The following is a 72,089-nucleotide window of genomic DNA, read 5'->3' as shown; positions in this document are numbered from 1 at the left end:
CACATATGAAATAATTTTATAATAATTAAGAAATGTTTTGTTCAACACACATATGAAATCATTTTATATTAACTAAGAAATGTTTTGTTCAACCCACATATGAAAGCATTTTATATTAATTAAGAAATGTTTTGTACAACACATATATGAAATAATTTTATATTAATTAATGAATGTTTTGTTCAACACACATATGAAATAATTTTATATTAATTAAGAAATGTTTTGTTCAACACACATATGAAATCATTTTATATTAATTAAGAAATGTTTTGTTCAACACACATATGAAATAATTTTATATTAATTAAGACATGTTTTGTTCAACACACATATGAAATAATTTTATATTCATTAATGAATTTTTGTTCAACACACATATGAAATAATTTTATAATAATTAAGAAATGTTTTGTTCAACACACATATGAAATCATTTTATATTAATTAATGAATGTTTTGTTCAGCACACATATGAAATAATTTTGTATTAATTAATGAATGTTTTGTTCACCACACATATGAAATAATTTTATATTAATTAATGAATGTTTTGTTCAACACACATATGAAATAATTTTATATTAATTAACGAATGTTTTGTTCAACACACATACGAAATAATTTTATATTAATTAATGAATGTTTTGTACAACACACATATGAAATAATTTTATATTAATTAATGAATGTTTTGTTCAACACACATATGAAATAATTTTATATTAATTAACGAATGTTTTGTTCAATACACATATGAAATCATTTTATATTAATTAATGAATGTTTTGTTCAGCACACATATGAAATAATTTTGTATTAATTAATGAATGTTTTGTTCACCACACATATGAAATAATTATATATTAATTAATAAATGTTTTGTACAACACACATATGAAATAATTTTGTATTAATTACCGAATGTTTTGTACAACACATATATGAAATAATTTTCTATTCATTAATGAATGTTTTGTTCAACACATATATGAAATCATTTTATATTAATTAATGAATGTTTTGTTCAACACACATATGAAACAATTTTATATAAATGAATGAATGTTTTGTTCAACACACATATGAAATAATTTTATATTAATTAAGAAATGTTTTGTTCAACACACATATGAAATTTTATATTAATTAAGAAATGTTTTGTACAACCCATATATGAAATAATTTTATATTAATTAATGAATGTTTTGTTCAACACACATATGAAATCATTTTATATTAATTAATGAATGTTTTGTACAACACATATATGAAATAATTTTATATTAATTAAGAAATGTTTTGTTCAACACACATATGAAATTTTATATTAATTAAGAAATGTTTTGTACAACACATATATGAAATCATTTTATATTAATTAATGAATGTTTTGTACCACACATATATGAAATAATTTTATATTAATTAATGAATGTTTTGTTCAACACACATATGAAATAATTTTATATTAATTAAGAAATGTTTTGTTCAACACACATATGAAATCATTTTATATTAATTAAGAAATGTTTTGTACAACACATATATGAAATAATTTTATATTAATTAATGAATGTTTTGTTCAGCACACATATGAAATAATTTTATATTAATTAAGAAATGTTTTGTTCAACACACATATGAAATAATTTTATATTAATTAATGAGTTTTTTGTTCAACACACATATGAAATCATTTTATATTAATTAATGAATGTTTTGTTCAACACACATATGAAATAATTTTATATTAATTAATGAATGTTTTGTTCAACACACATATGAAATAATTTTATATTAATTAACGAATGTTTTGTTCAACACACATATGAAATAATTTTATATTAATTAATGAATGTTTTGTTCAAAACACATATGAAATCATTTTATATTAATTAACGAATGTTTTGTTAAACACATATGTAATCATTTTATATTAATTAATGAATGTTTTGTTCAACACACATATGAAATAATTTTATATTAATTAAGAAATGTTTTGTTCAACACACATATGAAATAATTTTATATTAATTAACGAATGTTTTGTTCAACACACATATGAAATAATTTTATATTAATTAATGAATGTTTTGTTCAACACACATATGAAATAATTTTATATTAATTAACGAATGTTTTGTTCAACACACATATGAAATCATTTTATATTAATTAATGAATGTTTTGTTCAACACACATATGAAATCATTTTATATTAATTAACGAATGTTTTGTTCAACACACATATGAAATCATTTTATATTAATTAATGAATGTTTTGTTCAAAACACATATGAAATAATTTTATATTAATTAATGAATGTTTTGTTCAACACACATATGAAATAATTTTATATTAATTAATGAATGTTTTGTTCAACACACATATGAAATAATTTTATATTAATTAATGAATGCTTTGTTCAACACACATATGAAATAATTTTATATTAATTAATGAATTTTTTGTTCAACACACATATGAAATCATTTTATATTAATTAATGAATGTTTTGTTCAACACACATATGAAATAATTTTATATTAATTAATGAATGTTTTGTTCAACACACATATGAAATAATTTTATATTAATTAACGAATGTTTTGTTCAACACACATATGAAATAATTTTATATTAATTAATGAATGTTTTGTTCAACACACATATGAAATCATTTTATATTAATTAACGAATGTTTTGTTAAACACATATGTAATCATTTTATATTAATTAATGAATGTTTTGTTCAACACACATATGAAATAATTTTATATTAATTAAGAAATGTTTTGTTCAACACACATATGAAATAATTTTATATTAATTAACGAATGTTTTGTTCAACACACATATGAAATAATTTTATATTAATTAATGAATGTTTTGTTCAACACACATATGAAATAATTTTATATTAATTAACGAATGTTTTGTTCAACACACATATGAAATCATTTTATATTAATTAATGAATGTTTTGTTCAACACACATATGAAATCATTTTATATTAATTAACGAATGTTTTGTTCAACACACATATGAAATCATTTTATATTAATTAATGAATGTTTTGTTCAAAACACATATGAAATCATTTTATATTAATTAATGAATGTTTTGTTCAACACACATATGAAATAATTTTATATTAATTAATAAATGGTTTGTACAACACACATATGAAATAATTTTATATTAATTAATGAATGTTTTGTTCAACACACATATGAAATTATTTTATATTAATTAACGAATGTTTTGTTCAACACACATATGAAATCATTTTATATTAATTAATGAATGTTTTGTTCAACACACATATGAAATAATTTTATATTTATTAATGAATGTTTTGTTCAACACACATATGAAATAATTTTATATTAATTAAGAAATTTTTTGTACAACACACATATGAAATAATTTTATATTAATTAATGAATGTTTTGTTCAGCACACATATGAAATAATTTTATATTAATTAATGAATGTTTTGTTCAACACACATATGAAATAATTTTATATTAATTAATGAATGTTTTGTTCAACACACATATGAAATCATTTTATATTAATTAACGAATGTTTTGTTCAACAAACATATGAAATAATTTTATATTTATTAATGAATGTTTTGTTCAACACACATATGAAATAATTTTATATTAATTAACGAATGTTTTGTTCAACACACATATGAAATCATTTTATATTAATTAATGAATGTTTTGTTCAACACACATATGAAATAATTTTATATTAATTAATGAATGTTTTGTTCAACACACATATGAAATAATTTTATATTAATTAAGAAATGTTTTGTACAACACACATATGAAATAATTTTATATTAATTAATGAATGTTTTGTTCAGCACACATATGAAATAATTTTATATTAATTTACGAATGTTTTGTGCAACACACATATGAAATCATTTTATATTAATTAATGAATGTTTTGTACAACACACATATGAAATAATTTTGTATTAATTATGAATGTTTTGTTCAACACATATATGAAATAATTTTATATTAATTAAGAAATGTTTTGTTCAACACACATATGAAATCATTTTATATTAATCAAGAAATGCTTTGTACAACACACATATGAAATAATTTTATATTAATTAAGAAATGTTTTGTTCAACACATATATGAAATCATTTTATATTAATTAATGAATGTTTTGTACAACACACATATGAAATCATTTTATATTAATCATTAAATGTTTTGCTCAACACACATATGAAATCATTTTATATTAATTAAGAAATGTTTAGTTCAACACACATATGAAATCATTTTATATTAATTCAGAAATGTTTTGTTCAACACACATATGAAATCATTTTATATTAATTAAGAAATGTTTTGTACAACACATATATGAAATAATGTTATATTAATTAATTAATGTTTTGTTCAACACACATATGAAATAATTTTATATTAATTAAGAAATGTTTTGTTGAACACACATATGCAATCATTTTATATTAATTAAGAAATGTTTTGTACAACACATATATGAAATAATTTTATATTAATTAATGAATGTTTTGTTCAACACACATATGAAATAATTTTATATTAATCAAGAAATGTTTTGTTCAACACACATATGATATCATTTTATATTAATTAAGAAATCTTTTGTACAACACACATATGAAATAATTTTATATTAATTAAGAAATGTTTTGTTCAACACATATATGAAATCATTTTATATTAATAATTGAATATTTTGTACAACACACATATGAAATAATTTTATATTAATTAATAAATGTTTTGTTCAACACACATATGAAATCATTTTATATTAATTAAGAAATGTTTTGTTCAACACACATATGAAATAATTTTATATACATTAAGAAATGTTTTGTTCAACACATATATGAAATAATTTTATATTAATTAATGAATGTTTTGTTCAACACACATATGAAATAATTTTATATTAATTAAGAAATGTTTTGTTCAACACACATATGAAATCATTTTATATTAATTAAGAAATGTTTTGTACAACACATATATGAAATAATTTTATATTAATTAATGAATGTTTTGTTCAACACACATATGAAATCATTTTATATTAATTAATGAATGTTTTGTACAACACACATATGAAATTATTTTATATTAATTAATGAATGTTTTGTTCAACACACATATGAAATAATTTTATATTAATTAAGAAATGTTTTGTTCAACACACATATGAAATAATTTTATATTAATAAGGAAATGTTTTGTTCAACACACATATGAAATCATTTTATATTAATTAAGAAATGTTTTGTTCAACACACATATGAAATCATTTTATATTAATTAAGAAATGTTTTGTACAACACATATATGAAATAATTTTATATTAATTAATGAATGTTTTGTTCAACACACATATGAAATCATTTTATATTAATTAATGAATGTTTTGTACAACACACATATGAAATAATTTTATATTAATTAATGAATGTTTTGTTCAACACACATATGAAATAATTTTATATTAATTAAGATATGTTTTGTTCAACACACATATGAAATAATTTTATATTAATTAAGAAATGTTTTGTTCAACACACATATGAAATCATTTTATATTAATTAAGAAATGTTTTGTTCAACACACATATGAAATCATTTTATATTAATTAAGAAATGTTTTGTTCAACACATATATGAAATAATTTTATATTAATTAGGAAATGTTTTGTTCAACACACATATGAAATCATTTTATATTAATTAAGAAATGTTTTGTTCAACACACATATGAAATCATTTTATATTAATTAAGAAATGTTTTGTACAACACACATATGAAATAATTTTATATTAATTAAGAAATGTTTTGTTTAACACACATATGAAATAATTTTATATTCATTAATGAATTTTTGTTCAACACACATATGAAATAATTTTATAATAATTAAGAAATGTTTTGTTCAACACACATATGAAATCATTTTATATTAACTAAGAAATGTTTTGTTCAACACACATATGAAATAATTTTATATTAATTAATGAATGTTTTGCTCAACACATATATGAAATCATTTTATATTAATTAATGAATGTTTTGTTCAACACACATATGAAATCATTTTATATTAATTAATGAATGTTTTGTTCAACACACATATGAAATAATTTTATATTAATTAACGAATGTTTTGTTCAACACACATATGAAATCATTTTATATTAATTAATGAATGTTTTGTTCAACACACATATGAAATAATTTTATATTAATTAATGAATGTTTTGTTCAACACACATATGAAATAATTTTATATTAATCAAGAAATGTTTTGTTCAACACACATATGATATCATTTTATATTAATTAAGAAATCTTTTGTACAACACACATATGAAATAATTTTATATTAATTAAGAAATGTTTTGTTCAACACATATATGAAATCATTTTATATTAATAATTGAATATTTTGTACAACACACATATGAAATAATTTTATATTAATTAATAAATGTTTTGTTCAACACACATATGAAATCATTTTATATTAATTAAGAAATGTTTTGTTCAACACACATATGAAATAATTTTATATACATTAAGAAATGTTTTGTTCAACACATATATGAAATAATTTTATATTAATTAATGAATGTTTTGTTCAACACACATATGAAATAATTTTATATTAATTAAGAAATGTTTTGTTCAACACACATATGAAATCATTTTATATTAATTAAGAAATGTTTTGTACAACACATATATGAAATAATTTTATATTAATTAATGAATGTTTTGTTCAACACACATATGAAATCATTTTATATTAATTAATGAATGTTTTGTACAACACACATATGAAATAATTTTATATTAATTAATGAATGTTTTGTTCAACACACATATGAAATAATTTTATATTAATTAAGAAATGTTTTGTTCAACACACATATGAAATAATTTTATATTAATTAAGAAATGTTTTGTTCAACACACATATGAAATCATTTTATATTAATTAAGAAATGTTTTGTTCAACACACATATGAAATCATTTTATATTAATTAAGAAATGTTTTGTACAACACATATATGAAATAATTTTATATTAATTAATGAATGTTTTGTTCAACACACATATGAAATCATTTTATATTAATTAATGAATGTTTTGTACAACACACATATGAAATAATTTTATATTAATTAATGAATGTTTTGTTCAACACACATATGAAATAATTTTATATTAATTAAGAAATGTTTTGTTCAACACACATATGAAATAATTTTATATTAATTAAGAAATGTTTTGTTCAACACACATATGAAATCATTTTATATTAATTAAGAAATGTTTTGTTCAACACACATATGAAATCATTTTATATTAATTAAGAAATGTTTTGTTCAACACATATATGAAATAATTTTATATTAATTAGGAAATGTTTTGTTCAACACACATATGAAATCATTTTATATTAATTAAGAAATGTTTTGTTCAACACACATATGAAATCATTTTATATTAATTAAGAAATGTTTTGTACAACACACATATGAAATAATTTTATATAAATTAAGAAATGTTTTGTTTAACACACATATGAAATAATTTTATATTCATTAATGAATTTTTGTTCAACACACATATGAAATAATTTTATAATAATTAAGAAATGTTTTGTTCAACACACATATGAAATCATTTTATATTAACTAAGAAATGTTTTGTTCAACACACATATGAAATAATATTATATTAATTAATGAATGTTTTGCTCAACACATATATGAAATCATTTTATATTAATTAATGAATGTTTTGTTCAACACACATATGAAATCATTTTATATTAATTAATGAATGTTTTGTTCAACACACATATGAAATAATTTTATATTAATTAACGAATGTTTTGTTCAACACACATATGAAATCATTTTATATTAATTAATGAATGTTTTGTTCAACACACATATGAAATAATTTTATATTAATTAATGAATTTTTGTTCAACACACATATGAAATAATTTTATATTAATTAAGAAATGTTTTGTACAACACACATATGAAATAATTTTATATTAATTAATGAATGTTTTGTTCAACACACATATGAAATAATTCTATATTAATTAACGAATGTTTTGTTCAACACACATATGAAATAATTTTGTATTAATTAATGAATGTTTTGTTCACCACACATATGAAATAATTATATATTAATTAATAAATGTTTTGTACAACACACATATGAAATAATTTTGTATTAATTAACGAATGTTTTGTACAACACATATATGAAATAATTTTATGTTCATTAATGAATGTTTTGTTCAACACATATATGAAATCATTTTATATTAATTAATGAATGTTTTGTTCAACACACATATGAAATAATTTTATATAAATTAATGAATGTTTTGTTCAACACACATATGAAATAATTTTATATTAATTAAGAAATGTTTTGTTCAACACACATATGAAATTTTATATTAATTAAGAAATGTTTTGTACAACCCATATATGAAATAATTTTATATTAATTAATGAATGTTTTGTTCAACACACATATGAAATCATTTTATATTAATTAAGAAATGTTTTGTACCACACATATATGAAATAATTTTATATTAATTAATGAATGTTTTGTTAAACACACATATGAAATAATTTTATATTAATTAAGAAATGTTTTGTTCAACACACATATGAAATAATTTTATATTAATTAAGAAATGTTTTGTTCAACACACATATGAAATCATTTTATATTAATTAAGAAATGTTTTGTTCAACACATATATGAAATAATTTTATATTCATTAATGAATTTTTGTTCAACACACATATGAAATCATTTTATATTAATTAAGAAATGTTTTGTTCAACACACATATCAAATCATTTTATATTAATTAAGAAATGTTTTGTTCAACACACATATGAAATAATTTTATATTAATTAAGAAATGTTTTGTTCAACACACATATGAAATAATTTTATATTCATTAATGAATTTTTGTTCAACACACATATGAAATAATTTTATATTAATTAAGAAATGTTTTGTTCAACACACATATGAAATCATTTTATATAAATTAAGAAATGTTTTGTTCAACACACATATGAAATCATTTTATATTAATTAAGAAATGTTTTGTTCAACACACATATGAAATCATTTTATATTAATTAAGAAATGTTTTGTACAACACACATATGAAATCATTTCATATTAATGAATGAATGTTTTGTTCAACACACATATGAAATAATTTTATATTAATTAATGAATGCTTTGTTCAACACACATATGAAATAATTTTATATTAATTAACGAATGTTTTGTTCAACACACATATGAAATCATTTTATATTAATTAATGAATGTTTTGTTCAACACACATATGAAATCATTTTATATTAATTAATGAATGTTTTGTACAACACACATATGAAATAATTTTATATTAATTAATGAACGTTTTGTTCAACACATATAGGAAATAATTTTATATTAATTAAGAAATGTTTTGTTCAACACACATATGAAATCATTTTATATTAATTAAGATATGTTTTGTACAACACACATATGAAATCATTTTATATTAATTAATAAATGTTTTGTTCAACACATATATGAAATCATTTTTTATTAATTAATGAATGTTTTGTACAACACACATATGAAATAATTTTATATTAATTAATAAATGTTTTGTTCAACACACATATGAAATCATTTTATATTAATTAAGAAATGTTTTGTTCAACACACATATGAAATAATTTTATATTAATTAAGAAATGTTTTGTTCAACACACATATGAAATCATTTTATATTAATTAAGAAATGTTTTGTTCAACACCCATATGAAATAATTTTATATTAATTAAGAAATGTTTTGTTCAACACACATATGAAATAATTTTATATTCATTAATGAATTTTTGTTCAACACACATATGAAATAATTTTATAATAATTAAGAAATGTTTTGTTCAACACACATATGAAATCATTTTATATTAACTAAGAAATGTTTTGTACAACACACATATGAAATCATTTTATATTAATTAATGAATGTTTTGTTCAACACATATATGAAATCATTTTATATTAATTAATGAATGTTTTGTTCAACACACATATGAAATCATTTTATATTAATTAATGAATGTTTTGTTCAACACACATATGAAATAATTTTATATTAATTAACGAATGTTTTGTTCAACACACATATGAAATAATTTTATATTAATTAATGAATGTTTTGTTCAACACACATATGAAAGTATTTTATATTAATTAATGAATGTTTTGTTCAACACACATATGAAATAATTTTATATTAATTAAGAAATGTTTTGTACAACACACATATGAAATAATTTTATATTAATTAATGAATGTTTTGTTCAACACACATATGAAATAATTTTATATTAATTAACGAATGTTTTGTTCAACACACATATGAAATAATTTTGTATTAATTAATGAATGTTTTGTTCACCACACATATGAAATAATTATATATTAATTAATAAATGTTTTGTACAACACACATATGAAATAATTTTGTATTAATTAACGAATGTTTTGTACAACACATATATGAAATAATTTTATGTTCATTAATGAATGTTTTGTTCAACACATATATGAAATCATTTTATATTAATTAATGAATGTTTTGTTCAACACACATATGAAATAATTTTATATAAATTAATGAATGTTTTGTTCAACACACATATGAAATAATTTTATATTAATTAAGAAATGTTTTGTTCAACACACATATGAAATTTTATATTAATTCAGAAATGTTTTGTACAACCCATATATGAAATAATTTTTTATTAATTAATGAATGTTTTGTTCAACACACATATGAAATCATTTTATATTAATTAATGAATGTTTTGTACCACACATATATGAAATAATTTTATATTAATTAATGAATGTTTTGTTCAACACACATATGAAATAATTTTATATTAATTAAGAAATGTTTTGTTCAACACACATATGAAATCATTTTATATTAATTAAGAAATGTTTTGTTCAACACTTATATGAAATAATTTTATATTAATTAATGAATGTTTTGTTCAACCCACATATGAAATAATTTTGTATTAATTAAGAAATGTTTTGTACCACACATATATGAAATAATTTTATATTAATTAATGAATGTTTTGTTCAACACACATATGAAATAATTTTATATTAATTAAGAAATGTTTTGTTCAACACACATATGAAATAATTTTATATTAATTAAGAAATGTTTTGTTCAACACACATATGAAATCATTTTATATTAATTAAGAAATGTTTTGTTCAACACATATATGAAATAATTTTATATTCATTAATGAATTTTTGTTCAACACACATATGAAATCATTTTATATTAATTAAGAAATGTTTTGTTCAACACACATATGAAATCATTTTATATTAATTAAGAAATGTTTTGTTCAACACACTTATGAAATAATTTTATATTAATAAAGAAATGTGTTGTTCAACACACATATGAAATAATTTTATATTCATTAATGAATTTTTGTTCAACACACATATGAAATAATTTTATATTAATTAAGAAATGTTTTGTTCAACACACATATGAAATCATTTTATATTAATTAAGAAATGTTTTGTTCAACACACATATGAAATCATTTTATATTAATTAAGAAATGTTTTGTTCAACACACATATGAAATCATTTTATATTAATTAAGAAATGTTTTGTACAACACACATATGAAATCATTTCATATTAATGAATGAATGTTTTGTTCAACACACATATGAAATAATTTTATATTAATTAATGAATGCTTTGTTCAACACACATATGAAATAATTTTATATTAATTAACGAATATTTTGTTCAACACACATATGAAATCATTTTATATTAATTAATGAATGTTTTGTTCAACACACATATGAAGTCATTTTATATTAATTAATGAATGTTTTGTACAACACACATATGAAATAATTTTATATTAATTAATGAACGTTTTGTTCAACACATATAGGAAATAATTTTATATTAATTAAGAAATTTTTTGTTCAACACACATATGAAATCATTTTATATTAATTAAGAAATGTTTTGTACAACACACATATGAAATCATTTTATATTAATTAAGAAATGTTTTGTTCAACACATATATGAAATCATTTTATATTAATTAATGAATGTTTTGTACAACACACATATGAAATCATTTGATATTAATTAATAAATGTTTTGTTCAACACACATATGAAATCATTTTATATTAATTAAGAAATGTTTTGTTCAACACACATATGAAATAATTTTATATACATTAAGAAATGTTTTGTTCAACACATATATGAAATAATTTTATATTAATTAATGAATGTTTTGTTCAACACACATATGAAATAATTTTATATTAATTAAGAAATGTTTTGTTCAACACACATATGAAATCATTTTATATTAATTAAGAAATGTTTTGTACAACACATATATGAAATCATTTTATATTAATTAAGAAATGTTTTGTTCAACACACATATGAAATCATTTTGTATTAATTAAGAAATGTTTTGTACCACACATATATGAAATAATTTTATATTAATTAATGAATGTTTTGTTCAACACACATATGAAATAATTTTATATTAATTAAGAAATGTTTTGTTCAACACACATATGAAATAATTTTATATTAATTAAGAAATGTTTTGTTCAACACACATATGAAATCATTTTATATTAATTAAGAAATGTTTTGTTCAACACATATATGAAATAATTTTATATTCATTAATGAATTTTTGTTCAACACACATATGAAATCATTTTATATTAATTAAGAAATGTTTTGTTCAACACACATATGAAATCATTTTATATTAATTAAGAAATGTTTTGTTCAACACACATATGAAATCATTTGATATTAATTAATGAATGTTTTGTTCAACACACATATGAAATCATTTTATATTCATTAATGAATTTTTGTTCAACACACATATGAAATAATTTTATATTAATTAAGAAATGTTTTGTTCAACACACATATGAAATCATTTTATATTAATTAAGAAATGTTTTGTTCAACACACATATGAAATCATTTTATATTAATTAAGAAATGTGTTGTTCAACACACATATGAAATCATTTTATATTAATTAATGAATGTTTTGTTCAACACACATATGAAATCATTTTATATTAATTAAGAAATGTTTTGTACAACACACATATGAAATCATTTTATATTAATTAATGAATGTTTTGTTCAACACACATATGAAATAATTTTATATTAAATGATGAATGCTTCGTTCAACACACATATGAAATAAATTTATAATGATTAATGAATGTTTTGTTCAACACACATATGAAATCATTTTATATTAATTAATGAATGTTTTGTTAAACACACATATTAAATAATTTTATATTAATTAATGAATGTTTTGTTCAACACACATATGAAATAATTTTATATTAATTAACGAATGTTTTGTTCAACACACATATGAAATAATTTTATATTAATTAATGAATGTTTTGTTCAACACATATGTAATCATTTTATATTAATTAACGAATGTTTTGTTCAACACACATATGAAGTCATTTTATATTAATTAAGAAATGTTTTGTTCAACACACATATGAAATCATTTTATATTAATTAAGAAATGTTTTGTTCAACACACATATGAAATCATTTTATATTAATTAAGAAATGTTTTGTTCAACACACATATGAAATCATTTTATATTAATTAATGAATGTTTTGTTCAAGACACATATGAAATCATTTTATATTAATTAAGAAATGTTTTGTACAACACACATATGAAATAATTTTATATTAATTAATGAATGTTTTGTTCAACACACATATGAAATAATTTTATATTAAATGATGAATGCTTTGTTCAACACACATATGAAATAATTTTATAATGATTAATGAATGTTTTGTTCAACACACATATGAAATCATTTTATATTAATTAATGAATGTTTTGTTCAACACACATATTAAATAATTTTATATTAATTAATGAATGTTTTGTTCAACACACATATGAAATAATTTTATATTAATTAACGAATGTTTTGTTCAACACACATATGAAATAATTTTATATTAATTAACGAATGTTTTGTTCAACACATATGTAATCATTTTATATTAATTAATGAATGTTTTGTTCAACACACATATGAAGTCATTTTATATTAATTAAGAAATGTTTTGTTCAACACACATATGAAATAATTTTATATACATTAAGAAATGTTTTGTTCAACACATATATGAAATAATTTTATATTAATAATGAATGTTTTGTTCAACACACATATGAAATAATTTTATATTAATTAATGAATGTTTTGTACAACACACATATGAAATAATTTTATATTAATTAATGAATGTTTTTTTCAGCACACATATGAAATAATTTTATATTAATTAAGGAATGTTTTGTTCAACACACATATGAAATAATTTTATATTAATTAATGAATGTTTTGTACAACACACATATGAAATAATTTTATATTAATTAATGAATGTTTTGTTCAACATACATATGAAATAATTTTATATTAATTAACGAATGTTTTGTGCAACACACATATGAAATCATTTTATATTAATTAATGAATGTTTTGTACAACACACATATGAAATAATTTTGTATTAATTAATGAATGTTTTGTTCAACACATATATGAAATAATTTTATATTAATTAACGAATGTTTTGTTCAACACATATATGAAATCATTTTATATTAATTAATGAATGTTTTGTACAACACACATATGAAATCATTTTATATTAATCATTAAATGTTTTGTTCAACACACATATGAAATCATTTTATATTAATTAAGAAATGTTTTGTTCAACACACATATGAAATCATTTTATATTAATCAAGAAATGTTTTGTTCAACACACATATGAAATCATTTTATATTAATTAAGAAATGTTTTGTACAACACATATATAATATAATTTTATATTAATTAATGAATGTTTTGTTCAACACACATATGAAATAATTTTATATTAATCAAGAAATGTTTTCTCAACACACATATGATATCATTTTATATTAATTAAGAAATGTTTTGTACAACACACATATGAAATAATTTGATATTAATTAAGAAATGTTGTGTTCAACACACATATGAAATCATTTTATATTAATTAAGAAATGTTTTGTACAACCCATATATGAAATAATTTTATATTAATTAATGAATGTTTTGTTCAACACAACTATTAAATCATTTTATATTAATTAATAAATGTTTTGTACAACACACATATGAAATAATTTTATATTAATTAATGAATGTTTTGTTCAACACATATAAGAAATAATTATATATTAATTAAGAAATGTTTTGTTCAACACACATATGAAATCATTTTATATTAATTAAGAAATGTTTTGTACAACACACATATGAAATAATTTTATATTAATTAAGAAAAGTTTTGTTCAACACATATATGAAATCATTTTATATTAATAATTGAATGTTTTGTACAACACACATATGAAATAATTTTATATTAATTAATAAATGTTTTGTTCATCACACATATGAAATCATTTTATATTAATTAAGAAATGTTTTGTTCAACACACATATGAAATAATTTTATATACATTAAGACATGTTTTGTTCAACACATATATGAAATAATTTTATATTAATTAATGAATGTTTTGTTCAACACACATATGAAATAATTTTATATTAATTAAGAAATGTTTTGTTCAACACACATATGAAATCATTTTATATTAATTAAGAAATGTTTTGTACAACACATATATGAAATAATTTTATATTAATTAATGAATGTTTTGTTCAACACACATATGAAATCATTTTATATTAATTAATGAATGTTTTGTACAACACACATATGAAATAATTTTATATTAATTAATGAATGTTTTGTTAAACACACATATGAAATAATTTTATATTAATTAAGAAATGTTTTGTTCAACACACATATGAAATAATTTTATATTAATTAAGAAATGTTTTGTTCAACACACATATGAAATCATTTTATATTAATTAAGAAATGTTTTGTTCAACACACATATGAAATCATTTTATATTAATTAAGAAATGTTTTGTTCAACACACATATGAAATCATTTTATATTAATTAAGAAATGTTTTGTACAACACATACACGAAATAATTTTATATTAATTAATGAATGTTTTGTTCAACACACATATGAAATAATTTTATATTAATTAAGAAATGTTTTGTACCACACATATATGAAATAATTTTATATTAATTAATGAATGTTTTGTTCAACACACATATGAAATAATTTTATATTAATTAAGAAATGTTTTGTTCAACACACATATGAAATAATTTTATATTAATTAAGAAATGTTTTGTTCAACCCACATATGAAATCATTTTATATTCATTAATGAATTTTTGTTCAACACACATATGAAATAATTTTATATTAACTAAGAAATGTTTTGTTCAACACACATATGAAATCATTTTATATTAATTAATGAATGTTTTGTTCAACACACATATGAAATAATTTTATATTAATTAATGAATGTTTTGTTCAACACACATATGAAATAATTTTATATTAATTAAGAAATGTTTTGTACAACACATATATGAAATAATTTTATATTAAGTAATGAATGTTTTGTTCAACACACATATGAAATAATTTTATATTAATTAACGAATGTTTTGTTCAACACACATATGAAATAATTTTATATTAATTAATGAATGTTTTGTACAACACACATATGAAATAATTTTATATTAATTAATGAATGTTTTGTTCAACACACATAGGAAATAATTTTATATTAATTAACGAATGTTTTGTTCAATACACATATGAAATCATTTTATATTAATTAATGAATGTTTTGGTTAGCACACATATGAAATAATTTTGTATTAATTAATGAATGTTTTGTTCACCACACATATGAAATAATTATATATTAATTAATAAATGTTTTGTACAACACACATATGAAATAATTTTGTATTAATTAACGAATGTTTTGTACAACACATATATGAAATAATTTTATATTCATTAATGAATGTTTTGTTCAACACATATATGAAATCATTTTATATTAATTAATGAATGTTTTGTTCAACACACATATGAAATAATTTTATATAAATTAATGAATGTTTTGTTCAACACACATATGAAATAATTTTATATTAATTAAGAAATTTTTTTTCAACACACATATGAAATTTTATATTAATTAAGAAATGTTTTGTACAACCCATATATGAAATAATTTTATATTAATTAATGAATGTTTTGTTCAACACACATATGAAATCATTTTATATTAATTAATGAATGTTTTGTACCACACATATATGAAATAATTTTATATTAATTAATGAATGTTTTGTTCAACACACATATGAAATAATTTTATATTAATTAAGAAATGTTTTGTTCAACACACATATGAAATCATTTTATATTAATTAAGAAATGTTTTGTACAACACATATATGAAATAATTTTATATTAATTAATGAATGTTTTGTTCAACACACATATGAAATAATTTTGTATTAATTAAGAAATGTTTTGTACCACACATATATGAAATAATTTTATATTAATTAATGAATGTTTTGTTCAACACACATATGAAATAATTTTATATTAATTAAGAAATGTTTCGTTCAACACACATATGAAATAATTTTATATTAATTAAGAAATGTTTTGTTCAACACACATATGAAATCATTTTATATTAATTAAGAAATGTTTTGTTCAACACATATATGAAATAATTTTATATTCATTAATGAAGTTTTTTCAACACACATATGAAATCATTTTATATTAATTAAGAAATGTTTTGTTCAACACACATATGAAATCATTTTATATTAATTAAGAAATGTTTTGTTCAACACACATATGAAATCATTTTATATTAATTAAGAAATGTTTTGTTCAACACACATATGAAGTCATTTTATATTAATTAATGAATGTTTTGTTCAACACACATAAGAAATCATTTTATATTAATTAAGAAATGTTTTGTACAACACACATATTAAATAATTTTATATTAATTAATGAATGTTTTGTTCAACACACATATGAAATAATTTTATATTAATTAACGAATGTTTTGTTCAACACACATATGAAATCATTTTATATTAATTTATGAATGTTTTGTTCAACACACATATGAAATTATTTTATATTAATTAATGAATGTTTTGTACAACACACATATGAAATAATTTTATATTAATTATTGAACGTTTTGTTCAACACATATAGGAAATAATTTTATATTAATTAAGAAATGTTTTGTTCAACACACATATGAAATCATTTTATATTAATTAAGAAATATTTTGTACAACACACATATGAAATCATTTTATATTAATTAAGAAATGTTTTGTTCAACACATATATGAAATCATTTTATATTAATTAATGAATGTTTTGTACAACACACATATGAAATAATTTTATATTAATTAATAAATGTTTTGTTCAACACACATATGAAATCATTTTATATTAATTAAGAAATGTTTTGTTCAACACACATATGAAATAATTTTATATACATGAAGAAATGTTTTTTTCAACACATATATGAAATAATTTTATATTAATTAATGAATGTTTTGTTCAACACACATATGAAATAATTTTATATTAATTAAGAAATGTTTTGTTCAACACACATATGAAATCATTTTATATTAATTAAGAAATGTTTTGTACAACACATATATGAAATAATTTTATATTAATTAATGAATGTTTTGTTCAACACACATATGAAATAATTTTGTATTAATTAAGAAATGTTTTGTACCTCACATATATGAAATAATTTTATATTAATTAATGAATGTTTTGTTCAACACACATATGAAATAATTTTATATTAATTAAGAAATGTTTTGTTCAACACACATATGAAATAATTTTATATTAATAAGGAAATGTTTTGTTCAACACACATATGACATCATTTTATATTAATTAAGAAATGTTTTGTTCAACACATATATGAAATAATTTTATATTCATTAATGAATTTTTGTTCAACACACATATGAAATCATTTTATATTAATTAAGAAATGTTTTGTTCAACACACATATGAAATCATTTTATATTAATTAAGAAATGTTTTGTTCAACACACATATGAAATCATTTTATATTAATCAGGAAATGTTTTGTTCAACACACATTTGAAATAATTTTATATTAATTAATGAATGCTTTGTTCAACACACATATGAAATAATTTTATATTAATTAAGAAATGTTTTGTTCAACACACATAGGAAATCATTTTATATTAATTAAGAAATGTTTTGTTCAACACACATATGAAATCATTTTATATTAATTAAGAAATGTTTTGTTCAACACACATATGAAATCATTTTATATTAATTAATGAATGTTTTGTTCAACACACATATGAAATCATTTTATATTAATTAAGAAATGTTTTGTACAACACACATATGAAATCATTTTATATTCATTAATGAATGTTTTGTTCAACACACATATGAAATAATTTTATATTAATTAATGAATGCTTTGTTCAACACACATATGAAATAATTTTATATTAATTAACGAATGTTTTGTTCAACACACATATGAAATAATTTTATATTAATTAATGAATGTTTTGTTCAACACACATATGAAATCATTTTATATTAATTAATGAATGTTTTGTTCAACACACATATGAAATAATTTTATATTAATTAACGAATGTTTTGTTCAACACACATATGAAATAATTTTATATTAATTAATGAATGTTTTGTTCAACACACATATGAAATCATTTTATATTAATTAACGAATGTTTTGTTCAACACATATGTAATCATTTTATATTAATTAATGAATGTTTTGTTCAACACACATATGAAATAATTTTATATTAATTAAGAAATGTTTTGTTCAACACACATATGAAATAATTTTATATTAATTAACGAATGTTTTGTTCAACACACATATGAAATAATTTTATATTAATTAATGAATGTTTTGTTCAACACACATATGAAATAATTTTATATTAATTAACGAATGTTTTGTTCAACACACATATGAAATCATTTTATATTAATTAATGAATGTTTTGTTCAACACACATATGAAATAATTTTATATTAATTAACGAATGTTTTGTTCAACACACATATGAAATAATTTTATATTAATTAATGAATGTTTTGTTCAACACACATATGAAATAATTTTATATTAATTAACGAATGTTTTGTACAACACACATATGAAATAATTTTATATTAATTAATGAATGTTTTGTTCAACACACATATTAAATAATTTTATATTAATTAACGAATGTTTTGTTCAACACACATATGAAATCATTTTATATTCATTAATGAATTTTTGTACAACACACATATGAAATAATTTTATATTAAATTATTAATGTTTTGTTCAACACATATATGAAATAATTTTATATTAATTAAGAAATGTTTTGTTCAACACACATATGAAATCATTTTATATTAATTAAGAAATGTTTTGTACAACACACATATGAAATAATTTTATATTAATTAAGAAATGTTTTGTTCAACACATATATGAAATCATTTTATATTAATTAATGAATTTTTTGTACAACACACATATGAAATCATTTTATATTAATTAATAAATGTTTTGTTCAACACACATATGAAATCATTTTATATTAATTAAGAAATGTTTTGTTCAACACACATATGAAATCATTTTATATTAATTAATGAATGTTTTGTTCAACACACATATGAAATCATTTTATATTAATTAAGAAATGTTTGTACAACACATATATGAAATAATTTTATATTAATTAATTAATGTTTTGTTCAACACACATACGAAATAATTTTATATTAATTAAGAAATGTTTTGTTCAACACACATATGAAATCATTTTATATACATGAAGAAATGTTTTGTTCAACACATATATGAAATAATTTTATATTAATTAATGAATGTTTTGTTCAACACACATATGAAATAATTTTATATTAATTAAGAAATGTTTTGTTCAACACACATATGAAATCATTTTATATTAATTAAGAAATGTTTTGTACAACACATATATGAAATAATTTTATATTAATTAATGAATGTTTTGTTCAACACACATATGAAATAATTTTGTATTAATTAAGAAATGTTTTGTACCACACATATATGAAATAATTTTATATTAATTAATGAATGTTTTGTTCAACACACATATGAAATAATTTTATATTAATTAAGAAATGTTTTGTTCAACACACATATGAAATAATTTTATATTAATAAGGAAATGTTTTGTTCAACACACATATGACATCATTTTATATTAATTAAGAAATGTTTTGTTCAACACATATATGAAATAATTTTATATTCATTAATGAATTTTTGTTCAACACACATATGAAATCATTTTATATTAATTAAGAAATGTTTTGTTCAACACACATATGAAATAATTTTATATTAACTAAGAAATGTTTTGTTCAACACACATATGAAATCATTTTATATTAATCAGGAAATGTTTTGTTCAACACACATTTGAAATAATTTTATATTAATTAATGATCGCTTTGTTCAACACACATATGAAATAATTTTATATTAATTAAGAAATGTTTTGTTCAACACACATATGAAATCATTTTATAATAATTAATGAATGTTTTGTTCAACACACATATGAAATAATGTCGTATTAATTAAGAAATGTTTTGTACAACACATATATGAAATAATTTTATATTAATTAATGAATGTTTTGTTCAACACACATATGAAATAATTTTATATTAATTAAGAAATGTTTTGTTTAACACACATATGAAATAATTTTATATTAATTAAGAAATGTTTTGTTCAACACACATATGAAATAATTTTATATTAATTAAGAAATGTTTTGTACAACACACATATGAAATAATTTGATATTAATTAAGAAATGTTTTGTTCAACACACATATGAAATAATTTTATATTAAGTAAGAAATGTTTTGTACAACACATATATGAAATAATTTTATATTAATTAATGAATGTTTTGTTCAACACATATATGAAATAATTTTATATTAATTAATGAATGTTTTGAGCAACACATATATGAAATACTTTTATATTAATTAATGAATGTTTTGTTCAACACACATATGAAATAATTTTATATTTCTTAATGAATGTTTTGTGCAACACATATATGAAATAATTTTATATTAATTAATGAATGTTTTGTTCAACACACATATGAAATAATTTTGTATTACTTAAGAAAGGTTTTGTACCACACATATATGAACTAATTTTATATTAATTAATGAATGTTTTGTTCAACACACATATGAAATAATTTTATATTAATTAAGAAATGTTTTGTTCAACACACATATGAAATAATTTTATATTAATTAAGAAATGATTTGTTCAACACACATATGAAATCATTTTATATTAATTAAGAAATGTTTTGTTCAACACACATATGAAATAATTTTATATTAATTAAGAAATGTTTTGGTCAACACACATATGAAATAATTTTATATTCATTAATGAATTTTTGTTCAACACACATATGAAATAATTTTATATTAATTAAGAAATGTTTTGTTCAACACACATATGAAATCATTTTATATTAATTAAGAAATGTTTTGTATAACACACATATGAAATCATTTTATATTAATTAATGAATGTTTTGTTCAACACATGTATGAAATCATTTTATATTAATTAATCAATGTTTTGTTCAACACACATATGAATTAATTTTATATTAATTAAGAAATGTTTTGTTCAACACACATATGAAATCATTTTATATTAATTAATGAATGTTTTGTTCAACACATGTATGAAATCATTTTATATTAATTAATCAATGTTTTGTTCAACACACATCTGAATTAATTTTATATTAATTAAGAAATGTTTTGTACAACACACATATGAAATAATTTTATATTAATGAATGAATGTTTTGTTCAACACACATATGAAATAATTTTATATTAATAACCAAATGTTTTGTTCAACACACATATGAAATAATTTTATATTAATAAATGAATATTTTGTACAACACACATATGAAACAATTTTATATTAATTAATGAATGTTTTGTTAAACACACATATGAAATAATTTTATATTAATTAATGAATGTTTTGTTCAACACACATATGAAATCATTTTATATTAATTAATGAATGTTTTGTTCAACACACATATGAAATAATTTTATATTAATTAATGAATGTTTTGTTCACCACACATATGAAATAATTATATATTAATTAATAAATGTTTTGTAATACACATATATGAAATAATTTTATATTAATTAATGAATGTTTTGTTCAACACACATATGAAATCATTTTATATTAATTAACGAATGTTTTGTTCAACACACATATGAAATCATTTTATATTAATTAATGAATGTTTTGTTCAACACACATATGAAATAATTTTGTATTTATTAAGAAATGTTTTGTACAACACATATATACAATAATTTTATATTAATTAATGAATGTTTTGTTCAACACACATATGAAATAATTTTATATTAATTAACGAATGTTATGTTCAACACACATACGAAATAATTTTATATTAATTAATGAATTTTTTGTACAACACACATATGAAATAATTTTATATTAATTAATGAATGTTTTGTTCAACACATATATGAAATATTTTTATATTAATTAAGAAATGTTTTGTTCAACACACATATGAACTCATTTTATATTAATTAATGAATGTTTTGTTCAACACACATATGAAATAATTTCGTATTAATTAAGAAATGTTTTGTACAACACATATATGAAATAATTTTATATTAATTAATGAATGTTTTGTTCAACACACATATGAAATAATTTTATATTAATTAAGAAAAGTTTTGTTTAACACACATATGAAATAATTTTATATTAATTAAGAAATGTTTTGTTCAACACACATATGAAATCATTTGATATTAATTAAGAAATATTTTGTACAACACACATATTAAATAATTTGATATTAATTAAGAAATGTTTTGTTCAACACATATATGAAATAATTTTATATTAATTAATGAATGTTTTGTGCAACACATATATGAAATAATTTTATATTAATTAATGAATGTTTTGTTCAACACACATATGAAATAATATTGTATTAATTAAGAAAGGTTTTGTACCACACATATATGAACTAATTTTATATTAATTAATGAATGTATTGTTCAACACACATATGAAATAATTTTATATTAATTAAGAAATGTTTTGTTCAACACACATATGAAATCATTTTATATTAATTAAGAAATGTTTTGTTCAACACACATATGAAATCATTTTATATTAATTAAAAAATGTTTTGTTCAACACACATATGAAATAATTTTATATTAATTAAGAAATGTTTTGTTCAACACACATATGAAATAATTTTATATTCATTAATGAATTTTTGTTAAACACACATATGAAATAATTTTATATTAATTAAGAAATGTTTTGTTCAACACACATATGAAATCATTTCATATTAATTAAGAAATGTTTTGTATAACACACATATGAAATCATTTTATATTAATTAATGAATGTTTTGTTCAACACATGTATGAAATCATTTTATATTAATTAATCAATGTTTTGTTCAACACACATATGAATTAATTTTATATTAATTAAGAAATGTTTTGTTCAACACACATATGAAATAATTTTATATTAATTAATGAATGTTTTGTTCAACACATGTATGAAATACTTTTATATTAATTAACCAATGTTTTGTTCAACACACATATGAAATCATTTTATATTAATTAAGAAATGTTTTGTACAACACACATATGAAATAATTTTATATTAATGAATGAATGTTTTGTTCAACACACATATGAAATAATTTTATATTAATTAACGAATGTTTTGTTCAACACACATATGAAATAATTTTATATTAATTAATGAATGTTTTGTACAACACACATATGAAACAATTTTATATTAATTAATGAATGTTTTGTTCAACACACATATGAAATAATTTTATATTAATTAATGAATGTTTTGTACAACACACATATGAAATAATTTTATATTAATTAATGAATGTTTTGTTCAACACACATATGAAATAATTTTATATTAATTAACGAATGTTTTGTTCAACACACATATGAAATAATTTTATATTAATTAATGAATGTTTTGTTCAACACACATATGAAATAATTTTATATTAATTAATGAATGTTTTGTTCACCACACATATGAAATAATTATATATTAATTAATAAATGTGTTGTAATACACATATATGAAATAATTTTATATTAATTAATGAATGTTTTGTTCAACACACATATGATATCAGTTTATATTAATTAACGAATTTTTTGTTCAACACACATATGAAATCATTTTATATTAATTAATGAATGTTTTGTTCAACACACATATGAAATAATTTTATATTAATTAAGAAATGTTTTGTACAACACTTATGTGAAATAATTTTATATTAATTAATGAATTGTTTGTACAACACACATATGAAACAATTTTATATTAATTAATGAATGTTTTGTTCAACACATATATGAAATAATTTTATATTAATTAAGAAATGTTTGGTTCAACACACATATGAAATCATTTTATATTAATTAATGAATGTTTTGTTCAACACACATATGAAATAATTTCGTATTAATTAAGAAATGTTTTGTACAACACATATATGAAATAATTTTATATTAATTAATGAATGTTTTGTTCAACACACATATGAAATAATTTTATATTAATTCACGAATGTTTTGTTCAACACACATATGAAATAATTTTATATTAATTAATGAATGTTTTGTACAACACACATATGAAATAATTTTATATTAATTAATGAATGTTTTGTTCAACACACATATGAAATAATTTTATATAAATTAACGAATGTTTTGTTCAACACACATATGAAATAATTTTATATTAATTAATGAATGTTTTGTACAACACACATATGAAATAATTTTATATTAATTTATGAATGTTTTGTTCACCACACATATGAAATAATTATATATTAATTAATAAATGTTTTGTAATACACATATATGAAATAATTTTATATTAATTAATGAATGTTTTGTTCAACACACATATGAAATCATTTAATATTAATTAACGAATGTTTTGTTCAACACACATATGAAATCATTTTATATTAATTAATAAATGTTTTGTTCAACACACATATGAAATAATTTTGTATTAATTAAGAAATATTTTGTACAACACATATATAAAATAATTTTATATTAATTAATGAATGTTTTGTTCAACACACATATGAAATAATTTTATATTAATTAAGAAATGTTTTGTACAACACTTATGTGAAATAATTTTATATTAATTAATGAATTTTTTGTACAACACACATATGAAATAATTTTATATTAATTAATGAATGTTTTGTTCAACACATATATGAAATAATTTTATATTAATTAAGAAATTTTTTGTTCAACACACATATGAAATCATTTTATATTAATTAATGAATGTTTTGTTCAACACACATATGAAATAAGTTCGTATTAATAAAGAAATGTTTTTTACAAAACATATATGAAATAATTTTATATTAATTAATGAATGTTTTGTTCAACACACATATGAAATAATTTTATATTAATTAAGAAATGTTTTCTTCAACACACATTTGGAATAATTTTATATTAATAAAGAAATGTTTTGTTCAACACACATATGAAATCATTTTATATTAATTAAGAAATGTTTTGTACAACACACATATGAAATAATTTGATATTAATTAAGAAATGTTTTGTTCAATACACATATGAAATCATTTTATATTAATTAAGAAATGTTTTGTACAACACATATATGAAATAATTTTATATTAATTAATGAATGTTTTGTGCAACACATATATGAAATACTTTTATATTAATTAATGAATGTTTTGTTCAACACACATATGAAATAATTTTATATTTATTAATGAATGTTTTGTGCAACACATATATGAAATAATTTTATATTAATTAATGAATGTTTTGTTCAACACACATATGAAATAATTTTGTATTAATTAAGAAAGGTTTTGTACCACACATATATGAAATAATTTTATATTAATTAATGAATGTTTTGTTCAACACACATATGAAATAATTTTATATTAATTAAGAAATGTTTTGTTCAACACACATATGAAATAATTTTATATTAATTAAGAAATGTTTTGTTCAACACACATATGAAATCATTTTATATTAATTAAGAAATGTTTTGTTCAACACACATATGAAATAATTTTATATTAATTAAGAAATGTTTTGTTCAACACACATATGAAATAATTTTATATTCATTAATGAATTTTTGTTCAACACACATATGAAATAATTTTATATTAATTAAGAAATATTTTGTTCAACACACATATGAAATCATTTTATATTAATTAATGAATGTTTTGTTCAATACACATATGAAATAATTTTATATTAATTAACGAATGTTTTGTTCAACACACATATGAAATCATTGTATATTAATTAATGAATGTTTTGTTCAACACACATATGAAATAATTTTATATTAATTAATGAATGTTCTGTTAAACACACATATGAAATAATTTCATATTAATTAAGAAATGTTTTGTACAACACACATATGAAATAATTTTATGTTAATTAATGAATGTTTTGTTCAACACACATATGAAATAATTTTATATTAATTACCGAATGTTTTGTTCAACACACATATGAAATAATTTTATATTAATTTATGAATGTTTTGTACAACACACATATGGAATAATTTTATATTAATTAATGAATGTTTTGTTCAACACACATATGAAATTATTTCATATTAATTAACGAATGTTTTGTTCAACACACATATGAAATCATTTTATATTAATTAATGAATGTTTTGTTCAACACACATATGAAATCATTTTATATTAATTAAGAAATGTTTTGTTCAACACACATATGAAATAATTTTATATTAATTAATGAATGTTTTGTTCAACACACACATGAAATAATTTTATATTCATTAAGAAATGTTTTGTACAACACATATGTGAAATAATTTTATATTAATTAATGAATGTTTTGTTCAACACACATATGAAATACTTTTATATTAATTAACGAATGTTTTGTTCAACACACATATGAAATCATTTTATATTAATTAATGAATGTTTTGTTCAACACATATTTGAAATAATTTTATATTAATTAAGAAATGTTTTGTTCAACATACATATGAAATCATTTTATATAAATTAATGAATGTTTTGTTCACCACACACATGAAATAATTTTGTATTAATTAAGAAATGTTTTGTACAACACACATATGAAACAATTTTATATTAATTAATGAATGTTTTGTTCACCACACATATGAAATAATTATATATTAATTAATAAATGTTTTGTAATACACATATAGGAAATAATTTTATATTAATTAATGAATGTTTTGTTCAACACACATATGAAATCATTTTATATTAATTAACGAATGTTTTGTTCAACACACATATGAAATCATTTTATATTAATTAATGAATGTTTTGTTCAACACACATATGAAATAATTTTGTATTAATTAAGAAATGTTTTGTACAACACATATATAAAATAATTTTATATTAATTAATGAATGTTTTGTTCAACACACATATGAAATAATTTTATATTAATTAAGAAATGTTTTGTACAACACTTATGTGAAATAATTTTATGTTAATTAATGAATTTTTTGTACAACACACATATGAAATAATTTTATATTAATTAATGAATGTTTTGTTCAACACATATATGAAATAATTTTATATTAATTAAGAAATGTTTTGTTCAACACACATATGAAATCATTTTATATTAATTAATTAATGTTTTGTTCAACACACATATGAAATCATTTTATATTAATTAAGAAATGTTTTGTTCAACACACATATGAAATAATTTTATATTAAGTAAGAAATGTTCTGTACAACACATATATGAAATAATTTTATATTAATTAATGAATGTTTTGTGCAACACATATATGAAATACTTTTATATTAATTAATGAATGTTTTGTTCAACACACATATGAAATAATTTTATATTTATTAATGAATGTTTTGTGCAACACATATATGAAATAATTTTATATTAATTAATGAATGTTTTGTTTAACACACATATGAAATAAGTTTGTATTAATTAAGAAAGGTTTTGTACCACACATATATGAAATAATTTTATATTAATTAATGAATGTTTTGTTCAACACACATATGAAATAATTTTATATTAATTAAGAAATGTTTTGTTCAACACACATATGAAATAATTTTATATTAATTAAGAAATGTTTTGTTCAACACACATATGAAATCATTTTATATTAATTAAGAAATGTTTTGTTCAACACACATATGAAATAATTTTATATTAATTAAGAAATGTTTTGTTCAACACACATATGAAATAATTTTATATTGATTAAGAAATGTTTTGTTCAACACACATATGAAATCATTTTATATTAATTAAGAAATGTTTTGTTCAACACACATATGAAATCATTTTATATTAATTAATGAATGTTTTGTTCAACACATGTATGAAATCATTTTATATTAATTAATGAATGTTTTGTTCAACACACATATGAAATCATTTTATATTAATTAATGAATGTTTTGTTCAACACACATATGAAATCATTTTATATTAATTAATGAATGTTTTGTTCAACACACATATGAAATAATTTTATATTAATTAACGAATGTTTTGTTCAACATACATATGAAATCATTGTATATTAATTAATGAATGTTTTTTCAACACACAGATGAAATAATTTTATATAAATTAATGAATGTTTTGTTCAACATACATATGAAATAATTTTATATTAATTAAGAAATGTTTTGTTCAACACACATATGAAATCATTTTATATTAATTAAGAAATGTTTTGTTCAACACACATATGAAATAATTTTATATTAATTAATGAATGTTTTGTTCAACACACACATGAAATAATTTTATATTAATTAAGAAATGTTTTGTACAACACATATGTGAAATAATTTTATATTAATTAATGAATGTTTTGTTCAACACACATATGAAATAATTTTATATTAATTAATGAATGTTTTGTTCAACACATATATGAAATAATTTTATATTAATTAAGAAATGTTTTGTTCAACACACATATGAAATCATTTTATATTAATTAAGAAATGTTTTGTACAACACATATATGAAATCATTTTATATTAATTAATGAATGTTTTGTACAACACACATATGAAATAATTCTATATTAATTAATGAATGTTTTCTACAACACACGTATGAAATAATTTTATATTAATTAAGAAATGTTTTGTTCAACACACATATGAAATCATTTTATATTTATTAAGAAATGTTTTGTTCAACACACATAGGAAATCATTTTATATTAATTAAGAAATGTTTTGTTCAACACATATATGAAATAATTTTATATTAATTAATGAATGTTTTGTTCAACACACATATGAAATAATTTTATATTAATTAAGAAATGTTTTGTTCAACACACATATGAAATCATTTTATATTAATTAAGAAATGTTTTGTTCAACACACATATGAAATAATTTTATATTAATTAATGAATGTTTTGTTCAACACACACATGAAATAATTTTATATTAATTAAGAAATGTTCTGTTCAACACACATATGAAATCATTTTATAATTATTAAGAAATGTTTTGTACAACACATATATGAAATAATTTTATATTAATTAATGAATGTTTTGTTCAACACACATATGAAATAATTTTATATTAATTAATGAATGCTTTGTACAACACACATATGAAATAATCCTATATTAATTAATGAATGTTTTGTTCAACACATATATGAAATAATTTTATATTAATTAAGAAATGTTTTGTTCAACACACATATGAAATCATTTTATATTAATTAAGAAATGTTTTGTACAACACACATATGAAAACATTTTATATTAATTAAGAAATGTTTTGTTCAACACATATATGAAATAATTTTATATTAATTAAGAAATGTTTTGTTCAACACACATATGAAATAATTTTATATTAATTAATGAATGTTTTGTTCAACACATATATGAAATAATTTTATATTAACTAAGAAATGTTTTGTTCAACACACATATGAAATCATTTTATATTAATTAATGAATGTTTTGATCAACACACATATGAAATAATTTCGTATTAATAAAGAAATGTTTTGTACAAAACATATATGAAATAATTTTATATTAATTAATGAATGTTTTGTTCAACACACATATGAAATAATTTTATATTAATTAAGAAATGTTTTGTTCAACACACATATGAAATAATTTTATATTAATTAAGAAATGTTTTGTTCAACACACATATGAAATCATTTTATATTAATTAAGAAATGTTTTGTACAACACACATATGAAATAATTTGATATTAATTAAGAAATGTTTTGTTCAACACACATATGAAATCATTTTATATTAATTAAGAAATGTTTTGCACAACACATATATGAAATAATTTTATATTAATTAATGAATGTTTTGTACAACACACATATGAAATAATTTTATATTAATTAATAAATGTTTTGTTCAACACACATATGAAATCATTTTATATTAATTAAGAAATGTTTTGTTCAACACACATATGAAATCATTTTATATTAATTAAGAAATGTTTTGTTCAACACACATATGAAATAATATTATATTAAGAAAGAAATGTTCTTTACAACACATATATGAAATAATTTTATATTAATTAATGAATGTTTTGTTTAACACATATATGAAATAATTTTATATTAATTAATGAATGTTTTGTGCAACACATATATGAAATACTTTTATATTAATTAATGAATGTTTTGTTCAACACACATATGAAATAATTTTATATTTATTAAGCAATGTTTTGTGCAACACATATATGAAATAATTTTATATTAATTAATGAATGTTTTGTTCAACACACATATGAAATAAGTTTGTATTAATTAAGAAAGGTTTTGTACCACACATATATGAAATAATTTTATATTAATTAATGAATGTTTTGTTCAACACACATATGAAATAATTTTATATTAATTAAGAAATGTTTTGTTCAACACACATATGAAATAATTTTATATTAATAAAGAAATGTTTTGTTCAACACACATATGAAATCATTTTATATTAATTAAGAAATGTTTTGTTCAACACACATATGAAATAATTTTATATTAATTAAGAAATGTTTTGTTCAACACACATATAAAATAATTTTATATTCATTAATGAATTTTTGTTCAACACACATATGAAATAATTTTATATTGATTAAGAAATGTTTTGTTCAACACACATATGAAATCATTTTATATTAATTAAGAAATGTTTTGTATAACACACATATGAAATCATTTTATATTAATTAATGAATGTTTTGTTCAACACATGTATGAAATCATTTTATATTAATTAATGAATGTTTTGTTCAACACACATATGAAATCATTTTATATTAATTAATGAATGTTTTGTTCAACAAACATATGAAATCATTTTATATTAATTAATGAATGTTTTGTTCAACACACATATGAAATAATTTTATATTAATTAACGAATGTTTTGTTCAACACACATATGAAATCATTTTATATTAATTAATGAATGTTTTTTCAACACACATATGAAATAATTTTATATTAATTAATGAATGTTTTGTTCAACACATATATGAAATAATTTTATATTAACTAAGAAATGTTTTGTTCAACACACATATGAAATCATTTTATATTAATTAATGAGAGTTTTGATCAACACACATATGAAATAATTTCGTATTAATAAAGAAATGTTTTGTACAAAACATATATGAAATAATTTTATATTAATTAATGAATGTTTTGTTCAACACACATATGAAATAATTTTATATTAATTAAGAAATGTTTTGTTCAACACACATATGAAATAATTTTATATTAATTAAGAAATGTTTTGTTCAACACACATATGAAATCATTTTATATTAATTAAGAAATGTTTTGTACAACACACATATGAAATAATTTGATATTAATTAAGAAATGTTTTGTTCAACACACATATGAAATCATTTTATATTAATTAAGAAATGTTTTGCACAACACATATATGAAATAATTTTATATTAATTAATGAATGTTTTGTACAACACACATATGAAATAATTTTATATTAATTAATAAATGTTTTGTTCAACACACATATGAAATCATTTTATATTAATTAAGAAATGTTTTGTTCAACACACATATGAAATCATTTTATATTAATTAAGAAATGTTTTGTTCAACACACATATGAAATAATATTATATTAAGAAAGAAATGTTCTGTACAACACATATATGAAATAATTTTATATTAATTAATGAAGGTTTTGTTTAACACATATATGAAATAATTTTATATTAATTAATGAATGTTTTGTGCAACACATATATGAAATACTTTTATATTAATTAATGAATGTTTTGTTCAACACACATATGAAATAATTTTATATTTATTAAGCAATGTTTTGTGCAACACATATATGAAATAATTTTATATTAATTAATGAATGTTTTGTTCAACACACATATGAAATAAGTTTGTATTAATTAAGAAAGGTTTTGTACCACACATATATGAAATAATTTTATATTAATTAATGAATGTTTTGTTCAACACACATATGAAATAATTTTATATTAATTAAGAAATGTTTTGTTCAACACACATATGAAATAATTTTATATTAATTAAGAAATGTTTTGTTCAACACACATATGAAATCATTTTATATTAATTAAGAAATGTTTTGTTCAACACACATATGAAATAATTTTATATTAATTAAGAAATGTTTTGTTCAACACACATATGAAATAATTTTATATTCATTAATGAATTTTTGTTCAACACACATATGAAATAATTTTATATTGATTAAGAAATGTTTTGTTCAACACACATATGAAATCATTTTATATTAATTAAGAAATGTTTTGTATAACACACATATGAAATAATTTTATATTAATTAATGAATGTTTTGTTCAACACATGTATGAAATCATTTTATATTAATTAATGAATGTTTTGTTCAACACACATATGAAATCATTTTATATTAATTAATGAATGTTTTGTTCAACAAACATATGAAATCATTTTATATTAATTAATGAATGTTTTGTTCAACACACATATGAAATAATTTTATATTAATTAACGAATGTTTTGTTCAACACACATATGAAATCATTGTATATTAATTAATGAATGTTTTTTCAACACACATATGCAATAATTTTATATAAACTAATGAATGTTTTGTTCAACACACATATGAAATAATTTTATATTAATTAAGAAATGTTTTGTTCAACACACATATGAAATCATTTTATATTAATTAAGAAATGTTTTGTTCAACACACATATGAAATAATTTTATATTAATTAATGAATGTTTTGTTCAACACACACATGAAATAATTTTATATTAATTAAGAAATGTTTTGTACAACACATATGTGAAATAATTTTATATTAATTAATGAATGTTTTGTTCAACACACATATGAAATAATTTTATATTAATTAATGAATGTTTTGTTCAACACATATATGAAATCATTTTATATTAATTAAGAAATGTTTTGTTCAACACACATATGAAATCATTTTATATTAATTAAGAAATATTTTGTACAACACATATATGAAATCATTTTATATTAATTAATGAATGTTTTGTACAACACACATATGAAATAATTCTATATTAATTAATGAATGTTTTGTACAACACACATATGAAATAATTTTATATTAATTAAGAAATGTTTTGTTCAACACACATATGAAATCATTTTATATTTATTAAGAAATGTTTTGTTCAACACACATAGGAAATCATTTTATATTAATTAAGAAATGTTTTGTTCAACACATATATGAAATAATTGTATATTAATTAATGAATGTTTTGTTCAACACACATATGAAATAATTTTATATTAATTAAGAAATGTTTTGTTCAACACACATATGAAATCATTTTATATTAATTAAGAAATGTTTTGTTCAACACTTATATGAAATAATTTTATATAAATTAATGAATGTTTTGTTCAACACACACATGAAATAATTTTATATTAATTAAGAAATGTTTTGTTCAACACACATATGAAATCATTTTATATTAATTAAGAAATGTTTTGTACAACACATATATGAAATAATTTTATATTAATTAATGAATGTTTTGTTCAACACACATATGAAATCATTTTATATTAATTAATGAATGCTTTGTACAACACACATATGAAATAATTCTATATTAATTAAAGAATGTTTTGTTCAACACATATATGAAATAATTTTATATTAATTAAGAAATGTTTTGTTCAACACACATATGAAATCATTTTATATTAATTAAGAAATGTTTTGTACAACACACATATGAAAACATTTTATATTAATTAAGAAATGTTTTGTTCAACACATATATGAAATAATTTTATATTAATTAATGAATGTTTTGTTCAACACACATATGAAATAATTTTATATTAATTAATGAATGTTTTGTACAACACACATATTAAATAATTTTATATTAATTAAGAAATGTTTTGTTCAACACACATATGAAATCATTTTATATTAATTAAGAAATGTTTTGTTCAACACACATATGAAATCATTTTATATTAATTAAGAAATGTTTTGTTCAACACATATATGAAATAATTTTATATTAATTAATGAATGTTTTGTTTAACACACATATGAAATAATTTTATATTAATTAAGAAATGTTTTGTTAAACACACATATGAAATCATTTTATATTAATAAAGAAATGTTTTGTACAACACATATATGAAATCATTTTATATTAATTAATGAATGTTTTGTACAACACACATATGAAATAAGTCTATATTAATTAATAAATGTTTTGTTCAACACACATATGAAATAATTTTATATTAATTTATAAATGTTTTGTTCAACACACATATGAAACAATTTTATATTAATTAAGAAATGTTTTGTTTAACACACATATGAAATCATTTTATATTAATTAAGAAATGTTTTGTTCAACACACATATGAAATCATTTAATATTAATTAAGAAATGTTTTGTTCAACACACATATGAAATCATTTTATATTAATTAATTAATGTTTTGTTCAACACACATATGAAATCATTTTATATTAATTAAGAAATGTTTTGTTCAACACACATATGAAATCATTTTATATTAATTAAGAAATGTTTTGTACAACACATATATGAAATAATTTTATATTAATTAATGAATGTTTTGTTCAACACATATATGAAATAATTTTATATTAATTAATGAATGTTTTGTTCAACACACATATGAAATAATTTTATATTTATTAATGAATGTGTTGTGCAACACATATATGAAATAATTTTATATTAATTAATGAATATTTTGTTCAACACACATATGAAATAATTTTGTATTAATTAAGAAAGGTTGTGTACCACACATTTATGAAATAATTTTATAATAATTAAGAAATGTTTTGTTCAACAGACATATGAAATCATTTCATATTTATTAAGAAATGTTTTTTCAACACACATATGAAATAATTTTATATTAATTAATGAATGTTTTGTTCAACACACACATGAAATAATTTTATATTAATTAAGAAATGTTTTGTACAACACATATGTGAAAACATTTTATATTAATTAATGAATGTTTTGTTCAACACACATATGAAATCATTTTATATTAATTAATGAATGTTTTGTTCAACACATATATGAAATAATTTTATAATTATTAAGAAATGTTTTGTTTAACACACATATGAAATCATTTTATATTAATTAAGAAATGTTTTGTACAACACATATATGAAATAATTTTATATTAATTAAGAAATGTTTTGTTCAACACACATATGAAATCATTTTATATTAATTAATGAATGTTTTGTACAACACACATATGAAATAATTCTATATTAATTAATGAATGTTTTGTTCAACACATATATGAAATAATTTTATATTAATTAAGAAATGTTTTGTTCAACACACATATGAAATCATTTTATATTAATTAAGAAATGTTTTGTACAACACACATATGAAATAATTTTATATTAATTAAGAAATGTTTTGTTCAGCACATATATGAAATAATTTTATATTAATTGATGAATGTTTTGTTCAACACACATATCAAATAATTTTATATTAATTAAGAAATGTTTTGTTCAACACACATATGAAATAATTTTATATTAATTAAGAAATGTTTTGTTCAACACACATATGAAATAATTTTATATTAATTAAGAAATGTTTTCTCAACACACATATGAAATAATTTTATATTAATTAAGAAATGTTTTGTTCAACACACATATGAAATAATTTTATATTAATTAAGAAATGTTTTGTTCAACACACATATGAAATAATTTTATATTAATTAAGAAATGTTTTGTTCAACACATATATGAAATAATTTTATATTAATTAATGAATGTTTTGTTCAACACACATATGAAATAATTTTATATTTATTAATGAATGTGTTGTTCAACACATATATTAAAATATTTTATGTTAATTAATGAATATTTTGTTCAACACACATATGAAATAATTTTGTATTAATTAAGAAAGGTTGTGTACCACACATATATGAAATAATTTTATATTAATCAATGAATGTTTTGTTCAACACACATATGAAATAATTTTATATTAAGTAAGAAATGTTTTGTTCAACACACATATGAAATCATTTTATATTAATCAAGAAATGTTTTGTTCAACACACATATGAAATCATTTTATATTAATTAAGAAATGTTTTGTTCAACACACATATGAAATAATTTTATATTAATTAAGAAATGTTTTGTTCAACACACATATGAAATAATTTTATATTAATTAAGAAATGTTTTGTAAAACACACATATGAAATAATTTTATATTAATTAAAAAATGTTTTGTTCAACACATATATGAAATAATTTTATATTAATTGATGAATGTTTTGTTCAACACACATATGAAATAATTTTATATTAATTAAGAAATGTTTTGTTCAACACACATATGAAATCATTTTATATTAATTAAGAAATGTTTTGTTCAACACACATATGAAATAATTTTATATTAATTAATGAATGTTTTGTACAACACACATATGAAATACTTTTATATTAATTAAGAAATGTTTTGTTCAACACACATATGAAATAATTTTATATTAATTAAGAAATGTTTTGTTCAACACACATATGAAATCATTTTATATTAATTAAGAAATGTTTTGTTCAACACATATATAAAATAATTTTATATTAATTAATGAATGTTTTGTTCAACACACATATGAAATAATTTTATATTAATTAATGAATGTTTTGTTCAACACACATATGAAATCATTTTATATTAATTAAGAAATGTTTTGTACAACACATATATGAAATCATTTTATATTAATTAATGAATGTTTTGTACAATACACATATGAAACAAGTCTATATTAATTAATAAATGTTTTGTTCAACACACATATGAAATCATTTTATATTAATTAAGAAATGTTTTGTTCAACACATATATGAAATCATTTTATATTAATTAATGAATGTTTTGTACAACACACATATGAAATAATTTTATATTAATTAATAAATGTTTTGTTCAACACACATATGAAATCATTTTATATTAATTAAGAAATGTTTTGTTCAACACACATATGAAATCATTTAATATTAATAAGGAAATGTTGTGTTCAACACACATATGAAATCATTTTATATTAATTAATGAATGTTTTGTTCAACACACATATGAAATAATTTTATATTAATTAATGAATGTTTTGTTCAACACACATATGAAATAATTTTATATTAATTAAGAAATGTTTTGTACAACACACATATGAAATCATTTTATATTAATTAATGAATGTTTTGTTCAACACACATATGAAATAAGTTTATATTAATTAACGAATGTTTTGTTCAACACACATATGAAATAATTTTATATTAATTAATGAATTTTTTGTACAACACACATATGAAATTAATTTTATATTAATTAATGAATGTTTTGTTCAACACACATATGAAATAATTTTATATTAATTAACGAATGTTTTGTTCAACACACATATGAAATCATTTTATATTAATTAATGAATGTTTTGTTCAGCACACATATGAAATAATGTTATATTAATTAATGAATGTTTTGTTCACCACACATATGAAATAATTATATATTAATTAATAAATGTTTTGTACAACACACATATGAAATAATTTTGTATTAATTAAGAAATGTTTTGTACAATACATATATGAAATAATTTTATATTCATTAATGAATGTTTTGTTCAACACATATATGAAATAATTTTATATTAATTAATGAATGTTTTGTTCAACACACATATGAAATAATTTTATATAAATTAATGAATGTTTTGTTCAAAACACATATGAAATAATTTTATATTAATTAAGAAATGTTTTGTTCAACACACATATGAAATCATTTTATATTAATTAAGAAATGTTTTGTTCAACACACATATGAAATAATTTTATATTAATTACTGAATGTTTTGTTCAACACACACATGAAATAATTTAATATTAATTAATGAATGTTTTGTACAACACATATGTGAAATAATTTTATATTAATTAATGAATGTTTTGTTCAACACACATATGAAATAATTTTATATTAATTAATGAATGTTTTGTTCAACACATATATGAAATAATTTTATATTAATTAAGAAATGTTTTGTTCAACACACATATGAAATCATTTTATATTAATTAAGAAATGTTTTGTACAACACATATATGAAATCATTTTATATTAATTGATGAATGTTTTGTACAACACACATATGAAATAATTCTATATTAATTAATGAATGTTTTGTTCAACACATATATGAAATAATTTTATATTAATTAAGAAATGTTTTGTTCAACACACATATGAAATCATTTTATATTAATTAAGAAATGTTTTGTACAACACACATATGAAATCATTTTATATTAATTAAGAAATATTTTGTTCAACACACATATGAAATCATTTAATATTAATTAAGAAATGTAATGTTCAACACATATATGAAATAATTTTATATTAATTAATGAATGTTTTGTTCAAAACACATATGAAATAATTTTATATTAATTAATGAATGTTTTGTTCAACACACATATGAAATAATTTTATATTAATTAAGAAATGTTTTGTACAACACACATATGAAATAATTTTATATTAATTAATGAATGTTTTGTTCAACACATATATGAAATAATTTTATATTAATTAATGAATGTTTTGTTCAACACACATATGAAATAATTTTATATTTATTAATGAATGTTTTATGCAACACATATATGAAATAATTTTATATTAATTAATGAATGTTTTGTTCAACACACATATGAAATAATTTTGTATTAATTAAGAAAGGTTGTGTACCACACATATATAAAATAATTTTATAATGATTAATGAATGTTTTGTTCAACACACATATGAAATAATTTTATATTAATAAGGAAATGTTTTGTTCAACACACATATGAAATAATTTTATATTAATCAAGAAATGTTTTGTTCAACACACATATGATATCATTTTATATTAATTAATGAATGTTTTGTTCAACACACATATGAAATAATTTTATATTAATTAAGAAATGTTTTGTACAACACACATATGAAATAATTTTATATTAATTAATGAATGTTTTGTTCAACACATATATGAAATAATTTTATATTAATTAATGAATATTTTGTTCAACACACATATGAAATAATTTTATATTTATTAATGAATGTTTTATGCAACACATATATGAAATAATTTTATATTAATTAATGAATGTTTTGTTCAACACACATATGAAATAATTTTGTATTAATTAAGAAAGGTTGTGTACCACACATATATAAAATAATTTTATAATAATTAATGAATGTTTTGTTCAACACACATATGAAATAATTTTATAATTATTAAGAAATGTTTTGTTCAACACACATATGAAATAATTTTATATTAATCAAGAAATGTTTTGTTCAACACACATATGATATCATTTTATATTAATTAAGAAATGTTTTGTTCAACACACATATGAAATAATTTTATATTAATTAAGAAATGTTTTGTTCAACACACATATGAAATAATTTTATATTCATTAATGAATTTTTCTTCAACACACATATGAAATAATTTTATATTAATTAAGAAATGTTTTGTTCAACACACATATGAAATCATTTTATATTAATTAAGAAATGTTTTGTTCAACACACATATGAAATAATTTTATATTAATTAACGAATGTTTTGTTCAACACACATATGAAATAATTTTATATTAATTAATGAATGTTTTGTACAATACACATATGAAATAATTTTATATTAATTAATGAATGTTTTGTTCAACACACATATGAAACAAGTCTATATTAATTAATAAATGTTTTGTTCAACACACATATGAAATCATTTTATATTAATTAAGAAATGTTTTGTTCAACACATATATGAAATCATTTTATATTAATTAATGAATGTTTTGTACAACACACATATGAAATAATTTTATATTAATTAATGAATGTTTTGTTCAACACACATATGAAATAATTTTATATTAATTAAGAAATGTTTTGTTCAACACACATATGAAATCATTTAATATTAATAAGGAAATGTTGTGTTCAACACACATATGAAATCATTTTATATTAATTAATGAATGTTTTGTTCAACACACATATGAAATAATTTTATATTAATTAATGAATGTTTTGTTCAACACACATATGAAATAATTTTATATTAATTAAGAAATGTTTTGTACAACACACATATGAAATAATTTTATATTAATTAATGAATGTTTTGTTCAACACACATATGAAATAAGTTTATATTAATTAACGAATGTTTTGTTCAACACACATATGAAATAATTTTATATTAATTAATGAATGTTTTGTACAACACACATATGAAATAATTTTATATTAATTAATGAATGTTTTGTTCAACACACATATGAAATAATTTTATATTAATTAACGAATGTTTTGTTCAACACACATATGAAATCATTTTATATTAATTAATGAATGTTTTGTTCAGCACACATATGAAATAATTTTATATTACTTAATGATTGTTTTGTTCACCACACATATGAAATAATTATATATTAATTAATAAATGTTTTGTACAACACACATATGAAAAAATTTTGTATTAATTAAGAAATGTTTTGTACAATACATATATGAAATAATTTTATATTCATTAATGAATGTTTTGTTCAACACATATATGAAATAATTTTATATTAATTAATGAATGTTTTGTTCAACACACATATGAAATTATTTTATATAAATTAATGAATGTTTTGTTCAACACACATATGAAATAATTTTATATTAATTAAGAAATGTTTTGTTCAACACACATATGAAATCATTTTATATTAATTAAGAAATGTTTTGTTCAACACACATATGAAATAATTTTATATTAATTAATGAATGTTTTGTTCAACACACACATGAAATAATTTAATATTAATTAAGAAATGTTTTGTACAACACATATGTGAAATAATTTTATATTAATTAATGAATGTTTTGTTCAACACACATATGAAATAATTTTATATTAATTAATGAATGTTTTGTTCAACACATATATGAAATACTTTTATATTAATTAAGAAATGTTTTGTTCAACACACATATGAAATCATTTTATATTAATTAAGAAATGTTTTGTACAACACATATATGAAATCATTTTATATTAATTAATGAATGTTTTGTACAACACACATATGAAATAATTCTATATTAATTAATGAATGTTTTGTTCAACACATATATGAAATAATTTTATATTAATAAAGAAATGTTTTGTTCAACACACATATGAAATCATTTTATATTAATTAAGAAATGTTTTGTACAACACACATATGAAATCATTTTATATTTATTAAGAAATGTTTTGTTCAACACACATATGAAATCATTTAATATTAATTAAGAAATGTTTTGTTCAACACATATATGAAATAATTTTATATTAATTAATGAATGTTTTGTTCAAAACACATATGAAATAATTTTATATTAATTAAGAAATGTTTTGTTCAACACACATATGAAATAATTTTATATTAATTAAGAAATATTTTGTACAACACACATATGAAATAATTTTATATTAATTAATGAATGTTTTGTTCAACACATATATGAAATAATTTTATATTAATTAATGAATGTTTTGTGCAACACATATATGAAATACTTTTATATTAATTAATGAATGTTTTGTTCAACACACATATGAAATAATTTTATATTTATTAATGAATGTTTTATGCAACACATATATGAAATAATTTTATATTAATAAATGAATGTTTTGTTCAACACACATATGAAATAATTTTATATTAATTAAGAAATGTTTTGTTCAACACACATATGAAATAATTTTATATTAATCAAGAAATGTTTTGTTCAACACACATATGATATCATTTTATATTAATTAAGAAATGTTTTGTTCAACACACATATGAAATAATTTTATATTAATTAAGAAATGTTTTGTTCAACACACATATGAAATAATTTTATATTCATTAATGAATTTTTCTTCAACACACATATGAAATAATTTTATATTAATTAAGAAATGTTTTGTTCAACACACATATGAAATCATTTTATATTAATTAAGAAATGTTTTGTTCAACACACATATGAAATCCTTTTATATTAATATATGAATGTTTTGTTCAACACATATATGAAATCATTTTATATTAATTAATGAATGTTTTGTTCAACACACATATGAAATCATTTTATATTAATTAATGAATGTTTTGTTCAACACACATATGAAATAATTTTATATTAATTAATAAATGTTAAGTTCAACACACATATTTACTAATTTTATATTAATTAACGAATGATTTGTTCAACACACATATGAAATCATTTTATATTAATTAATGAATGTTTTGTTCAACACACATATGAAATTATTTTATATTAATTAATGAATGTTTTGTTCAACACACATATGAAATAATTTTATATTAATTAAGAAAGGTTTTGTACAACACACATATGAAATAATTTTATATTAATTAATGAATGTTTTGTTCAACACACATATGAAATAAGTTTATATTAATTAATGAACGTTTTGTTCAACACACATATTAAATAATTTTATATTAATTAAGAAATGTTTTGTACAACACACATATTAAATAATTTTATATTAATTAATGAATGTTTTGTTCAACACACATATGAAATAATTTTATATTAATTAACGAATGTTTTGTTCAACACACATATGAAATAATTTTATATTAATTGATGAATGTTTTGTACAACACACATATGAAATAATTTTATATTAATTAATGAATGTTTTGTACAACACACATATGAAATCATTTTATATTAATTAAGAAATGTTTTGTTCAACACATATATGAAATCATTTTATATTAATTAATGAATGTTTTGTACAACACACATATGAAATCATTTTATATTAATTAAGAAATGTTTTGTTCAACACACATTTGAAATAATTGTATATTAATTAAGAAATGTTTTGTTCAACACACATAAGAAATCATTTAATATTAATAAGGAAATGTTGTGTTCAACACACATATGAAATCATTTTATATTAATTAATGAATGTTTTTTTCAACACACATATGAAATAATTTTATATTAATTAATGAATGTTTTGTTCAACACACCTATGAAATAATTTTATATTAATTAAGAAATGTTTTGTACAACACACATATGAAATAATTTTATATTAATTAATGAATGTTTTGTTCAACACACATATGAAATAAGTTTATATTAATTAACGAATGTTTTGTTCACCACACATAGGAAATAATTATATATTAATTAATAAATGTTTTGTACAACACACATATGAAATAATTTTGTATTAATTAAGAAATGTTTTGTACAATACATATATGAAATAATTTTATATTCATTAATGAATGTTTTGTTTAACACATATATGAAATAATTTTATATTAATTAATGAATGTTTTGTTCAATACACATATGAAATAATTTTATATAAATTAATAAATGTTTTGTTCAACACACATATGAAATAATTTTATATTAATTAAGAAATGTTTTGTTCAACACACATATGAAATCATTTTATATTAATTAAGAAATGTTTTGTTCAACACACATATGAAATTATTGTATATTAATTAATGAATGTTTTGTTCAACACACACATGAAATTATTTAATATTAATTAAGAAATGTTTTGTACAACACATATGTGAAATAATTTTATATTAATTAATGAATGTTTTGTTCAACACACATATGAAATAATTTTATATTAATTAATGAATGTTTTGTTCAACACATATATGAAATAATTTTATATTAATTAAGAAATGTTTTGTTCAACACACATATGAAATCATTTTATATTAATTAAGAAATGTTTTGTACAACACATATATGAAATAATTTTATATTAATTAATGAATGTTTTGTACAACACACATATGAAATAATTCTATATTAATTAATGAATGTTTTGTTCAACACATATATGAAATAATTTTATATTAATTAAGAAATGTTTTGTTCAACACACATATGAAATCATTTTATATTAATTAAGAAATGTTTTGTACAACACACATATGAAATCATTTTATATTAATTAAGAAATGTTTTGTTCAACACACCTATGAAATCATTTAATATTAATTAAGAAATGTTTTGTTCAACACATATATGAAATAATTTTATATTAATTAATGAATGTTTTGTTCAAAACACATATGAAATAATTTTATATTAATTAAGAAATGTTTTGTTCAACACACATATGAAATAATTTTATATTAATTAAGAAATGTTTTGTACAACACACATATGAAATCATTTATATTAATTAATGAATGTTTTGTTCAACACATATATGAAATAATTTTATATTAATTAATTAATGTTTTGTGCAACACATATATGAAATACTTTTATATTAATTAATGAATGTTTTGTTCAACACACATATGAAATAATTTTATATTTATTAATGAATGTTTTATGCAACACATATATGAAATAATTTTATATTAATTAATGAATGTTTTGTTCAACACACATATGAAATAATTTTGTATTAATTAAGAAAGGTTGTGTACCACACATATATGAAATAATTTTATATTAATTAATGAATGTTTTGTTCAACACACATATGAAATAATTTTATATTAATTAAGAAATGTTTTGTTCAACACACATATGAAATTATTTTATATAAATTAATGAATGTTTTGTTCAACACACATATGATATCATTTTATATTAATTAAGAAATGTTTTGTTCAACACACATATGAAATAATTTTATATTAATTAAGAAATGTTTTGTTCAACACACATATGAAATAATTTTATATTCATTAATGAATTTTTCTTCAACACACACATGAAATAAATTAATATTAATTAAGAAATGTTTTGTACAACACATATGTGAAATAATTTTATATTAATTAATGAATGTTTTGTTCAACACACATATGAAATAATTTTATATTAATTAATGAATGTTTTGTTCAACACATATATGAAATAATTTTATATTAATTAAGAAATGTTTTGTTCAACACACATATGAAATAATTTTATATTAATTAACGAATGTTTTGTTCAACACACATATGAAATAATTTTATATTAATTAATGAATGTTTTGTACAACACACATATGAAATAATTTTATATTAATTAATGAATGTTTTGTTCAACACACATATGAAACAAGTCTATATTAATTAATGAATGTTTTGTTCAACACACATATGAAATACTTTTATATTAATTAAGAAATGTTTTGTTCAACACATATATGAAATCATTTTATATTAATTAATGTATGTTTTGTACAACACACATATGAAATAATTTTATATTAATTAATAAATGTTTTGTTCAACACACATATGAAATAATTTTATATTAATTAAGAAATGTTTTGTTCAACACACATATGAAATCATTTAATATTAATAAGGAAATGTTGTGTTCAACACACATATGAAATCATTTTATATTAATTAATGAATGTTTTGTTCAACACACATATGAAATAATTTTATATTAATTAAGAAATGTTTTGTTCAACACACATATGAAATCATTTAATATTAATAAGGAAATGTTGTGTTCAACACACATATGAAATCATTTTATATTAATTAATGAATGTTTTGTTCAACACACATATGAAATAATTTTATATTAATTAATGAATGTTTTGTTCAACACACATATGAAATAATTTTATATTAATTAAGAAATGTTTTGTACAACACACATATGAAATAATTTTATATTAATTAATGAATGTTTTGTTCAACACACATATGAAATAAGTTTATATTAATTAACGAATGTTTTGTTCAACACACATATGAAATAATTTTATATTAATTAATGAATGTTTTGTACAACACACATATGAAATAATTTTATATTAATTAATGAATGTTTTGTTCAACACACACATGAAATAATTTAATATTAATTAAGAAATGTTTTGTACAACACATATGTGAAATAATTTTATATTAATTAATGAATGTTTTGTTCAACACACATATGAAATAATTTTATATTAATTAATGAATGTTTTGTTCAACACATATATGAAATAATTTTATATTAATTAAGAAATGTTTTGTTCAACACACATATGAAATCATTTTATATTAATTAAGAAATGTTTTGTACAACACATATATGAAATCATTTTATATTAATTAATGAATGTTTTGTACAACACACATATGAAATAATTCTATATTAATTAATGAATGTTTTGTTCAACACATATATGAAATAATTTTATATTAATTAAGAAATGTTTTGTTCAACACACATATGAAATCATTTTATATTAATTAAGAAATGTTTTGTACAACACACATATGAAATCATTTTATATTTATTAAGAAATGTTTTGTTCAACACACATATGAAATCATTTAATATTAATTAAGAAATGTTTTGTTCAACACATATATGAAATAATTTTATATTCATTAAATTTTTCTTCAACACACATATGAAATAATTTTATATTAATTAAGAAATGTTTTGTTCAACACACATATGAAATCATTTTATATTAATTAAGAAATGTTTTGTTCAACACACATATGAAATCCTTTTATATTAATTAATGAATGTTTTGTTCAACACATATATGAAATCATTTTATATTAATTAATGAATGTTTTGTTCAACACACATATGAAATCATTTTATATTAATTAATGAATGTTTTGTTCAACACACATATGAAATAATTTTGTATTAATTAATAAATGTTAAGTTCAACACACATATGAAATAATTTTATATTAATTAACGAATTTTTTGTTCAACACACATATGAAATCATTTTATATTAATTAATGAATGTTTTGTTCAACACACATATGAAATTATTTTATATTAATTAATGAATGTTTTGTTCAACACACATATGAAATAATTTTATATTAATTAAGAAATGTTTTGTACAACACACATATGAAATAATTTTATATTAATTAATGAATGTTTTGTTCAACACACATATGAAATAAGTTTATATTAATTAATGAATGTTTTGTTCAACACACATATTAAATAATTTTATATTAATTAAGAAATGTTTTGTACAACACACATATTAAATAATTTTATATTAATTAATGAATGTTTTGTTCAACACACATATGAAATAATTTTATATTAATTAACGAATGTTTTGTTCAACACACATATGAAATAATTTTATATTAATTAATGAATGTTTTGTACAACACACATATGAAAAAATTTTATATTAATTAATGAATGTTTTGTTCAACACACATATGAAACAAGTCTATATTAATTAATAAATGTTTTGTTCAACACACATATGAAATCATTTTATATTAATTAAGAAATGTTTTGTTCAACACATATATGAAATCATTTTATATTAATTAATGAATGTTTTGTACAACACACATATGAAATCATTTTATATTAATTAAGAAATGTTTTGTTCAACACACATATGAAATAATTGTATATTAATTAAGAAATGTTTTGTTCAACACACATATGAAATCATTTAATATTAATAAGGAAATGTTGTATTCAACACACATATGAAATCATTTTATATTAATTAATGAATGTTTTTTTCAACACACATATGAAATAATTTTATATTAATTAATGAATGTTTTGTTCAACACACATATGAAATAATTTTATATTAATTAAGAAATGTTTTGTACAACACACATATGAAATAATTTTATATTAATTAATGAATGTTTTGTTCAACACACATATGAAATAAGTTTATATTAATTAACGAATGTTTTCTTCACCACACATATGAAATAATTATATATTAATTAAAAAATGTTTTGTACAACACACATATGAAATAATTTTGTATTAATCAAGAAATGTTTTGTACAATACATATATGAAATAATTTTATATTCATTAATGAATGTTTTGTTCAACACATATATGAAATAATTTTAAATTAATTAATGAATGTTTTGTTCAACACACATATGAAATAATTTTATATAAATTAATAAATGTTTTGTTCAACACACATATGAAATAATTTTATATTAATTAAGAAATGTTTTGTTCAACACACATATGAAATCATTTTATATTAATTAAGAAATGTTTTGTTCAACACACATATGAAATAATTTTATATTAATTAAGAAATGTTTTGTACAACACACATATGAAATAATTTTATATTAATTAATGAATGTTTTGTTCAACACATATATGAAATAATTTTATATTAATTAATGAATGTTTTGTGGAACACATATATGAAATACTTTTATATTAATTAATGAATGTTTTGTTCAACACACATATGAAATAATTTTATATTTATTAATGAATGTTTTATGCAACACATATATGAAATAATTTTATATTAATTAATGAATGTTTTGTTCAACACACATATGAAATAATTTTGTATTAATTAAGAAAGGTTGTGTACCACACATATATGAAATAATTTTATATTAATTAATGAATGTTTTGTTCAACACACATATGAAATAATTTTATATTAATTAAGAAATGTTTTGTTCAACACACATATGAAATAATTTTATATTAATCAAGAAATGTTTTGTTCAACACACATATGATATCATTTTATATTAATTAAGAAATGTTTTGTTCAACACACATATGAAATAATTTTATATTAATTAAGAAATGTTTTGTTCAACACACATATGAAATAATTTTATATTAATTAAGAAATGTTTTGTTCAACACACATATGAAATCATTTAATATTAATAAGGAAATGTTGTGTTCAACACACATATGAAATCATTTTATATTAATTAATGAATGTTTTGTTCAACACACATATGAAATAATTTTATATTAATTAATGAATGTTTTGTTCAACACACATATGAAATAATTTTATATTAATTAAGAAATGTTTTGTACAACACACATATGAAATAATTTTATATTAATTAATGAATGTTTTGTTCAACACACATATGAAATAAGTTTATATTAATTAACGAATGTTTTGTTCAACACACATATGAAATAATTTTATATTAATTAATGAATGTTTTGTACAACACACATATGAAATAATTTTATATTAATTAATGAATGTTTTGTTCAACACACACATGAAATAATTTAATATTAATTAAGAAATGTTTTGTACAATACATATGTGAAATAATTTTATATTAATTAATGAATGTTTTGTTCAACACACATATGAAATAATTTTATATTAATTAATGAATGTTTTGTTCAACACATATGTGAAATAATTTTATATTAATTAAGAAATGTTTTGTTCAACACACATATGAAATCATTTTATATTAATTAAGAAATGTTTTGTACAACACATATATGAAATCTTATTATATTAATTAATGAATGTTTTGTACAACACACATATGAAATAATTCTTTATTAATTAATGAATGTTTTGTTCAACACATATATGAAATAATTTTATATTAAATAAGAAATGTTTTGTTCAACACACATATGAAATCATTTTATATTAATTAAGAAATGTTTTGTACAACACACATATGAAATCATTTTATATTTATTAAGAAATGTTTTGTTCAACACACATATGAAATCATTTAATATTAATTAAGAAATGCTTTGTTCAACATATATATATGAAATAATTTTATATTAATTAATGAATGTTTTGTTCAAAACACATATGAAATAATTTTATATTAATTAAGAAATGTTTTGTTCAACACACATATGAAATAATTTTATATTAATTAAGAAATGTTTTGTACAACACACATATGAAATAATTTTATATTAATTAATGAATGTTTTGTTCAACACATATATGAAATAATTTTATATTAATTAATGAATGTTTTGTGCAACACATATATGAAATACTTTTATATTAATTAATGAATGTTTTGTTCAACACACATATGAAATAATTTTATATTTATTAATGAATGTTTTATGCAACACATATATGAAATAATTTTATATTAATTAATGAATGTTTTGTTCAACACACATATGAAATAATTTTATATTAATTAAGAAATGTTTTGTTCAACACACATATGAAATAATTTTATATTAATCAAGAAATGTTTTGTTCAACACACATATGATATCATTTTATATTAATTAAGAAATGTTTTGTTCAACACACATATGAAATAATTTTATATTAATTAAGAAATGTTTTGTTCAACACACATATGAAATAATTTTATATTCATTAATGAATTTTTCTTCAACACACATATGAAATAATTTTATATTAATTAAGAAATGTTTTGTTCAACACACATATGAAATCATTTTATATTAATTAAGAAATGTTTTGTTCAACACACATATGAAATCCTTTTATATTAATTAATGAATGTTTTGTTCAACACACATATGAAATCATTTTATATTAATTAATGAATGTTTTGTTCAACACACATATGAAATAATTTTATATTAATTAATAAATGTTAAGTTCAACACACATATGAAATAATTTTATATTAATTAACGAATGTTTTGTTCAACACACATATGAAATCATTTTATATTAATTAATGAATGTTTTGTTCAACACACATATGAAATTATTTTATATTAATTAATGAATGTTTTGTTCAACACACATATTAAATAATTTTATATTAATTAAGAAATGTTTTGTACAACACACATATGAAATAATTTTATATTAATTAATGAATGTTTTGTTCAACACACATATGAAATAAGTTTATATTAATTAATGAATGTTTTGTTCAACACACATATTAAATAATTTTATATTAATTAAGAAATGTTTTGTACAACACACATATTAAATAATTTTATATTAATTAATGAATGTTTTGTTCAACACACATATGAAATAATTTTATATTAATTAACGAATGTTTTGTTCAACACACATATGAAATAATTTTATATTAATTAATGAATGTTTTGTACAACACACATATGAAAAAATTTTATATTAATTAATGAATGTTTTGTTCAACACACATATGAAACAAGTCTATATTAATTAATAAATGTTTTGTTCAACACACATATGAAATCATTTTATATTAATTAAGAAATGTTTTGTTCAACACATATATGAAATCATTTTATATTAATTAATGAATGTTTTGTACAACACACATATCAAATCATTTTATATTAATTAAGAAATGTTTTGTTCAACACACATATGAAATAATTGTATATTAATTAAGAAATGTTTTGTTCAACACACATATGAAATCATTTAATATTAATAAGGAAATGTTGTATTCAACACACATATGAAATCATTTTATATTAATTAATGAATGTTTTTTTCAACACACATATGAAATAATTTTATATTAATTAATGAATGTTTTGTTCAACACACATATGAAATAATTTTATATTAATTAAGAAATGTTTTGTACAACACAGATATGAAATAATTTTATATTAATTAATGAATGTTTTGTTCAACACACATATGAAATAATTTTATATTAATTAACGAATGTTTTGTTCACCACACATATGAAATAATTATATATTAATTAAAAAATGTTTTGTACAACACACATATGAAATAATTTTGTATTAATCAAGAAATGTTTTGTACAATACATATATGAAATAATTTTATATTCATTAATGAATGTTTTGTTCAACACATATATGAAATAATTTTATATTAATTAATGAATGTTTTGTTCAACACACATATGAAATAATTTTATATAAATTAATAAATGTTTTGTTCAACACACATATGAAATAATTTTATATTAATTAAGAAATGTTTTGTTCAACACACATATGAAATCATTTTATATTAATTAAGAAATGTTTTGTTCAACACACATATGAAATAATTTTATATTAATTAAGAAATGTTTTGTACAACACACATATGAAATAATTTTATATTAATTAATGAATGTTTTGTTCAACACATATATGAAATAATTTTATATTATTAATGAATGTTTTGTGGAACACATATATGAAATACTTTTATATTAATTAATGAATGTTTTGTTCAACACACATATGAAATAATTTTATATTTATTAATGAATGTTTTATGCAACACATATATGAAATAATTTTATATTAATTAATGAATGTTTTGTTCAACACACATATGAAATAATTTTGTATTAATTAAGAAAGGTTGTGTACCACACATATATGAAATAATTTTATATTAATTAATGAATGTTTTGTTCAACACACATATGAAATAATTTTATATTAATTAAGAAATGTTTTGTTCAACACACATATGAAATAATTTTATATTAATCAAGAAATGTTTTGTTCAACACACATATGATATCATTTTATATTAATTAAGAAATGTTTTGTTCAACACACATATGAAATAATTTTGTATTAATTAAGAAATGTTTTGTTCAACACACATATGAAATAATTTTATATTCATTAATGAATTTTTCTTCAACACACATATGAAATAATTTTATATTAATTAAGAAATGTTTTGTTCAACACACATATGAAATCATTTTATATTAATTAAGAAATGTTTTGTTCAACACACATATGAAATCCTTTTATATTAATTAATGAATGTTTTGTTCAACACATATATGAAATCATTTTATATTAATTAATGAATGTTTTGTTCAACACTAATATGAAATCATTTTATATTAATTAATGAATGTTTTGTTCAACACACATATGAAATAATTTTATATTAATTAATGAATGTTTTGTTCAACACACATATGAAATAATTTTATATTAATTAACGAATGTTTTGTTCAACACACATATGAAATAATTTTATATTAGTTAATGAATGTTTTGTTCAACACACATATGAAATTATTTTATATTAATTAATGAATGTTTTGTTCAACACACATATGAAATAATTTTATATTTATTAAGAAATGTTTTGTACAACACACATATGAAATACTTTTATATTAATTAATGAATGTTTTGTTCAACACACATATGAAATAAGTTTATATTAATTAATGAATGTTTTGTTCAACACACATATTAAATAATTTTATATCAATTAAGAAATGTTTTGTACAACACACATATGAAATAATTTTATATTAATTAATGAATGTTTTGTTCAACACACATATGAAATAATTTTATATTAATTCACGAATGTTTTGTTCAACACACATATGAAATAATTTTATATTAATTAATGAATGTTTTGTACAACACACATATGAAATAATTTTATATTAATTAATGAATGTTTTGTTCAACACACATATGAAATAATTTTATATAAATTAACGAATGTTTTGTTCAACACACATATGAAATCATTTTATTTTAATTAATTAATGATTTGTTCAGCACACATATGAAATAATTTTATATTAATTAATGAATGTTTTGTTAACCACACATATGAAATAATTATATATTAATTAATAAATGTTTTGTACAACACACATATGAAATAATTTTGTATTAATTAAGAAATGTTTTGTACAACACATATATGAAATAATTTTATATTAATTAATGAATGTTTTGTTCAACACACATATGAAATCATTTTATATTAATTAAGAAATGTTTTGTTCAACACACATATGAAATCATTTTATGTTAATTAAGAAATGTTTTGTTCAACACACATATGAAATCATTTTATATTAATTAATGAATGTTTTGTACAACACACATATGAAATAATTTTATATTAATTAATAAATGTTTTGTTCAACACACATATGAAATCATTTTATATTAATTAAAAAAATGTTTTGTTCAACACACATATGAAATCATTTAATATGAATTAAGAAATGTTTTGTTCAACACATATATGAAATAATTTTATATTAATTAATGAATGTTTTGTTCAACACACATATGAAATCATTTTATATTAATTAAGAAATGTTTTGTTCAACACACATATGAAATAATTTTATATTAATTAATGAATGTTTTGTTCAACACACACATGAAATAATTTTATATTAATTAAGAAATGTTTTGTACAACACATATGTGAAATAATTTTATATTAATTAATGAATGTTTTGTTCAACACACATATGAAATAATTTTATATTAATTAATGAATGTTTTGTTCAACACATATATGAAATAATTTTATATTAATTAATGAATGTTTTGTTCAACACACATATGAAATAATTTTATATTAATTAAGAAATGTTTTGTACAACACATATATGAAATAATTTTATATTAATTAATGAATGTTTTGTTAACCACACATATGAAATAATTATATATTAATTAATAAATGTTTTGTACAATACACATATGAAATAATTTTGTATTAATTAAGAAATGTTTTGTACAACACATATATGAAATAATTTTATATTAATGAATGTTTTGTTCAACACACATATGAAATCATTTTATATGAATTTATGAATGTTTTGTACAACACACATATGAAATAATTCCATATTAATTAATGAATGTTTTGTTCAACACATATATGAAATAATTTTATATTAATTAAGAAATGTTTTTGTCAACACACATATGAAATCTTTTTATATTAATTAAGACATTTTTTGTACAACACACATATGAAATAATTTTATATTAATTAAGAAATGTTTTGTTCAACACATATATGAAATAATTTTATATTAATTAATGAATGTTTTGTTCAACACACATATGAAATCATTTTATATTAATTAATGAATGTTTTGTACAACACACATATGAAATAATTTTATATTAATTAAGAAATGTTTTGTTCAACACACATATGAAATAATTTTATATTAATTAATAAATGTTTTGTTCAACACACATATGAAATCATTTTATATTAATTAAGAAATGTTTTGTTCAACACATATATGAAATAATTTTATATTAATTAATGAATGTTTTGTTCAACACACATATGAAATCATTTTATATTAATTAAGAAATGTTTTGTTCAACACACATATGAAATCATTTTATATTAATTAAGAAATGTTTTGTACAACACATATATGAAATACTTTTATATTAATTAATGAATGTTTTGATCAACACACATATGAAATAATTTTATATTTATTAATGAATGTTTTGTGCAACACATATATGAAATAATTTTATATTAATTAATGAATGTTTTGTTCAACACACATATGAAATAATTTTGTATTAATTAAGAAAGGTTTTGTACCACACATATATGAAATAATTTTATATTAATTAATTAATATTTTGTTCAACACACATATTAAATAATTTTATATTAATTAAGAAATGTTTTGTTCAACACACATATGAAATCATTTTATATTAATTAAGAAATGTTTTGTTCAACACACATATGAAATAATTTTATATTAATTAAGAAATGTTTTGTTCAACACACATATGAAATAATTTTATATTAATTAAGAAATGTTTTGTTCAACACACATATGAAATAATTTTATATTCATTAATGAATTTTTGTTCAACACACATATGAAATAATTTTATATTAATTAATGAATGTTGTGTTCAACACACATATGAAATAATTTTATATTAATTAACGAATGTTTTGTTCAACACACATATGAAATCATTTTATATTAATTAATGAATGTTTTGTTCAACACAAATATGAAATAATTTTATATTAATTTATGAATGTTTGTTCAACACACATATGAAATAATTTTATATTAATTAATTGATGTTTTGTACAACACACATATGAAAAAATTTTATATTAATTAATGAATGTTTTGTTCAACACACATATGAAATAATTTTATATTAATTAACGAATGTTTTGTTCAACACACATATGAAATCATTTTATATTAATTAATGAATGTTTTGTTCAACACACATATGAAATAATTTTATATAAATTAATGAATGTTTTGTTCAACACACATATGAAATAATTTTATATTAATTAAGAAATGTTTTGTTCAACACACATATGAAATCATTTTATATTAATTAAGAAATGTTTTGTTCAACACACATATGAAATAAGTTTATATTAATTAATGAATGTTTTGTACAACACACATATGAAATAATTTTATATTAATTAAGAAATGTTTTGTTCAACACACATATGAAATAATTTTATATTAATTAATAAATGTTTTGTTCAACACACATATGAAATCATTTTATATTAATTAAGAAATGTTTTGTTCAACACATATATGAAATAATTTTATATTAATTAATGAATGTTTTGTTCAACACACATATGAAATCATTTTATATTAATTAAGAAATGTTTTGTTCAACACACATATGAAATCATTTTATATTAATTAAGAAATGTTTTGTACAACACATATATGAAATCATTTTATATTAATTAATGAATGTTTTGTACAACACACATATGAAATAAGTTTATATTAATTAATAAATGTTTTGTTCAACACACATATGAAATCATTTTATATTAATTAATAAATGTTTTGTTCAACACACATATGAAATCATTTTATATTAATCAGGAAATGTTTTGTTCAACACACATATGAAATCATTTTATATTAATTATTGAATGTTTTGTACAACACACATATGAAATAATTCTATATTAATTAATGAATATTTTGTTCAACACATATATGAAATAATTTTATATTAATTAAGAAATGTTTTGTTCAAACACATATGAAATCATTTTATATTAATTAAGAAATGTTTTGTACAACACACATATGAAATAATTTTATATTAATTAAGAAATGTTTTGTTCAACACATATATGAAATAATTTTATATTAATTAATGAATGTTTTGTTCAACACACACATGAAATAATTTTATATTAATTAATGAATGTTTTGTACAACACACATATGAAATAATTTTATATTAATTAAGAAATGTTTTGTTCAACACACATATGAAATCAATTTATATTAATAAAGAAATGTTTTGTTCAACACACATATGAAATCATTTTATATTAATTAATGAATGTTTTGTACAACACACATATGAAATAATTTTATATTAATTAAGAAATGTGTTGTTCAACACACATATGAAATCATTTTATATTAATAAAGAAATGTTTTGTTTAACACACATATGAAATCATTTTATATTAATTAAGAAATGTTTTGTTCAACACATATATGAAATAATTTTATATTAATTAATGAATGTTTTGTTCAACACACATATGAAATAATTTTATATTAATTAAGAAATGTTTTGTTCAACACACATATGAAATCATTTTATATTAATTAAGAAATGTTTTGTACAACACATATATGAAATCATTTTATATTAATTAATGAATGTTTTGTACCACACACATATGAAATAAGTTTATATTAATTAATAAATGTTTTGTTCAACACACATATGAAATCATTTTATATTAATAAATAAATGTTTTGTCCAACACACATATGAAATCATTTCATATTAATTAAGAAATGTTTTGTTCAACACACATATGAAATCATTTTATATTAATTAAGAAATGTTTTGTTCAACACATATATGAAATCATTTTATATTAATTAATGAATGTTTTGTACAACACACATATGAAATAATTTTATATTAATTAATAAATGTTTTGTTCAACACACATATGAAATAATTTTATATTAATTAAGAAATGTTTTGTTCAACACACATATGAAATCATTTTATATTAATTAAGAAATGTTTTGTTCAACACAAATATGAAATAATTTTATATAAATTAATGAATGTTTTGTGCAACACATATATGAAATACTTTTATATTAATTAATGAATGTTTTGTTCAACACACATATGAAATAATTTTATATTTATTAATGAATGTTTGTGCAACACATATATGAAATAATTTTATATTAATTAATGAATGTTTTGTTCAACACACATATGAAATAATTTTGTATTAATTAAGAAAGGTTTTGAACCACACATATATGAAATAATTTTATATTAATTAATGAATGTTTTGTTCAACACACATATTAAATAATTTTATATTAATTAAGAAATGTTTTGTTCAACACACATATGAAATCATTTTATATTAATTAAGAAATGTTTTGTTCAACACACATATGAAATAATTTTATATTAATTAAGAAATGTTTTGTTCAACACACATATGAAATAATTTTATATTAATTAAGAAATGTTTTGTTCAACACACATATGAAATAATTTTATATTCATTAATGAATTTTTGTTCAACACACATATGAAATAATTTTATATTAATTAATGAATGTTGTGTTCAACACACATATGAAATAATTTTATATTAATTAACGAATGTTTTGTTCAACACACATATGAAATCATTTTATATTAATTAATGAATGTTTTCTTCAACACAAATATGAAATAATTTTATATTAATTTATGAATGTTTGTTCAACACACATATGAAATAATTTTATATTAATTAATTGATGTTTTGTACAACACACATATGAAAAAATTTTATATTAATTAATGAATGTTTTGTTCAACACACATATGAAATAATTTTATATTAATTAACGAATGTTTTGTTCAACACACATATGAAATCATTTTATATTAATTAATGAATGTTTTGTTCAACACACATATGAAATAATTTTATATAAATTAATGAATGTTTTGTTCAACACACATATGAAATAATTTTATATTAATTAAGAAATGTTTTGTTCAACACACATATGAAATCATTTTATATTAATTAAGAAATGTTTTGTTCAACACACATATGAAATAAGTTTATATTAATTAATGAATGTTTTGTTCAACACACACATTAAATAATTTTATATTAATTAAGAAATGTTTTGTACAACACATATGTGAAATAATTTTATATTGATTAATGAATGTTTTGTTCAACACACATATGAAATAATTTTATATTAATTAATGAATGTTTTGTTCAACACATATATGAAATAATTTTATATTAATTAAGAAATGTTTTGTTCAACACACATATGCAATCATTTTATATTAATTAAGAAATGTTTTGTACAACACATATATGAAATAATTTTATATTAATTAATGAATGTTTTGTTCAACACACATATGAAATCATTTTATATTAATTACTGAATGTTTTGAACAACACACATATGAAATAATTCTATATTAATTAATGAATGTTTTGTTCAACACATATATGAAATAATTTTATATTAATTAAGAAATGTTTTGGTCAACACACATATGAAATCATTTTATATTAATTAAGAAATGTTTTGTACAACACACATATGAAATAATTTTATATCAATTAAGAAATGTTTTGTTCAACACATATATGACATAATTTTATATTAATTAATGAATGTTTTGTCCAACACACATATGAAATCATTTTATATTAATTAATGAATATTTTGTACAACACACATATGAAATAATTTTATATTAATTAAGAAATGTTTTGTTCAACACACATATGAAATCATTTTATATTAAGTAAGAAATGTTTTGTTCAACACACATATGAAATCATTTTATATTAATTAAGAAATGTTTTGTTCAACACATATATGAAATAATTTTATATTAGTTAATGAATGTTTTGTTCAACACACATATGAAATAATTTTATATTAATTAAGAAATGTTTTGTTCAACACACATATGAACTCATTTTATATTAATCAAGAAATGTTTTGTACAACACACATATGAAATAATTTTATATTAATTAATGAATGTTTTGTTCAACACACATATGAAATCATTTTATATTAATTAAGAAATGTTTTGTACAACGCATATATGAAATCATTTTATATTAATTAAGAAATGTTTTGTACAACACACATATGAAATAAGTTTATATTAATTAATAAATGTTTTGTTCAACACACATATGAAATCATTTTATATTAATTAAGAAATGTTTTGTTCAACACACATATGAAATCATTTTATATTAATTAAGAAATGTTTTGTTCAACACACATATGAAATCATTTTATATTAATTAAGAAATGTTTTGTTCAACACATATATGAAATCATTTTATATTAATTAATGAATGTTTTGTACAACACACATGTGAAATAATTTTATATTAATTAATAAATGTTTTGTTCAACACACATATAAAATCATTTTATATTAATTAAGAAATGTTTTGTTCAACACACATATGAACTCATTTTCTATTAATTAAGAAATGTTTTGCTCAACACATATATGAAATAATTTTATATTAATTAATGAATGTTTTGTTCAACACACATATGAAATAATTTTATATTAATTAAGAAATGTTTTGTTCAACACACATATGAAATAATTTTATATTAATTAAGAAATGTTTTGTTCAACACACATATGAAATCATTTTATATTAATTAAGAAATATTTTGTTCAACACACATATGAAATAATTTTATATTAATTAAGAAATGTTTTGTTCAACACACATATGAAATAATTTTATATTAATTAAGAAATGTTTTGTTCCACACGCATATGAAATAATTTTATATTAATTAAGAAATGTTTTGTTCAACAGACATATGAAATAATTTTATATTAATTAAGAAATGTTTTGTTCAACACACATATGAAATCATTTTATATTAATTAACGAATGTTTTGTTCAACACACATATGAAATCATTTTATATTAATTAATTAATGTTTTGTTCAACACACATATGAAATAATTTTATACTAATTAATGAATGTTTTGTACAACACACATATGAAATAAATTTATATTAATTAATGAATGTTTTGTTCAACACACATATGAAATCATTTTATATTAATTAACGAATGTTTTGTTCAACACACATATGAAATCATTTTATATTAATTAATGAATGTTTTGTTCAACACACATATGAAATAATTTTATATTAATTAATGAATGTTTTGTTCACCACACATATGAAATAATTATATATTAATTAATAAATGTTTTGTACAACAAACATATGAAATAATTTTGTATTAATTTAGAAATGTTTTGTACAACACATATATGAAATTATTTTATATTAATTAATGAATCTTTTGTTCAACACACATATGAAATAATTTTATATAAATTAATGAATGTTGTGTTCAACACACATATGAAATAATTTTATATTAATTAAGAAATGTTTTGTTCAACACACAGATTAAATCATTTTATATTAATTAAGAAATGTTTTGTTCAACACACATATGAAATAATTTTATATTAATTAATGAATGTTTTGTTCAACACACATATGAAATAATTTTATATTAATTAAGAAATGTGTTCTACAACACATATGTGAAATAATTTTATATTAATTAATGAATTTTTTGTACAACACACATATGAAATAATTTTATATTAATTAATGAATGTTTTGTTCAACACATATATGAAATAATTTTGTATTAATTGAGAACTGTTTTGTTCAACACACATATGAAATCATTTTATATTAATTAAGAAATGTTTTGTACAACACACATATGAAATAATTTGATATTAATTAAGAAATGTTTTGTTCAACACACATATGAAATAATTTTATATTAATTAATGAATGTTTTGTTCAACACACATATGAAATAATTTTATATTAATTAACGAATGTTTTGTTCAACACACATATGAAATCATTTTATATTAATTAATGAATGTTTTGTTCAACACACATATGAAATAATTTTATATTAATTAATAAGTGTTTTGTTCAACACACATATGAAATAATTTTATATTAATTAAGAAATGTTTTGTACAACACACATATGAAATAATTTTATATTAATTAATGAATGTTTTGTTCAACACACATATGAAATAATTTTATATTTATTAACGAATGTTTTGTTCAACACACATATGAAATCATTTTATATTAATTAATTAATGTTTTGTTCAACACACATATGAAATAATTTTATACTAATTAATGAATGTTTTGTACAACACACATATGAAATAAATTTATATTAATTAATGAATGTTTTGTTCAACACACATATGAAATCATTTTATATTAATTAACGAATGTTTTGTTCAACACACATATGAAATCATTTTATATTAATTAATGAATGTTTTGTTCAACACACATATGAAATCATTTTATATTAATTAATGAATGTTTTGTTCACCACACATATGAAATAATTATATATTAATTAATAAATGTTTTGTACAACAAACATATGAAATAATTTTGTATTAATTAAGAAATGTTTTGTACAACACATATATGAAATAATTTTATATTAATTAATGAATGTTTTGTTCAACACACATATGAAATAATTTTATATAAATTAATGAATGTTTTGTTCAACACACATATGAAATAATTTTATTTTAATTAAGAAATGTTTTGTTCAACACACAGATGAAATCATTTTATATTAATTAAGAAATGTTTTGTTCAACACACATATGAAATAATTTTATATTAATTAATGAATGTTTTGTTCAACACACATATGAAATAATTTTATATTAATTAAGAAATGTATTGTACAACACATATGTGAAATAATTTTATATTAATTAATGAATTTTTTGTACAACACACATATGAAATAATTTTATATTAATTAATGAATGTTTTGTTCAACACATATATGAAATAATTTTGTATTAATTAAGAACTGTTTTGTTCAACACACATATGAAATCATTTTATATTAATTAAGAAATGTTTTGTACAACACACATATGAAATAATTTGATATTAATTAAGAAATGTTTTGTTCAACACACATATGAAATCATTTTATATTAATAAAGAAATGTTTTGTACAACACATATATGAAAGAATTTTATATTAATTAATGAATGTTTTGTACAACACATATATGAAATAATTTTGTATTAATTAATAAATGTTTTGTACAACACAAATATGAAAAAATGTTATATTAATTAATGAATGTTTTGTGCAACACATATATGAAATACTTTTATATTAATTAATGAATGTTTTGTTCAACACACATATGAAATAATTTTATATTTATTAATGAATGTTTTGTGCAACACATATATGAAATAATTTTATATTAATTAATGAATGTTTTGTTCAACACACATATGAAATAATTTTGTATTAATTAAGAAAGGTTTTGTACCACACATATATGAAATAATTTTATATTAATAAATGAATGTTTTGTTCAACACACATATTAAATAATTTTATATTAATTAAGAAATGTTTTGTTCAACACACATATGAAATAATTTTATATTAATTAAGAAATGTTTTGTTCAACACACATATGAAATCATTTTATATTAATTAAGAAATGTTTTGTTCAACACACATATGAAATAATTTTATATTAATTAAGAAATGTTTTGTTCAACACACATATGAAATAATTTTATATTCATTAATGAATTTTTGTTCAACACACATATGAAATAATTTTATATTAATTAATGCATGTTGTGTTCAACACACATATGAAATAATTTTATATTAATTAACGAATGTTTTGTTCAACACACATATGAAATCATTTTATATTAATTAATAAATGTTTTGTTCAACACACATATGAAATAATTTCATATAAATTAATGAATGTTTTGTTCAACACACATAGGAAATAATTTTATATTAATTAAGAAATGTTTTGTTCAACACACATATGAAATCATTTTATATTAATTAAGAAATGTTTTGTTCAACACACATATGAAATAATTTTATATTAATTAATGAATGTTTTGTTCAACACACACATTAAATAATTTTATATTAATTAAGAAATGTTTTGTACAACACATATGTGAAATAATTTTATATTGATTAATGAATGTTTTGTTCAACACATATATGAAATAATTTTATATTAATTAATGAATGTTTTGTTCAACACATATATGAAATAATTTTATATTAATTAAGAAATGTTTTGTTCAACACACATATGCAATCATTTTATATTAATTAAGAAATGTTTTGTACAACACATATATGAAATAATTTTATATTAATAAATGAATGTTTTATTCAACACACATATGAAATCAGTTTATATTAATTACTGAATGTTTTGAACAACACACATATGAAATAATTCTATATTAATTAATGAATGTTTTGTTCAACACATATATGAAATAATTTTATATTAATTAAGAAATGTTTTGGTCAACACACATATGAAATCATTTTATATTAATTAAGAAATGTTTTGTACAACACACATATGAAATATTTTATATTAATTAAGAAATGTTTTGTTCAACACATATATGACATAATTTTATATTAATTAATGAATGTTTTGTCCAACACACATATGAAATCATTTTATATTAATTAATGAATATTTTGTACAACACACATATGAAATAATTTTATATTAATTAAGAAATGTTTTGTTCAACACACATATGAAATCATTTTATATTAAGTAAGAAATGTTTTGTTCAACACACATATGAAATCATTTTATATTAATTAAGAAATGTTTTGTTCAACACATATATGAAATAATTTTATATTAGTTAATGAATGTTTTGTTCAACACACATATGAAATAATTTTATATTAATTAAGAAATGTTTTGTTCAACACACATATGAAATCATTTTATATTAATTAAGAAATGTTTTGTACAACACATATATGAAATCATTTTATATTAATTAATGAATGTTTTGTACAACACACATATGAAATAAGTTTATATTAATTAATAAATGTTTTGTTCAACACACATATGAAATCATTTTATATTAATTAAGAAATGTTTTGTTCAACACACATATGAAATCATTGTATATTAATTAAGAAATGTTTTGTTCAACACACATATGAAATCATTTTATATTAATTAAGAAATGTTTTGTTCAACACATATATGAAATCATTTTATATTAATTAATGAATGTTTTGTACAACACACATATGAAATAATTTTATATTAATTAAGAAATGTTTTGTTCAACACACATATGAAATCATTTTATATTAATTAAGAAATGTTTTGTTCAACACACATATGAACTCATTTTATATTAATTAAGAAATGTTTTGTTCAACACATATATGAAATAATTTTATATTAATTAATGAATGTTTTGTTCAACACACATATGAAATAATTTTATATTAATTAAGAAATGTTTTGTTACACACACATATGAAATAATTTTATATTAATTAAGAAATGTTTTGTTCAACACACATATGAAATCATTTTATATTAATTAAGAAATGTTTTGTTCAACACACATATGAAATAATTTTTTATTAATTAAGAAATGTTTTGTTCAACACACATATGAAATAATTTTATATTGATTAAGAAATGTTTTGTTCAACACACATATGAAATCATTTTATATTAATTAATGAATGTTTTGTTCAACACATATACGAAATCATTATATATAAATTAATGAATGTTTTGTTCAACACACATATGAAATCATTTTATATTAATTAATGAATGTTTTGTTCAACACACATATGAAATAATTTTATATTAATTAATGAATGTTGTGTTCAACACACATATGAAATAATTTTATATTAATTAACGAATGTTTTGTTCAACACACATATGAAATCATTTTATATTAATTAATGAATGTTTTGTTCAACACAAATATGAAATAATTTTATATTAATTTATGAATGTTTGTTCAACACACATATGAAATAATTTTATATTAATTAATGAATGTTTTGTACAACACACATATGAAATAATTTTATATTAATTAATGAATGTTTTGTTCAACACACATATGAAATAATTTTATATTAATTAACGAATGTTTTGTTCAACACACATATGAAATCATTTTATATTAATTAATGAATGTTTTGTTCAACACACATATGAAATAATTTTATATAAATTAATGAATGTTTTGTTCAACACACATATGAAATAATTTTATATTAATTAAGAAATGTTTTGTTCAACACACATATGAAATCATTTTATATTAATTAAGAAATGTTTTGTTCAACACACATATGAAATAATTTTATATAATTAATGAATGTTTTGTTCAACACACACATTAAATAATTTTATATTAATTAAGAAATGTTTTGTACAACACATATGTGAAACAATTTTATATTGATTAATGAATGTTTTGTTCAACACACATATGAAATAATTTTATATTAATTAATGAATTTTTGTTCAACACATATATGAAATAATTTTATATTAATTAAGAAATGTTTTGTTCAACACACATATGCAATCATTTTATATTAATTAAGAAATGTTTTGTACAACACATATATGAAATAATTTTATATTAATTAATGAATATTTTTTTCAACACACATATGAAATCATTTTATATTAATTACTGAATGTTTTGAACAACACACATATGAAATAATTCTATATTAATTAATGAATGTTTTGTTCAACACATATATGAAATAATTTTATATTAATTAAGAAATGTTTTGGTCAACACACATATGAAATCATTTTATATTAATTAAGAAATGTTTTGTACAACACACATATGAAATAATTTTATATTAATTAAGAAATGTTTTGTTCAACACATATATGACATAATTTTATATTAATTAATGAAGGTTTTGTCCAACACACATATGAAATCATTTTATATTAATTAATGAATATTTTGTACAACACACATATGAAATAATTTTATATTAATTAAGAAATGTTTTGTTCAACACACATATGAAATCATTTTATATTTAGTAAGAAATGTTTTGTTCAACACACATATGAAATCATTTTATATTAATTAAGAAATGTTTTGTTCAACACATATATGAAATAATTTTATATTAGTTAATGAATGTTTTGTTCAACACACATATGAAATAATTTTATATTAATTAAGAAATGTTTTGTTCAACACACATATGAAATCATTTTATATTAATTAAGAAATGTTTTGTACAAAACATATATGAAATCATTTTATATTAATTAATGAATGTTTTGTACAACACACATATGAAATAAGTTTATATTAATTAATAAATGTTTTGTTCAACACACATATGAAATCATTTTATATTAATTAAGAAATGTTTTGTTCAACACACATATGAAATCATTTTATATTAATTAAGAAATGTTTTGTTCAACACACATATGAAATAATTTTATATTAATTAAGAAATGTTTTGTTCAACACATATATGAAATCATTTTATATTAATTAATGAATGTTTTGTACAACACACATATGAAATAATTTTATATTAATTAATAAATGTTTTGTTCAACACACATATGAAATCATTTTATATTAATTAAGAAATGTTTTGTTCAACAAACATATGAACTCATTTTATATTAATTAAGAAATGTTTTGTTCAACACATATATGAAATAATTTTATATTAATTAATGAATGTTTTGTTCAACACACATATGAAATAATTTTATATTAATTAAGAAATGTTTTGTTCAACACACATATGAAATAATTTTATATTAATTAAGAAATGTTTTGTTCAACACACATATGAAATCATTTTATATTAATTAAGAAATGTTTTGTTCCACACACATATGAAATAATTTTATATTAATTAAGAAATGTTTTGTTCAACAGACATATGAAATAATTTTATATTAATTAAGAAATGTTTTGTTCAACACACATATGAAATCATTTTATATTAATTAAGAAATGTTTTGTACAACACATATATGAAATAATTTTATATTAATTAATGAATGTTTTGTTCAACACACATATGAAATAATTTTATATTAATTAATACATGTTTTGTTCAACACACATATGAAATAATTTTATATTAATTAAGAAAGCTTTTGTTCAACACACATATGAAATCATTTCATATTAATTAATAAATATTTTGTTCAACACACATATGAAATAATTTTATATTAATTAATAAATGTTTTGTTCAACACACATATGAAATAATTTTATATTAATTAAGAAATGTTTTGTTCAACACACATATGTAATCATATTATATTAATTAAGAAATGTTTTGTACAACACATATATGAAATAATTTTATATTAATTAATGAATGTTTTGTTCAACACACATATGAAATAATTTTGTATTAATTAAGAAATGTTTTGTACCACACATATATGAAATAATTTTATATTAATTAATGAATGTTTTGTTCAACACACATATGAAATAATTTTATATTAATTAATGAATGTTTTGTTCAACACACATATGAAATAATTTTATATTAATTAACGAATGTTTTGTTCAACACACATATGAAATAATTTTATATTAATTAATGAATGTTTTGTTCAACACACATATGAAACAATTTTATATTAATTAATAAGTGTTTTGTTCAACACACATATGAAATAAGTTTATATTAATTAAGAAATGTTTTGTACAACACACATATGAAATAATTTTATATCAATTAATGAATGTTTTGTTCAACACACATATGAAATAATTTTATATTAATTAACGAATGTTTTGTTCAACACACATATGAAATCATTTTATATAAATTAATTAATTTTTTGTTCAACACACATATGAAATAATTTTATACTAATTAATGAATGTTTTGTACAACACACATATGAAATAAATTTATATTAATTAATGAATGTTTTGTTCAACACACATATGAAATAATTTTATACTAATTAATGAATGTTTTGTTCAACACACATATGAAATAATTTTATATTAATTAATGAATGTTTTGTTCACCACACATATGAAATAATTATATATTAATTAATAAATGTTTTGTACAACAAACATATGAAATAATTTTGTATTAATTAAGAAATGTTTTGTACAACACATATATGAAATAATTTTATATTAATTAATGAATGTTTTGTTCAACACACATATGAAATAATTTCATATAAATTAATGAATGTTTTGTTCAACACACATATGAAATAATTTTATATTAATTAAGAAATGTTTTGTTCAACACACAGATGAAATCATTTTATATTAATTAAGAAATGTTTTGTTCAACACACATATGAAATAATTTTATATTAATTAATGAATGTTTTGTTCAACACACATATGAAATAATTTTATATTAATTAAGAAATGTGTTGTACAACACATATGTGAAATAATTTTATATTAATTAATGAATTTTTTGTACACCACACATATGAAATAATTTTATATTAATTAATGAATGTTTTGTTCAACACATATATGAAATAATTTTGTATTAATTGAGAACTGTTTTGTTCAACACACATATGAAATCATTTTATATTAATTAAGAAATGTTTTGTACAACACACATATGAAATAATTTGATATTAATTAAGAAATGTTTTGTTCAACACACATATGAAATAATTTTATATTAATTAATGAATGTTTTGTTCAACACACATATGAAATAATTTTATATTAATTAACGAATGTTTTGTTCAACACACATATGAAATCATTTTATATTAATTAATGAATGTTTTGTTCAACACACATATGAAATAATTTTATATTAATTAATAAGTGTTTTGTTCAACACACATATGAAATAATTTTATATTAATTAAGAAATGTTTTGTACAACACACATATGAAATAATTTTATATTAATTAATGAATGTTTTGTTCAACACACATATGAAATAATTTTATATTAATTAATTAATGTTTTGTTCAACACACATATGAAATAATTTTATACTAATTAATGAATGTTTTGTACAACACACATATGAAATAAATTTATATTAATTAATGAATGTTTTGTTCAACACACATATGAAATAATTTTATATA

Source organism: Euprymna scolopes, chromosome 5 (genome assembly GCF_053919585.1).
Source record: "Euprymna scolopes isolate OS-2025 chromosome 5, ASM5391958v1, whole genome shotgun sequence".
NCBI classification, from domain to species: Eukaryota; Metazoa; Mollusca; class Cephalopoda; order Sepiida; family Sepiolidae; genus Euprymna; species Euprymna scolopes.
This window is presented reverse-complemented; position numbering follows the sequence as displayed.